This window comes from Mchenga conophoros, linkage group LG7 (genome assembly GCF_057382185.1).
Source record: "Mchenga conophoros isolate Kocher_MC1m ecotype Shallow Benthic linkage group LG7, M_conophoros_male_GT1.1, whole genome shotgun sequence".
Classification (NCBI taxonomy): Eukaryota; Metazoa; Chordata; class Actinopteri; order Cichliformes; family Cichlidae; genus Mchenga; species Mchenga conophoros.
In genome coordinates, this window is record NC_140532.1 from 47,951,286 (window position 1) to 48,018,361 (window position 67,076).

At 40.6% G+C, this 67,076-nt stretch overlaps 1 protein-coding gene across 1 annotated transcript; it reads left to right on the top strand.

The window, feature by feature from the left end:
- Positions 1 to 15,604: 15,604 nt before the first annotated feature.
- On the top strand, positions 15,605 to 27,811 carry tmem38b (transmembrane protein 38B). Its single transcript, XM_085279780.1, has 6 exons — positions 15,605 to 16,056; positions 23,165 to 23,321; positions 23,699 to 23,883; positions 24,035 to 24,122; positions 24,584 to 24,701; positions 26,823 to 27,811. Exons 1-6 carry the CDS (start codon positions 15,933 to 15,935, stop codon positions 27,117 to 27,119), a joined length of 969 nt encoding a protein of 322 aa, XP_085135906.1. The 5' UTR covers positions 15,605 to 15,932; the 3' UTR covers positions 27,120 to 27,811.
- The last annotated feature ends 39,265 nt before the right edge of the window (positions 27,812 to 67,076 follow it).

Consider the following 67,076-nt stretch of genomic DNA (forward strand, 5'->3'; position numbering starts at 1 on the left):
GGGAACATGAAACAAGAGTAGGGCTCGGTGGTGGTGTGGCGTGAGATGGGGGGTTACGCAGGAACAGAGATTGATAGAGACCAGAAGGGAACTACAAAAAGAAAAAAAAAGCCCCAAAACCCAAGAAAATAATAAAATTAATAAAATCTTTCTTGTATATTTACAGAAGTGCAAAAACTGCCTCATCGCTTACGGTGTTATCTGAATTTGATCTTAATCTGCCTTCCAGAGAAAAGTTTGTGTGCATCTATCCACACATGCATATCAGCAGACCCACAGCATGCAATCTGTGCATCCTGTGAACCTCACAGACATGCTGGCAAAACATTCTCTGTTTTAGTTTGTTCTGGCTGCATCCTATTGCTGCAGTTTTGGACAATAAAGGAATGTATGCAGTGTAAACTATTCATGCACGCTAACTTCCCAGACATCCCTGCAATCCTCTCCAACATCCACCTGTAGGCTCCAGGGGAATCTTTACTCATCACTGCAAATTTCAGTATGTATAGAGGTTCCGAGCGCTAAACCCAAACCCACGTGGCGTTGCTGTAACAAATCGATTATTTCAAATGTGAGCTGTCTGACTGAAATGCTTTTGTGGCACTTTAAAACACTTCCTGGCATTTTCACATCAATAACAGGCCAGAGCCGAGGGCAGGCTCGCGCGCCAATATTTTCCGTCTGTGAACACATTAGTCCATTACTGAATGTTGGAAAGTGGGTCATAAAAATATAAAAGGGACACGTCACCTAGAGCAATAGTATGACTCGCTGATGTGTGAAAGTTTTACTGATGATTGCAACATTTTTGGAACTGAAATGAGCAACTGATGCACAGGAGATTGTGCTTTTTTCAAATCGAGTATTTCAAGGGGTTTGATTTTTTCATCAAACACTTGATGGCTGGGTATACTCTTGGGATGTAATAGTCTGTACATGCATCTATTCTGCATCTCTTATTAGAATGGCACATTTTGGGCACATTTTTCTTATATTTAGACATCTCTGGGGCTAGATGTGCAGTTAATTAAATTAATATGCTTTCACTTACAGAAAGGGCAGTTTCAACAGTCCAGTCCACTTAAGATCAAAATGGGTTGTGTGTGGCTCAGACATCCCAGACCTAGATGATTATCAAGGCTCTGTTTTCTTGGTTGCCTCAGCCCTACAGAGGAGTCTTTGTGGCCACACGTCTTAACATACTGTGTTAAGAAGCATTTTTGGTTTTTATTTTTTTTAAACAATTTCAGGTTTTACCTTGAAATTATGCTGGTACTGTGCTTGGATAAGCAGATGCCTCTGCACTCTAAAAATAAGTGTCTGCAGTTGTCATTTATAGACTTCAGAGTCAATTGTTACTGTTACTACAATCATAAACTCTGTGGCTGTGGACTGTATATTTATATCTTTTTATGAGAAAATATAATAAAGTCCTTTATTTTGATATACGGCCATAGATGTCTACTGCTGTGTGGCCTCTAACAAAATTTATCACGTGCTCTGTAAAGAGTCACCGGGCACATGCTAAATCAAAATGCCGTTACGGCACAGAAAGAGGCTCTTTTACAGTGCAGAATGAATTGGCTGGGCTCAAAGTGTGATGCATTCATCTCAGTGTTTTTCACTCCACAGTCTAAACTCGATGCTAAATACACTGAAGAAGTTTGCGCTGACATTACACGTGCATGGACTTGCATGCATGCATGCACGTGAATATGCCAGACACCTGCAGGGTATAAATCAGTTTCCCAGGGCACAGAGCTGCCCCTCTCTGGCAGCTGGTGCTGAGAAAGAAAGGGAGGGGATGGGTCCTTCTTCTCCTGCTCTGCTTCTTTGGCACTCCAATGTCTGGGGTGTCTGGTTTCAGCCCCCCCACCCCTCAGAAAAAACACTTCTGATATAAGCTGACAGTGGGAGCATTGGTGATGCTGCAGAGGGCCGAACGGTGCCTGTGCATGTGTGTGTGTTACGCATCAACACACAGAGCAAACCGTTGTCTTCCGTCACTACTCGTCTGGCAACAGGAGCCACATTGATAACATCTATTTTGCAGCCACACAGTTCAGGGCAGAGCTCCACGCTTGTGATTTTGGTTTAAATGGCGTCTCTAATGATAGCCAGATTATCCAGCCCCCTTTTTTAACGCATGTTGCTGCCCTCTTTGTAAATCTGCCGCCACTCTTTTAGCCTTTGTATCGAGCGGCAGCATGTTGAGTTTAGACACAACAATAAAAATACAGTGGTAACAGTGCACCATTAAATCCTCTCATCCAAATATCCTTTCTCTCACACACTCACTCACACAAAACCCATTTCCTTTCTAAACAACTTAATCTGTGAGAGAGTGTGTGAGTACGTGTGTCCGTCCCGGCATGGTCTTTAATAACATGTCTGGACATATCTCAGAGGAATGTGCGTTATGTCTCACAGCAGATAGAAAAGATATTTTCAGCAGTTCGACAACACACAGTCCAAAAGGTCTAAGGCCCTAAGCCCATCAAACTCCAGCCTTAACAGCTACCAGCACTACCCACAGCGTGGGAAAACCCCTCTGGAATGTCTTTAAGAGGCAAAAATGGCTCAAATAAACAAACTTCCTCTGCTTGCAGGTATGTACTGTGGGAGATAATGGGTGAAACTCGGCGTATCTGCATGCACACCTCTTGGCTCGCAAACACGCTTTGTGTAATATGCACATATTTGTGTTTAAGCCATTCCTCTTCGGTGAGCAGTGAGCACACACAGTAAGAGGTGGTAATCAGTACCAATTATCCTCAAACACGAGCAGAGTCAAGAGGAGCTTTCCCCCTCAGCACGACGACCGCTCAAGTCAGGCTTGATTAATCTAAGTGTCTGTCTGAAGCAGCACGGGGAATTAGAGTGTATGGAAAAAAGGAAATTAAGTTACTCTTAAAAGATGTAACTTGAAATGAAGGCAGGATTGCAATCAAGGGCTTATCATAAACATGTTTGTGTCAATCAAGACTGAGCTGAGGAAGTGCGGAAATGAATGAGTGCCCTTGACTGCCAGCTTTTGAGTGCTTCTGTTGGGACTTGGCTGTGATTTTAACACCGAGGGCCATATCTTTTCACTAGGTGTAAAAGATTGGTGATTTTCCCACAGCGCATCCTCGCACACACTGACACAAAAACAGCATAGTTAAAGCTGTTTGAGGTCCTCTTTGGTCTGATAAAAGCTGGTTGCTGAAGTGAAAGGGAACACTTATTACTGGATTATGGCATGCATCCCTCAAAGCGTGATGGTTGTGACAATGAATTGCTGTTACTAGAGTTCCAGGAAATCTTTGTTATTAATGATAAATTTGGCCACTAGATTTGCGTCAGATAGGACAGTGCCTTGACAAACACAAGAATTAATGTAGTTATATTTGACTACTCTAAAAAAGTTCAAGCTCTAAAAAAAGTGTGGAGATAACTCGGACTTTAAGATTGTTTGACTTTCCCCAAATATCATTTACATTCCCAATTGGCCGCACAGACCTTAGTAGCTAAGTCATGTTGTGTTTGTGTTGCACTGAGAGCTGATCAACTGTTGAGCTTGGCAGACAGGGCAATGGAAAAGAGACACTGAGACTGGTATAAACATATCATCCTGCCAGAGAGATGGCCTCCAGGCAACCAAGACAGTGCATCTCACTGTTAAATGCCATTAATTGCAGTTGTTAGTGTTCTGACTTCTTGTTTTGTGAGTAACTGTAAAATTATGAGGCGACAGATAATGAACAAAAGGTTAAGGAAAGCTAACCTATAGAAATACATTTTCAGTGGTTGTTTAAAACAAACCACAGATTCAGATTGAGATAATATTCAACTTATAAAATAGTTAATTTCATTACATATCATTAACACTACCTGCTAACCAGCAGTGACTAAAGTTAATTATGACAACTGTATCCAGTAACTGGCTCTTATTGATGTTTAAAAATACCTTAAAGGGACTGAAAATTAAACTTGTGGTTAAAAAAGTATTTAAGGAAACTTCAGTGTGCAGTCTGCTAATCCTGTTTTCCTTTATTCTGTCAGCAAACAAGAATGAAGCTTTGACAAAAAGATGTGTTTTTACAATTAACTGCATCCTTTGTGGACAGTACATTAGCTGGCATGAAAATTGAGACTTTCTAGACGATTTAGGACAATTTTATCCTTAAATAGTTATCCTTAAGGTTAACTGGGATTACTTTAAGGATCTGTCTGTCATGAGAACAACATGGCTTACATTCCTCTAGTGCAGTGTTGTGGATCATCTGCTGAACAAGTTAAAGGTCAGTGTTAGAGGTCAGCATGAGAGTCCTGGCCTGCCTAATGTCGCAGCCTCTTTCATGTCTGCTTTTGCTTTCACTCTTTTATTTATTATCAAAATTTTATGTTTTTTTGTTGGTTTTTTTGCCAAACCTGCATGAGTGGGTGTGGATAACCAAACACACAGACACACACATACACATACATGCAGATTTAGGAGAAGCCTTGTCCTACTTAATTCTATCTGACTAACACAAATAGTCATAGTTTCTGTTAACCTATTTCTCCACCCACCTCTCTAACCAGCTGTGTGGCATGTTTTTTTTTAACTAGAAGAGACAACACCCAGCTCGGTTGGTTTTCCTGAAATGATATGGTTTAATCTGGCTGCAGAGAGAAAATTGTGCATGTGCACGTTTATGATAGAGAGGAGGTTGTAGTTCACTCTCCACTCTTTTCCCTGTGGTGTATGCAGCAGTGAATTGTACTGGTGGACAAGCTAGAAAAGAAACAAAAGCTAAAGTGGACGGTCTGTTATTCTAAGTGCTGCATGGTATGGAAGATAGGAGCATTATCTTCTCTTCACTTCCTGGCTGTATGCAGATGGAACGGCTACATCCGGAGGGAGAAAGAGAAGGAAAATTGAGAAAGACTTAGCTACACTGTTTAAGCAGTCAGATCCTTCAATAAAAAGTAAAAGTACTAATACATCTACAACCAACAGTCCATAAATTGTGCTGAAAATTGTAACTCGGCAAGCAAATGCCCCATTTCACAGATATTGTGTGTATACTAGAATATATTATATGTACTGTATTATTGCGTGTTTAACAACTGGTCCAGATCAAGTGTGTTTTTGACAGTCAAACAGAAGATAAAAGGGTTTCTGCAATGAAATTATTATGAAACTATCACATCTCAAGCATGTTATGATTCAGATATTATATTGTGTTAATGGACTAAATCCAGTTGACTGACATGGCTTTTATTTCAATGTCTGTCCATCAATCGCAGATGTAACACCCTCCTCCAGCCTCATGACGAGTCTTTCCATTGTATTCTGAGGTGATCCAGTGGTGTAAGTTTTCCCCTTTAGTAATAATTTTCTCCAACTATCTTTAGTACAATAATTATTGTCAAAAATTCTTCTGTGTAATCAAAGAGGGAACTTTTAGGCAGAGTCTCGGGGTGTTTAGGCTAAGCCATCATTTGGTGCGCTCGTAATCAGAGACTAAAATCATCTGTTTATAACATGACTACTAATTTACCACAGAATGACGCCAGCCACACGACTCACTGCATCGTTGTGTGGTCAGGCTGACACAGATGGACACACACACAAGCACACCCACGTGCTTGGGGATGCTTTAGATAGAGTTCAGTGCAATCGTGTGTGTGTGTGTGTGTGTGTGTGTGTGTGTGTGTGTGTGTGTGTGTGTGTGTGTGTGTGTATTTGGCAGTGGAGAGCACTGTGGAAAGGTCTTGAGGGTGAGAGGTTTTTCCAACCAGACCCAGAGGCAGCCAATGTCCCACATACATCTAGTTCCCTAAGGCAGAAAGCAACAAGCTGACTCACTGATCCTATATGTACATTCAGTGTGCTGGAGACCACACACTCCTGTTGGTCATGGTTATCTGGATAATTTTAAGCACTTTTCAGTTAAAAACAAAACTCTCAAACTGGTTTCTTGAACATGGCAATGAGTTCGCTGTTCTCAGATGGCCTCCACAGTCAAGAGATCTCAATCAAATCAAGCACCTTTGGGATGTGAAATGCAGGATTCACTTCACTGATGTGCAGTCGACAAATCTGCTGCAACCGCCTGATGCTATCATTTATGGACCAAAATCTTAGAGAAATGTTTCCAGGACTTGTTGAAATGGCCGTTGTGTCTACATGTACAAACGGGTAGTTTTGTGGGAGAAATTCCTGCTTTCTTTAAACCATTTCTTCATTTTGGAAGAACTCTGACTGTGTCCCAGTTTATCCTAAAGGACATAAATTGAAGTGAGATGCTTAGACTGCACATATTATGGCTTCACTTTATGTTGCGTTCATAAGCTGCGGCTTACTAACTTGTCTATTTGCTGTTTGGTGTTTGAGAGACAAAGTACACTGGGTTTTCCCAAAACACCTGAAACCAGTGCTGATGAAAGTGATGAGTTAAATGGTGATTGTCTGTGGGTTTGTCACGAATCACTCTCACACTTTACATTATAACTTGACATGCAGCTTAACAGGAAGGGAAACAAAAACAGACCAAGGTTTAGCTGCTGTACAAGCAGGTGTAAAATACAAATTAGGTATTGAACTATTTTTAGAGGAATAACAGAATAAGACCTGCGGGTTAAAAAATGTTAACATTTGCCATGAACTGTACAAAGTGCAATCTATAAGTTTCCATAAGACCCAAACTATACCTAACATAAAAACAAAGAATATGTAAATCAGTGCACCTCTGGATTGTTCCGACAAAAGACCAAAAGAGAAATTTAGTCGATACAGGGCAAAATGGATGTTGCATTGCTGTAGCTCGTGGGGATTCCACTGAACCAAAGCTAGAAGTAAAAAGCAGTCTACATTTAAAAACGCTACCATATTTTAGAAAAACACATTTATCATGTTTCCTTAGATCTGTTACAAGCTGTAAAGTACAAAAGCTAGTTTTAAATCCTGTCTGTAAACATATTGTATCATGTCTCATTCAGTGATAAAGTACATTTCTAATATGAAGCCATTTAATTTTTAAAAGAAGTCCAAAACATATGTTTTACGAGTTCAAGCAAAAGGATTAAATCACTGTTAGTGTCTCATGGCTCTTGAGCAGTGTTTGCTTATAGTAAACTAAGTCATTTAGATCAATTATTGGATATAATTGCAAAAAAAGTGTTTCTATTCAGCTGATGAGGAGAAGGAGGAGAAGGAACGGTTTGGTATTACTTGCTGGAACAGATCCTGAACACCTCCTGACCTTTTTAGTCCTTCTGTTTTTATACAAACAGGGTGTTAAGGAGGAAGACAAGCCAGTCTTTGTGTAATCAGCTTCTTTGTGTCTGCCGAGGAACCTTGATCATGAGACTCATGGGAGTGAACGCGAGCTCCACAGTTTGTGACACGGCTGAAATAAATAAAGCATCCTCATGCGGCGCTGTGGCTGCTGCTTTGTGTTTCTCATTGGAGTTGTGTTACATTTTGTTCATTCTTCTTCTTCAGGGAAGACGACCCCAGCAGGAACTGTGTTTGTGTGTTTTTGAGAAGTAGATTCATTGGAAACAAACACAGCCAGGTAAACGTGCATAACTTCAAACAGCTGTAACCTTGCACGACTGGTTTTATGTTGCTGTCACTTGACATATTTAGCTAACCACAAAATGCCACTGGTTATTCTGAGGCATTTTGGGGTTAGTTTCCGTTTTAAGCTGTGTTGCTGGGGATTAATGTGTCAAGACATCGCTTCACAGCGCCTGAGTCATCAGGCCTGAGATAGAAGTTCCTGTAAACAAATCTCGTTGACATTGTTTACCTTGCGCTGGTGTTCAGAGCAGTTTTATGCTTATGTGAACTTGCAAAAACAAACAGCACCTGTTCTACACCCATGACTGATTTATGACGTTATCAAATTTTTAAGCATGGTCGCACCATTTTACTGGTTGTTAAGTGAAGCCGAGATGTTTTTTGTACTTTAAATACAGTTAAGTAGTTACAAGAACTTCTTCCCAAGTCTACAGCTTATTTAACTTTGAAGTTAACAAAAGACCAAAGTAGACCTTGTTCGAAGGGATCACAGGACAAGCAAAATTCATGGGCTTAATATGAAACATGGACATAAAGAGAAAAAGACTTCAATCAAAATTGTATTATCAGAAAAAATGAATGACTAAAAAAAAAAAAACCCAAACAAATATTAAACAAAAAGAAACAACATCCACCTTCTAACACCAAACGTGTTAATCTTTGAATTCAGGTCTTTTCAATCCTATTGCTACAGGCGTATAAAATCAAGCACCTAGCCATGCAGTTTACCTTTATACACATTTGTGAAAGCATTGCTCATTCTAAAGAGACCACCGAATTCAAGCATGGTACTATGATAGGATGCAGAGCAGGTTGCAGAGTTCTGATGCACACTGTGCGTAAAAAGGGGCCGATGCTGACTCAATAACTGCTGAGCTTGAAAACTCCTCTGGCATTAACATCAGCACAAAAACTGTGCACCAGCTCTTGGTTCCAAGGCCAAGCAGCTCTTGCAGTGCTTTTGCCCATCTACTCTAGTTTGTACCTCCATTGGTGCGGTGCTAAACATGTTTGTTTAGGAAGTGAAAGGTTGCTTGCTCAATTCATACATAAAATTCTACCTCATCAAACATGTGGAGCTACCTGCTGTGGCAACCCCGTTTGGAAAGGGATGAGCTGAAAGTAGCTTTAGTCTGTTTGGTGCAGGTTAAGAAGTCAAGCTTAGCCAGCATTCCTAGCAGATCACATGATCTTATTTCCAGACCACATCAGCTGACAACCAACTGACAACAAACTATACTGCATGGAGATGTTATTGCTGCTCTTCAAGAACAGAGATATGCTGCCAAATATATGGTACTACACATAAGAAACAACACATTCCTTGTGACTATAGTGATCCTGACTTAAATCCAAGACAGAACACCATCAATCTCTGACAATAGGGCATGTCTTTGAAGAATAATTGTTTTCAGAAATATAAGCCCAGACTTTAGGAAGATTAGAGTCTGAAGACATAATTAAAAGCCAAGTGAATGAATGATTCAGAGAGTTCAAGAATGCAAGGGGGAAGAAATCTGTCACAGCTGGGAAGGAATCTTGGAATGAGGCATCAGATGGCTTGGCTTGTTTCTGTCATTATTTGTTTTGTTTTTCTTTGTGTGTGTGTGTGTGTGTGTGTGTGTGTGTGTGTGTGTGTGTGTGTGGGGGGGGGGGGGTGTTAAACCGATTTTTGGTCATCCTGTGGAAGATTGGGATATTTGGACTTTTAATACGGCTCTTCTTTCTACAGAGAACTTCACCAAGATGAATTAAGCATTAACTTAAATGTACTTTCATTATGACCTTAGCCGTTACCTGCCTTCTGTCTGTGAAACCGGAACAATCACACAGTGATGACTCCTCACTGAATTACTCCAATTCAAGCCAGAGTTTATTTCTAACCCACATTTAAAACAGGTCCAATGACACAAGCCACGTGACCTTTCCGGGTGTTGTGACCTTTCCGGGTGTACCATGACTGCGATGACTTCAGCCCACCCCATCCCCTACATGCTATACAAAATATACATTATATACATAATGTATATTTTGTATACATTATGTATACCAAAAAAAACACACAGTTTCTTTCTTTTAAATTTTGTTTTTACAGGAAGACAGACTGAATTAAAGTCATTTCCTGCAGAGATATACTTTCCCTACCGCCCAGCCACAAAGCCACAACTTGCCTGGGCCTAACCTTAAAACAAGTCTCTACGTAATGATTTGCATCATTTGGACTTGCTTTACACACACACACACACACACACACACACACACACACACACACACACACACACACACACACACACACACACACACGAAGAGATCCTCAGCAGTTCAGTGTGATTAATGGACTTATACACTGCCTCTTTCTCATCATACCAAAAAATTTGCTCTGTTGCTACATTAATACACAACAACATGCCCACTGGTTATGTTGTTTACAGCAAAGCACGTCATGAGTTCTGTGTTTTTGAAAAACATGTTGTGGACCAGTTTCCCAGTTGTGTATTTATGGCTATATTTTTCAGGTGCTTTGGATTTTAAAAGACCCACGGTTTAAGAACAGCTGCGAGGCATGTTTCAGGATTACTCAGTCTTCCTTTATGTCATCTTTCCTAAGGTGTGGCTTTTTACCTGTTTTCACCTTCTTCTTCCTTAAATTTCCTCTTTAAATAAAACTATAATCCAAACATCTGTGCTTGTTGTTTCATTAATTATGAGCCATCGTTTCTCTCCCTTTCAAATCAACACATCTTAGAAAAGCCAGACACCTTTCACTGCTCATCTGCTCAATAAGGAATAAACTAAGGCTATAGTTTACAGAGCTGCAAACCCTTAACTACACAGCAGCTACTAAAATATCCCAGAATGACTTCTAAGTGGCTGCAATCAACATTTTTACATTTGCTTTCCATTGAATCTTGCCTCAGCTCTCATCATCGTTTTAGCTTCTTTCAGCTCATTGTTTTGGTTTTAAGGCTCAGAAAGTTTCTCTTTTAGTTTACCCTCAGGCTTCAGTGGTTTCACTAGCATGGCCATCACAGATGAAATGCGGAATAAGTTTCCACATGCGTTCCGATGTAACTACAGTCACTGTAGTGTTGTTGGAGCATTTCGCAACTCAAAAATATTCAGCCCTCAAAACCAGTCGGAGAACTACATCCTCCCTTCCAATGTACAACAAATAGCTGAAAGAACTTACCAGGGTCTTTATACATTTATCCAAGCCCCATCCCTTTTTTTACCCTCACTATATATAAGCTTAGTTGAACTATACAGCTCCAGCTGCACTCAGAGTGACAGTAAGGTTGTTTCCACTTCCCAGGATTTCTCAAAAATCCACAATCTAAGGCAGAATCTCACCTGATAGGCTTGGAGACACTGCATCATGTTTCACCGAAGTTAAACTATTTTGCACAGATGTGTGTTTACCTCTCTTTGCTTTGATTCGCATCTTTAGCTCCTGTTTGGCTACAGACACAATCAGTTCCAGATGCACAAATAAATAAGCAAAAGCAGAAGTGATCAAAGAAACGACAGAAAGAAGGTAATGGCTGGTAAAGATAGTGGCCTGCTGAAGACAGCGGGGTACATGTTCTTTATAAACAGCATAGACTGATAAAAGGAATTTTTTTTTAACCTATAATAGCAAACAGGGAAAAAATGTGGACCACACAAGAACATGTTTCTCCTTTTAAAATGAAACAAGCTGATTTTTTTCTTTTGTTCTTCTGGTAGGATGGGGAATTACAGGTGACTTAATTTAGCTAAAGCCTTTCCTAGAATGAGTTAGGCAGAAGTGAGAGGAATGGTTAAGGAAACATTGGACACATTTCATTATGAGTTAACAATAATGTTACTGTTGTAAAGTGAAACGATGGTTTACAAGAAAGTACAACTTTTACACACACAGCTGCCGGTAGAGCTTTACCCGACTACTAAGTCAACTATTTCTATTAAAAACAAATATTACACACTTCAGCCTCAACAGTTGTTTAACATGAATACAAGACTTACACGTCGATACAGTATATCTATTAGAAACCCATCTGACTTCACCCCCGCCTGACTTGCTCAACGAAGGCTTCATTAGGGGGGGCTTTGAACTGAGGAGTAACCCGCTGGTGACATGCTTGTCGGCCACAGACATAATTGAATAAAGATTCCAGTTGTTCTAAAAACCTCTGGATGTAGCCTCTGGGTCTTTGAGGTGGGCCCCAGAAATCTGAGGAATGAGAGGCTGTCCCAGGGCTCTAAGAGCTGAGGACATAGTTTAATCCCACACCACTGGGAGAATACTGATCAGAAGAGCTCAGACAGCAGGGGGGCTGAAGGGCGTGTGTGTGTGTGTGTGTGTGTGTGTGTGTGTGTGTGTGTGTGTGTGTGTGTGTGTGTGTGTGTGTGTGTAAAAAGCATCGGCAAGCACTGAGCCTTGAACCTGAAAGTCTCCTGTAACATACTAATGGGAAGTGTCCTGTCTTAAATGCTGTCTGTGGAAATCACCCACAGCTTCCAGTGATGACATAATGTAAAAGTCAGAGGTCTTACAAGATGGCACAGATCTGTGTTTGTTGATACCATCACAAACACAGGAGTGGTGTCAGGCAGTTTGCCTGTGAATGATGGTTTCAAGTGTATGATTACATAATCACCTTGCCATGTTACAGCAAGTACTGTCTTTAACATCTTCACTGGGGCTTTGTGATCACATCAGCTCCAGTGGGAGCTCCCATCATGGCTTTAAAAAGTGACATAAAAGCTTTTGTGATGCACAAACCGATATATATATATATTTTTTTTTTACGGGCCTCACTTCTGAGTTAGAAGTCCAACACCTCTCTGCATGAAGTGTGATCATTCACTTCTTTATTTATATTAATAACAGAACATGAAACCACACCTCATTACACTGCTGCTGGTGACTGGGAGTATTTCAGTCGGTCAGGGGGCAGATGTCAGCAGGGAGATACGGCACTAGGTGTTTAACTGCTGCCACCTATTGGCCAAGAGTTCACATTACAGCTTCTTGCAAAAAAAAAAAAAAAAAAAAAAAAAAAAAAATATATATATATATATATATATTTTTTTTTTAACCTTTATTCACCTTTGTCACCAGTCATTTAGTATCACAAAATTAATGACCAATGTATGGTAAAATAGGTAAATATTATAATTTCTTGTAACAAAGAACAAACTTTTGAGCTAGAAAGAGACACTGTGATACCAGTGATTATAAACTATAAATTATTATATCTAATGATTTTATTTGTATTTATGCAATGAATGAATTCAGTTCAGGTCGGATAAATTGTATTTGTGTAGCTCAGTATCACATACTGAGGTTCAAAAGGCTTCCATATCCCTAAAACATATTAAGGCACAAAATACAGTGTTGTGAAAAAGTGTTTGCCCCCGTGTTTGCCTACTGGTGGTGGTCAGAGGGCCCGGTGGCGCCTGTGTCCGGCAGCCTCGCCTCTGTCAGTGCGCCCCAGGGCAGCTGTGGCTACAATGTAGCTTGCTATCGCCAGTGTGTGAATGTGTGTGTGAATGGGTGAATGACTGAATGTAGTGTAAAGCGCTTTGGGGTCCTATGGACTAGAAAAGCGCTATACAAATGCAGGCCATTCTTGATTTTGTATTTTTTTTTTTTGTATGTTTTTCACACTTAAACATTTCAGTTCAGAGAACAACTTTAAATAATATACAACGACAACACAAGTAAACACTAAATGCAGTTTCTAAATGAAGGCGTTTATTATTAAGGGGAAAGGTCCAAGCCAACATGGCCTTGTGTGAAAAAGTGATTGCCCCCTAAAACTAATAACTGGTTGGGCCATGCTTAGCAGCAACACCTGCAATCAAGCGTTTGTGATAACCAGCAATGAGTCTTTTACGCCGCTGTGGAGGAATTTTGGCCCACTCATCTTTGCAGAATTGTTGTAATTTAGGCATACTGGAGGGTTTTTGAGGACCTTTTTAAGGTCATGCCACAGCATCTCAATTGGAGTGATTTTGACTAAGCCACTCCAAAGGCTTCATTTTTTTAAGCCATTCAGAGGTGGACTTGCTGGTGTTTTAGATCATTGTTTTGCTGCAGAACCCAAGTGCGCTTCAGCTCAAGGTCACAAACAGATGGCCGGACATTCTCCTTCAGGATGTTTTGGTAGACAGCAGAAGTCTGTCTACTAAAACATCCCAAAGACTTGGGGATCATCAAGATGTTTCTGGCAGAAAGACAAGCCTTTATGTTCCTTTTGCTCAGCGGTGGTTTTCATCTTGGAACTATGCCATGCAGGCCATTTCTGCCCAGTCTCTTTTTATGGTCTTAACTGAGGCGAGTGAGGCCTGTGTTTTAATACTGATAAGTAAATCACACTGAGTTGCTTTGATCATCATCATGCAAAATGCAGGATTTATGTTGAAAACAGGTGTCTTTTACTCAAACTATAATAACTATAATAACTTGTTTGACTAAAACTGTTACTCGTCCTGTTTTTATATGATTTGACTGTAGCACAGTGACAAGCTGACACTTGTCAGTGTCTCAGTGAGCCCCAAATTAATACATGTGATTCAGCAGTCAAACAAAAAAGCAAGCAAGAAAGCAGAAACTTTCCCACGTTGCTTGTCTGTGTTTATTGTGCTATGGTGTGTTGATATCTGTGCATTCCTGTATTATCCTTTTGTGTTACACATTTCGATGTTTTTTTCCTCGCTACCTAGCCTGACCTGTCTCCCCAATGTGATGTTTGTGTATTGTATGTACGGTCGGCAAGGTCTGTCATCTCGGTTGTGGGCAAAAGACCTGCAACTGACAAATAAAGGCTATCTCATCATCATCATCATCATCATCAAAAAAACAAACATAAGACTGGGAAACATTAACATGCAGTCACCACCAGGTGTCATGCTCCTGCCTGAACACTGTAATAGCAGTTAGTAACTTATGGCAAAAGGGGAAGGGTACAGCCTTGCAAAAGTTCACAAATAACCCACCAACCTGAAATTTCTCAGTTTTATATTACCCTCTGTAAGCTGGTTAATGTTTTATTAAGCACATGATTTAAACCTGTTTTCTTTCTTTACTTTCCCCCCCTTTTTGTTGTTGTTCTTGTTACTGCCACAGATGTGTGTCAGAAGATTGTGTGCAATTAAAGAGTGTGAATGTCCACACATTCTAACGCTGTTTAACTGAAGCGTTTTTACAGCTCATTGTAAAACCTGAATACTACTGTTCTTGGAACTGGTGGGTGGAGGCTCATGCTGCATGACAACAGGGTTCACGATTGTTATGTCGACACATTTTTAAAGCTTGCCCAATGAAGTTAACCCATGCAAAAACAACAGCATATAGGGATTTCTAGTATCATGCCTGCATCCTCTCACTTAGATAGTTTCTCTGATCTTTGATTTTAGAGTGCCAGGAGGTAAAGTAGACCTATCCTAAACATTTGGATACATTTATATATGGCTCTTTTTTTTGAAGTGCAGCCTGCTAATTTCTGAAACAGATAATAAATCACGTTTTGTAGGCTATTATGTCCAACTTTCAACAATAAAAGTGTGATATTATATTATAAGTAATAACAACAGAATAATTAGGTCACAAAGAGACACAAGGGCAGCTTTTACAAGAGGGGAATAGTCAACAGGGGTAATTTACACCTGACCTGACTTTTCATTATATGTTAATTTTCTACCCATCCAGCTGGCTATGCTATTTATTCTGATTACTGCTTGCCTTTCATGTAGCATCGATGTGGTGAAGTAGCTACTCCAATTTCGTTGTACTATTGTATAAAGTGTGACTGTGCAATGACAATAAAGAGTTAAAGTTAATATATACTGAGTAAAACAATACCAGTGGTTGAATATATTTCAAACTGACTACAGCATGTGTCATGACTACCCGTAAGCTCCACCTATTAAAGGCACAGGCAAACAAAAGGTACGTAAAGCGGTTTGTTTACTTTTACCCATCCCTGGTCGATCACCTCAGAAAGCCACACTCTGACAAGCGATTGGTTCGCGGTGCACTCTTTCCCCCAATCACCGAGCCTCTCTAGCTCCGCCCGCCACATCACTAGCATGGCGGCACGTAGAGCAGGAATTCCGCCTATGCGACGATGACAGCGTCGCTGAAGAGATAACAGCAGTAATGACTGTTGTACGATAGTGCAGGTCTGTTGCCCAGCAACATAAACCCCAGTTACTCTAAGGGTCAGCTAACCTGGTGCGAGCGGCTGGGCAGCAGCAGCCTCTCTGACAGACTTGACAAGACTGCGGATGAAGCCAAGTTTGTGCCCTGATGCTCTGAGCTGGACCGGTGCCTTTACTCCGCTTCAAGTCCTCGTCTGGAAGCTCATTCCTGCCGAATTGTTCTAGAAAGATGGATCTTCTCAGTGTGCTGCATTTCGACGAACTTTCTCATGGACTGGCAAACTTGTCCATGTTTCCTTTCTTTGACATGGCGCATTATATCGTCTCTGTCATGGCTCTGAGGGAGCAGCCGGGTGAGTGTTTACGGGACGTTGACGATTCTAGTTCCTGCCAAGTTTACTCTGTGAAGTGGCTTTTTTCTTTCTGTTAACTTTGTTTGGCTGAAGTTTGTAATATCAGGCCTCCAGCCATCCTGTTTAAAGTTTACCTGACTGCGTGGCACGTCGGTGGGGAATGGGGCTGTTTCGAAAAAGGAAAAGTTTTCCAGGTTCTTCACATTGAAAACAACGCACAAATAGCCCGCACGTGCTGCTTAAATGTGTTTATATAGCCTCGTTTCATAGGACTCATAAAATATTTACGATGTCATGTGCTTATTTGCATATTTCCTAGCTGAAGTGGTTCTTAATATGTCACTGGGTTCAGATCTGAGCCACTTAGTCTAATTTTTTAAAGTGCTTCTTTGCTGTTTTTACTGGTAATATTTCACATTAAACTAAATAGTATTTTGTTATGCAAAATCAGACACGCTGTAGGCATCCGCTTTGCTTCTGCAAAGTTGCAAGCGTTTTTACAGATTATAAATTATTTATCAGTATTGTAAAACATAACAGCTGTTAATTTGTGGGTTAATTGGCACGCAGCATAATCTGAACCTTAATTGGATAAGTTTGCATATAAATAGTGCTGCCACATATAGAAGTGCACTGCATCCAATTGAATTGATAAATTATGCAGTTAATAAATTAAAAAAATTGCTATGGCTGAATTACTGGACCTTACTATTAACTTCTTTACATAGACTGATTGTTTTGGGCCAGACCAGGTGATGAGTTTGAACCATATCATGGTATGTTGTTCAGAAAATGCACAGATTAATGAATTCAAGCAAACTATAGCCAGAAGCATAATCAAACTCAGAACAGTCCGAGTTAGGCATGTGAAGAGCTTTGTTCAGTTTAAGTATTCAGATCTGTTAAGTTTAAGTAGTAATACTAATGGATAAATTCCACTCAAATAAACAAGGTCCTGCATTCAAAGGGACTGTCCAATCAGCTAACTTTACTGTCAGTGGCCTTTGCTGTTAGCAAGGGTGGAGCTACTTCATATTGTGTGGTCTTTTAATCTATGGACCCATATGCTGACTGAACATCAGCAACAGCCATTATCAGTCTTTCTGGCAAATATCAGCCTATTAGCACAAAGCTAATGTTCACAAATAGAGGCCTGTTTATATGCTGCGTCACATCAGCTTTTCATTGATTTTCAGCTACTTGCTTTAATGAGTACACTTGTTTTTCTAGATAATGAAGATTTCTTAGTTTCTGTCAAAAATCAATGATAAAAAATATTGGTATCAACTCAGAATTTCACAGTACGTCCACCCCTTTACCTGCTGGTTACCTCTCACTTTACCATACTCATTTAGCATACTGGTGTTCTGCGGATGCTTTGCAGCGCATATTCAGAGGATTTTAAACACAGCACAAAAGATTACTGGCTTTCCTTTTCCCTCACTGGAAGAGATTGCAAAAGCGAGATATATTTCAAGAAGCCTTAAAAATGAATAGGGACTCTTTTTCACCCTGGACCCTTGCTGTTTGACCTGTTGCCCTCTGGTAGACACTACAGAGTCATCAAAACAAGGGTAAACAGATTGCAGAGTGGTTTTTAGCCTAGTGCAATCATGGCTGTAAATCAAACATTTATTGCGGTGCATCATGGTACTTTTTATTTAACCCTTGACACCTTTATATTCATAATTATTTATTACCTTCTGCACCGTGAGAACAACTCTGTTTGATGGTGTGATTGGTTTGTTTTCATACTGTGTGGTATTTTTTTTGAGGAACTTGGAAAAGTGGCAACTTACTTTTGGTGTTGGAGCCTCATGAGTCATTACTTGTTTATCTCAGGAAAGCAAAAGCAATTAAGCTCTCCCCACAGCCTCAGTATAAACCTTTTAGTTCTGTCGTCTGCAGTCTGTCATTGTAGCAGTAGTTAGAGATCATCGTCACAAAAGTTTAAAAGCCCAATGCTTTATCTGTGTCACAGCCTATTGTATGAGCTAAGACCAAGGTTGGACACGAGCCATGTTATGTCACCAAGATAGTGGCTATGGAGACAGGTGGACTTTAACTGCACAGAGAGTTGACTCAAGCACGTGGACAGTCCATTGTAGTCCCCCTGCTGTAGGTCTACGGGCTATTTTTGAACTTGCCTTGCAAAGCATCTGAGCTACTGTGACCTTTTTAACCCTGTGTCCTCTACTCCGGTCTGTTTGTCTCTGGCTGGACGAAAGAATCACAGGGAGCGACAGTGTTGACAACACCGTTTGCAAAATTCTCATGTCGGTCGTTGCTTGTTCGCTCACTTCATGTTAGTTTGGTGACAATCAGTGACTTGCTTAACAAACAAACAAAAGGTCACTGAGAGAATGGCCGAGAGCAGATTTAAATCTCTGGGTCATTTAAAAAGAAACAGTAAACTCTGTCAAGGCACAAAACACACAGGAAGCCCCCCAAAAAGGAAAGGAATGCCATAAACCATTCAACCCTCCTTCGCTAGTCTCTTTCCTCTTTTCTCTTTCCTCTATGTCAAATCCACCTTCGTGCTGTGCAGTGGTGGGGCGGCTCCAGATGTTCTCAACCGTTAGCAAGAAGAAAAACAAGTTTCAGTTCAGCTTAATTGCACGTTAGACACACATATTGTACAAACGAGTATTTTGAAGGCGCTTGTCTGTTCTACCCCCTGTGTTTATGCCATTACGGAGTTATTTTAAGCTCCTTTATAAACACTGCTGAGAGTGGAGTGTGAGGAAAACGGAAGGACGGGGACAAGGAAGGAGAGCAGTGGTTATATGTCAATCAGTGGGCCTCTCTTTAAGCCAGAGACAAGCAGAGGTGGTTTTTTTTTTTTTTGGTATTTAAAGCTAGCTATAATTATGCTGTCCACAAAGGGAGGAAGAAGAAGACTTGTAGATTTGCATATTAAGAGGAATGAAAAAAACAGTTTCCGTGTTAGATAATGCTGTGTTTGGTCTGTATATTTGTTAGATGTTATCCTGGTTAAAACGGAAAGACTTTTGTTAGACTGCTGCTGCGGAACAGGTGAACTGCAAGAGAGAAAAGAAGGAAGGAAGACATCTGCATTTCTCAAATTTGACTTGTAAATCCACTTCCTTCCAATGCAAAACCAGAGGAAGGCATTTTGCATGTCAGAGCACTCTAAGCAGTGCATTTATATTTCAGCGGAAATGGTATTTTTTTTCTGTTGTTTGCTTCTTCATCGACCTTTAGATGTCATCATGTTTTATGAATTGATCTCCCTCCATCTTTAATCTCTCTGCGACCCATCGGGAACACACACTGACTACAGCAGTTTGCTTTGCTGTGGAGCTAAAGGTGATGACAGTGCAACAGTGTTTACTGTGTAAGCAGTGTGGTGCATTGGTAAACTCTGCACTGTAACAACCACAACAACAAAAAGCAGTGTCGAGGGTTTAGGCTGGGGGCTATCACAGAGAACAGGATGTAAATAACTGTCACGATGTCAGACTTTTTTTTTTTTTAATTGCTGTTCCCCACTGAGATTTTTATTTACCCTCTCCAGCATCGTTTTAACCACATGAGGTGTGTTACATAAGATTTCTTGAGCGCAATCATGGAAAAAAGAAATCATAGTATTACACAGTGATGGCTGAAATCTGCTGACACTGAGCTGCAGCCACTTTATAGTGTATTCCTCACTCCATTTGTTTATTTGTCTGTGGCATGCTGGAACCCACACTTAGTTGTGAGGAAAAGTGAAGTTAACATACCTTTTTCCATCTGTTTTCTAATGCATGTGACTTTAACATGTTTAAGCATAAGATTACAACTGTGGTCAAAAATTTACATCCACTCATTGTGGGTACGAATGTCATTGTAATTTAGATTTATCTATTCCGAAACCAGCTCTGATTTGTGTTTAGAATCGTTGTTCTGTTGGAACACCCAATTGTGTCAAAGTTACAAGTTAAAGAATGTGAAGGTTATCCTTCTGTTCCATTATTCCAACCACTTTATGAAATGTACCAGTACCACTTGACTACCAGTACCACAGCCCAGAGTATGATGCTACTACAACCATGCTTGACAGCAGGTATGTTGTTCTTTTCACTCACAATTATTTCTCCAATCATACATCTTGTCATTGTGGCCAAAAAGCTCAATCTTTCTCCAGAACACATTTGGCTCATCAATGTGGGAAGCTGCAAATTTCAGTCAAGCTGAAAGGTTTCAGTTTTGTTGCCAAGGTTTCTTTCTTGGTCAGCATCCTCTCAGTTTATGGTGATGTAAAACTCACTTTGCAGTGATGCTGGTATTCCAGCAGTTTCCAGTTCATGGCAGGCTTCAGCCTCTGTGTTCATGTATTGTTCCCGAGCATCCTAACTAATTTCCTCCCATCTGAGGCTGACAGTTTGCGTCTTCTTTCAGACCTTGGCAAACTGGTGACGCATCTGAGCGACCGGATGACCATCCTGCAATCTGTAGTTTTTTTAGAAATGGTCCATAAAGATTCTTGAATGGCCTTCTATACTAAAAAGCTGGGGCTGTGCCAAGGAAAACAAGTCATTCATTAAAGTCATACATCTGTGTACCTGCTTGTTTTTTGTGACCACAAAACTAGTCAGAGGAGACAGTCCACCAACTATGCATCAGCCCAGGCAGTGGACCTCAAATAAGTATAATAGGATTGATCACTCGGCCGTCTGGTCTCCAGCTGTCTGTGTTTGCAACGGAGTATAATTTCAGTTTTATACAAAGACATATCAGTGAATAAGCTCCTTTAGTACTGGCTGCTTACCTGTTGTATCTTTATGCCAGGTGCGTTTCTATTCGTATATGTGATATCTCAGTGCAGGAGGAAGTCCAGGTGAAATTTAAAACTTACTGTATTCAGTGTTGAGTTTTACCCGTGACTCATGCAAGCAATTAGTGAGATGCTATCCTGCATTTACTAACAGGTTCATGTGTCTGCTACCAGACACATCAGCTTTCACATTTTCCTCCACTGCAAATTGTCTCATGTAGAAACTTTGAACTCATTTTAAAGTTTTTTTTTTTTTCTTTCTAAGGAACTGCCACTCTATAGAAAGTTAAACAGTGAACAACTCAGACGTGAGGCCGAGGGAGGCTACATAGGAAGCAGCTTTAAATCCTCCTGGTTTACCAATCTCACTCCAAGAGTCTTTAATCTTTCTGTAATCCCCAGATTACCATTTTGGTCCTGTGTTTGGCCACACTGACTAAGGGCAGGTAACACAAGGACTGACTAAGAGCTACCTGTCTTAATTTCAAAACATATGTATATTCCTTGGCAGCATTAATTTTGGTTGAGGCAGACAAGGCATTGCAGGATTGTATTAGAGTATGTCAGAAAAAGTACTGCATGAAATGTGTGTATCTCATTGATATTGTAGCATAAAAACATATTAGCAGTTCAGGCCACCCATGATGAAGTCCACCTTTTAAAAGAGAGATCTAATGACATCAGTGCCTACACTGATTGCTACACTACTTAAGTTTAGCTCTCCACGCCACAACAGTGGATTTAAAAAAACAAGACAAACAAACAGTCAAGGTATGATTGAAGTGTACACTTGCAGCTTTAATTCAAGGGGTTTTAACAAACGTAGTGTATTAACACTTTAGGAATTACAGCCTTTTTATACAGCCTCCTATTTTCAGAAACTCAAAAGTAAATTGACAGTTGACTGACAAGTAGTTTCATGGCCAGGTGAGGCCTGTTCACTTTATTATTTCATGTCAAATTAAGGTAATGAATGAAATGGAATGGATTCCAAGTATTCAACTTGCATTTGGTATTGCTTCACTGAAACTCTCAATAATAGGTCCCAAGAAATGGTGACACAAGTAAAGGAGCCCATTATTAGACTGAAAGACCAAAATAAACCTATTAGAGAGATAACATTAGGAGTGGCCAAATCAGTAATCTGTGACTCCTTCTTTCCTCCTAAGAAAATTCCCCACATAGCATCTATACAAGTCCATAGTAGTATCGAGGAAGCAGGCGTATCATTGTTGTTTAAGTCGACAGTATAGAGACGCCCTCATGAATGTAAATGGAGAAGGTTTACAACAAGGTTACTGTGGTTGGCACAGAACATGGAACAGGAAGTTCTTTCAGATGTTTTCTAGACTTAGCTAGAAAACATCTGAAAGAGGCTGTACATGTCTCAAAGAATTGTTTTGACAGATGAAACCAAGATGAACTTGTACCAGAATGATAGGAGGAGGAAAAAGAATGAGAAGGGGAGAAACAGCCCTTGATCTGAAGCATACACGTCATCTGTCAAAGTTATGGCATGTATTTCAACCAGTGGTTGATGTTGTGACTGCTGATAGAAATAGCAGGATAAATTCTGAAGTCCACAGGGCTATACTCGCCGCTCACATTTAACCAAATGCTGCAAATATCAGCTCTTCACTTCATTTAATGGATAATGAGGCAAAGCATACCACAAGAGAAGCCCAAGAATTTTTCAAGGTCAAGAATTGTGATTCTTCAAGGCTAAGCCAGTCACCTGACCTCAGCCTAATAGAGCAGCTTTTCAATGATTAAATACAAAACTGCATGGAGACAGAACCACAAACAAGCAGCAACTACAGACCGCTGCAGTAAAGGCCGGGCACATCTAAAGGCCACTACCGCTCGAATTAAAGCTGAAATCCTGCACTTGAATCATATTGATTGTTTGATTTTAAAATCCGCTGGTATAACAACATCTACACCTGAAGGTCTTAATAGAAAGCAGCTTCCTTGCTAATTCATGCTTAACAGTCCATTTTGTCTTTTGAGTCTTGGCCGATCCTGTCATGTAGATGTTGTGTAAATGGTTTCAGTCACTCATACTGCAGCTGTGATTGACAAATAGCTCCTTTTCTTTGTTCAGTCTATCTGTGAACCTCAAACAATGTCTATGAAAGAGTATCAAACTCCATTATGTTCCAGTTATCTGTTATCTTCAAATTGAACTGGTTTATGTATCAAGTTAAGCCCAGTGTAAACGACATCTTACTCATTCACAGTGCTAGTCTCTTTATTCTAAGAACCTGCCCAATAATAGTGATCATTTATGTTTATTGTTCTTTATTATCCATTTTTGCTGTTGTGCAGGAGCTCTCGAGGTGTCCAGAGTCAGCCCCTTAGCCTGCTGGTTCAGCTCCATGCTCTTCTGTTTTGGGGGAGCGGTGCTGTCGGGGATCATGCTGGCAGAGCCACCAGTCGCTCCTTTGTCCAACAGCACCGGTGTTCTCCTTGCTTCAGTCATATGGTAAATATCTGATGGTTGAAATATCTAAAGCTGAAAAATAAGGTGTGTAGATTGTAGTAAAGAAAGAGGCAGAGGGGTTTGAATTAGTGAATAATAGATAAATAAAGTCATTATCCAAGTTTTCCAAATGTGGAAGAAATAGAGACGTTTTCAAAGAGTGTATGTATCTAAATAAGTCTTTGGCCCCCTCTGCTGGTGGCTTGTATTATTACACCTGTCTCACAAACAATTTACAACACCCCCTGCTGGTGAATGTAGGTACTTGACAAAGACCTGAGGGTAATGCTGTCAAAATCACCTTGAGCCTTGTTTAGTGGCCATGTCATTGAAATGTGCATGTGTCCACGTGTTAAATGAGCCTTGTGTGTCTCTATTAGGTACTTGGTGTTTTACTGCCCCATGGACCTGGTGTATGCATGTGCATCGCCGCTGCCCCTCAGACTGGTGCTGTCAGGGATGAAGGAAGTGACGAGGACGTGGAAGGTCCTTGGAGGGGTGACTCAGGCTCACAGCAAATACAAGGACGGCCTTCTTGTTATGATTGCCATCGGATGGGCTAGAGGTCAGTAGGTATGAGTGTGACGGGGCTTCTTTCTTTTTTTTTTTTTTGCATGTTAGGGCTTTCAAGTAACCATAAAATATTTGAATATTTAACACACACATTTTACATATTAATGCGTAGCAACCATATATCTCTTTACTCTCCCTACCAGGTGCTGGAGGTGGTCTGATAAGTAATTTTGAGCAGCTTGTTCGAGGAGTGTGGAAACCAGAGACAAATGAGCTCCTCAAAATGTCTTAGTAAGCCTCACACAGACTCTCGAATATCGATTTTATGATATTTTTGTGGTCATAAAATGTAATTTTTAATGCACATTAAGTATATTGTCCTATCTTGACTGTAATTTGTTATATTAATGCTATACTATATACCAGGCAAGCAATTTTTTTTTTCATGGTCCCTTGTAGCTTTTCAACAAGTCATACAGAAATTAAAGTGGCATCAATCCCTCTCACTTTACCCGCAGTAATAACATAAACATGAGCATAAACATGAGGGTAATTTCCAGACTTTCCACACTATTCAACCATGCTGAAGATGCAGTTTATGCAACTGGAAGCCTGACACATCTAAAGTTAACAACATGCCCTGGTTTATTTGTGCATACAAGATGTGATTTATTTCAGTTGTATGTATATACTTATCTTCTATTTTTCAGTTTTTGTTAGGATTTATCTTTTTTCTTTGCTTTTCTCTTTAGTCCCACAAAGATTACCCTGATCGGGGCGGTGTTGTTCGCTCTGCAGCAGACACACTACCTGCCTCTCCAGAAGCACCACCTGATGTTCATTTACACCGTCTTTATTGTTGTCAACAAGGTCAGTCTGGTGCCAAACCTGGACTCCAAACCTGAACCTATGAGTAGGCTATAACTCAAGATTGTAGTAATTTGGAAAATTCCAAAGAAAGGAGGTCTATTTTTGATCAGTTTAGCTTGACTACTTGCAGCAAAAGAAATGAATAAATGCCACTCTTGTTATTAAGTTAAAACTTGGGTATAGCAAAGGTTTTAGTGCCACAGCTTCCTCCCAAATCGGTGCTATCGTGTCTTCTAAATGACCTTTCTCGCTCTGCTTTTTTTGAAGTTTTCGCCGTGGTGACTCACATTAGTACGGTATTACCCGTAGGGCTGGGGCTTTTGCATCATTTTCATCAGCTTGCATCATCCACTTTTCTCTACTCTGGGAAACTTGTGCTCTTGACTGAGACACAGATAAATCTAAGACGTCTTCTTTCAACTCTCATTCTGTTAGCTCCCTCTGACTCTGATCTGTCAAATTAACAGCAAACAGTTTCATCACGTTTAAGAGCTGTGTCCAGGCCTGCTGTTTGTTATTTTGGGTTCTCGGTGTTGCGGATGTTCGCTTTTATTCCCAAATGAAAAGTAAATGCTCATAAATTTACTTTGTGTGAGATGGACTACAGTTGTTCAGCTTTCTATGAAAGGTGACAATTTGTTGTCTATAATAAGCTGAAATCTTTTCTTTCTTCTTATTTGCTTTTTGATTTGACCTCATTGGTGCAACGCTGCAGTCACGAGCAGTGGTCAGAGACCACACCAGCATTGTTGTGACTGTGTGATGAACTTGCTAGCTTGTTATCTTTTGAAATGGTTACTTTGAAGATGGGGATCAGTTCTGCTGCGACCGCTTGCACTCAGTTGCCATCTTCAAAGTGGCTTTGGTGCGGTAATACCTAACTTGACCTCATAATTTTGAAACAGAAGTTAAAACACCTTCATAAATATGTGCTCTGCAACATTGGTTTTATATATGAATATAACCAGCATGCAATGACAGATCATAGACAGGTTATGCTCATCGGGGCTGCTGAGCGTAACTGGACCAACTCAGCTTCTAAATTAGACGGCAGCTGTTTGCAAACCTTGTCTCAGAGTGATTGCAGTCACTATCAGTCAGACTACAGTTGGAGGACATGTGCAATCAGCTTGCAAATTGATCACTCACATGTGCGCCTTTCCCACTAACACCCACTCAGCTTGGCTCAACGTGGTTTTCATTTACAATTAAGTGCCACCTCAATGTGGGTGGGGTTGTTAGAACAAGGCAGCCCAAATTTCCTGTAACGTTATTTGTATGATGCAAACACGACACAACAATGAAGGGCATTGAGGCGATGGTATACCTACCGCTAAACCGATGTTACAGGTACGCAGTAGGTCATTGGACCACGATGTTGGTTTGTGTGTGGGCATTTCCTTCGTTGTCAGGTCACTTGGACACCAGGCTGAGTAGGTATTTAAAAAAAAAAAAAAAGAAGTATCTGGTACCAGGCACTACTACCTAATGGGAAACCCCAAGACTGAGTTAAGCCAAGTAGGTACAAGTGAAAAAGAGGCTAAGGTCACCGCTACTACTTGCAGTCAGTCTCTGACAGCAAAGGAAATCAATATTTATACATATGTTTAAAAATGTGTATACATGTGGGCTTTTGATCTCTATATTTGCCAACTAGTAACGCCCTGTTACTAGTTGGTGTGCCTATTGGGTGGTGCAGAAATTAACACTGTTTCTTGATATGAGACCAAGGCGGAGACACATGACAGTAATGGGGGAGCATTTGTAAATAGGAGGTTTGTGTAATGATGCCGATTGGCATATCTGTCCCACACTAGATATGTCAATCCATCCATTATGGCAAGCTCTGAAAATACAGGAGCAACCGAGAGTACCAAGCTAGCCGGGGAGCATAGAGAAGTTCCTGCTGTGGCTGAGGGAACTATAAGAGCAAGGTTTCAAGTAAAGCGATAGAAGTAGCCATGTGATCCATTCATTATTTTAAAAAATGGTCATTATAGCTGATTTCAGGACATCTGCTCTGTTGAAGGACAATTTATTCTCTCCCAAATGTCATTAAATGTCTCATCCTTTTCTAAATTTTTCACACATGTATTGACGCATGTATGTTTTGCTCTGTAGTCAAGGATGATGCTGACGGGCTCCTCCACCTCACCCTTTGCCACCATCGAGTCAGCCCTCTATAAGACCCTCTTCGCTGGCTACTCGCCTTATGCCGCTCTCACCAGTGAGGTGAAGAGCGCTTGCATCGATAATAGCAGCATGAACAAGACAACCACCGCCACCAAAGAGTCCGGTGAGAATGGATCGTCGGGGCAGCAAACCCCAACTTCTCCAGCCACGGGACAGAGCAGCTCGCTCGAAGCCAAAGAGGAGTCACCGAACGCCGCGGCAACAAACTGCAAGAAGACCAACTAGTCAGCCTTCGCCCTGTAGCGCCTTTTCACCTCTAAGCAGGGCTGGAGTCATTTATGATTCACACATTTCAAGTCAGGAGTTCACTTTAACTTTATTTTTCCATTTTGTCTTTTGTGCAGGGACACGCTTATTGTTCTTCAGGCTAAAAGGCCATGTTTCTTTTTCTCTAAACGATTTCTTTTGCATTTCTTAGAAAGTGATTTCAAGCTGGCTGCTGAAAAGGAATTTCAATAAAAGCCAACTCCAGCAAAAGCCCTGCACCTTATATTCTGGGATAATCACCACATCCTTAAAGTACTGTAATGCTTTTCCTGCTGTTGGATATGAACATCAAACTATCTCTGGGCTGTAGCTTAATTTTTGAAATATATATTTATAATGGGAACAATCAATTTCAGGGGTTTTGGGGACCAGTGCTGTGCACCTGCTGATCTACGAATGTACTTCATTCCTCTCTGTATATATTCTGCTTCGTGTAAATGCTAAATTTCTTACTCTGAAGTGGTTACCTTTTTTTTTAAGGAAAAAAGAAATTCTATTCTATGAGATCCAGAGACTTTATTTTATTTATACATAATGATTTCACTCTTGAATGTGTAACATTTTGAAATGGAGGACCGTTTTATTCAGTCACTCTGGCGAATGCTTTGAATGGTGATTGAAAGCATGAGAATAAACAGGTTTGAATGCATGTGATTTCCTGCCTATGGTGTTATTGTACTGCTCAGTGAACACGAGTGCACTTGGGTTTAAATTGCCAAACATATCAGTAGTTACATTTTAAAATGTGTCTATCCTTGAAAGAATCTTCTCCTTATTAATGCAGCTCTCTTAGCTACATTTGCTCAGCTTCATGTGTCAAAGGAAAAAAAATTAATGACTACTTTTAGCTTCTTGTAAGTTGATACAAAGCAGCGCAACGTCTAGAAGTAACCTCCACTATAGGCTGAAACATTGCATCAGTTTATCATCAGCACCTGATTGATACCTCAGCCTCTTTAAAAAGCTGCTGGAGAGAGATCCCCCCACCCCCCCGAAATCCCCGCCTCCCAAAGTTCTCATCTATGTAACCTCAGACAGCAAAGAACCCCCCCTGTGAATACAAATTAAAAACAGAGGGTGGGTGTCAAAGAGAAAAGAGAAGCTGTTCAAAGGCGATCAAAAGCGATACTGGTTGAGATGATGTACCTGCCTTTAAAAAAACGCCTCAAGTCCACTGATGTCAGACGTGTGCGTGTCAATTACGGGCTCGTAGCTTGCGGTGTTTGTTGCAAAAAACCTGCTTTGTGTTGCTTTCTGACTCTAATGGTGAACTGCGTGACCTGGAAAACGGAAAGACATGTTAATAAGCCTCTGTTATTCCCTGTGATGGCTGTTATGGTAAGAAGGCAGGTGACACGGCAACAGCTCAGAGCCTGAATGGTCCCAGACAATTCTCTTAATGAGGTCCAGACCTGTATGACCCTCCCCCCCACCCACCACATTTACTCACTGAACTGAGCAGGCCCTCCTCTACTCCCAAGCCCCGACTTATTTCTCCACGACCCTTCGCACCGTTTTCTCCACCTGCCTCCATTCTGCCTCTATTTAATGTGTCAGGTGCAGGAAATTAATCCTTAAACGGTTTCCCACAGGCTGTCTTCCACACACACACACTGTGTACACATTGACCTTCATGACTCATGAACCTGAATGCGATAAGGATTCAGCGCACTATACCTCAGAAATATTTTCTTTCTAAATGCGCTACAGAAACACGATTATGTAACAAGACGCAATGTGAGGATACTGTAAGCCCAAACATTCCTATACACATTTGATTTTGAGGAACAGTCCAAGGCCACGGGGCACACACAAACACCTAAATGTCTTTCTATTATTTCATTTTGATATAAAACAGTATGCTGAGATTTTTAGTTTTTAGGTTACTTGGCACCTTTAAATAACTCTTCACTCTTGTATTTCCTGGACTCCCCTCTTTAGAATTTATTCTTTGCTTTTTTCTTTTTTTAATGGATCTAACCTCCATCCTAACTTATAGTTACTCACACAATAGTGGATTTATAAAAAGTGTAATGGTACCACTGTAATTAACATTATAAAGACCCTTTTATTTGTAGCATGTGTCTCCAACCCCCATGAAGGCTTTATAAGCACTCAACATTACATTACAGCCTTTTGGATGAAAGGTGCAGGACGAGGTAGTGAACACTTGGTGGCGTGAGGAGGCGTCATCTCTGATGGCTTGATGCCTGGGAACTGACAGGTTGGCCAGCAGCTGCAGGCAAGAAAGGATAGGGACAGGAGGGAACCCTCTTTGCAGAGCCAATGGTGGCTGCTTGCATGTGAGGGTGTGTGGTCTGGTTTAGCCGTGCTTGTGAGGAACATGAGTAGATGGTTCACTAATCTTTTGGGGACATTTTGTATGCTGGGGACATTGTGGATCGACAAAAACGCTAAATCCAAAGACATCGTCTGTTGGATGACCCAAGTCTTCAAAATTATTTTCTCGGTGTTTTTAAGGTCAAATGAGATTTTCAGAGAAATGTCCTCTCATGTGTAACAAACCAGCTGACTTGCATTCACAGCATGTGTGTGTGTGTGTGTGTGTGTGTGACATGTGGAGTGGCAACAAAGGCTGAGTCCATCAAAAAAAAAAAAAAGGCACAAAGAGCTTTAGGGCACAAACACTCACACACGTGCATACCTAAAAACACACACACACACACACAAGCACCCACCCACACAGAAACACACACTTACCAAACCCCTTCAATGTCCAGGATTCTTTGTTTTTCTTTCTTTCTCCACAGAAAATAACATAACCCACATACACACACACACAATCACAACTCTGCTGTCAGTGCGAGTGCATAGTCCAAATTTTAGTCACTTTGTTATAGGGCCTAAATACTGGGCAGGGCCTTCTTTAGCTCTCAAACATCTCTTCACGGCATGTATTCCAAAGAGACAGTCACCCTACTACAACGAAAGCGTTCCTGAAAATTGGTTGGCTGCATGTTCATGCAATGAATCTCCTGTTCCTGCACATCCTACAGGTGTGCTATTGGATTCAGATCTGGTGAGTGGAGAAGTTCCTGAAGCACACTGAACGCGTTGTTGTGTTCATTAAACTGACTCTTGCTTTGCATTTGGTGCATTTTCACAGTGGAAGTAACCAGAACTGCAGGCCATAACATAGTCAGCAACAATGTGAGCCTGTAGCATCTGATCACTGGGTGGTCCAAAGTATGCAGAGAAAACATACCAACCTCAACTATTGACACAAGGTTAGCTGGGTCCATAGATTTATATTGTTCATGTCAAATTCTGAGGCTACCATCTACATGCCTGAGTAGAAAGATTCCTCAGCCCGAGCTACCTTTTTTATTTTTTTTCATCTTCAACTGTCCAGTAAGGTTAAGCTTATTCCCACTGAAGCCTCAGATTTCTGTTTGTGGCTGACCGCAGAGGAACCCAGTGTTGTCTTTTGCTGTTGCAGCTGTGCTGCGCTGCAATGCTGTCCTGTTCACCAGAGTTTTAAAAAAAAGTAGTTATCTAGAGGCTTTCTGTTAGCTGTTAGCATCGGCCATTCTCCTGTGACTCCTCTCATCAAAAAAGTATTTCCTTCTGCAGAACTGGAGGTTTTTTTCTTTTGTTTGTTTGGTTTGACTCATTTGGTGATTGGACAGTTAAATAATTTAATAGGTATAGAGGTGTTCTAGATTTCTGAGATAGCAATTAATGGGTATTGTGCCCTACCACATTGTATGCTCTAAAATAGGTGTGAAAGTGCTAAACTTGTGCCAGCCTTTTGGCTTATGGCTGTGCACCTGCTCCGACTCGGTGGTGCCTTAATCTGTTGTTACACGCTGCAGATTGTTTGGCCTCTCAGTCTCGCACTGATATGATTGTGTTCGTGCATTTATATAGGTGCTTCATAGCAGCAAAGACATTAATTAGTTTTCACTGACATCTTCTTTCTCTTGGGATTTTCCTTCTTAAGCAATCAAAGTCAGAGTTCTTAAAACCAAAGTTTTAAAGACAAATTACTCGGCAGGTGATGCAATCAAACTCATTATCTCTTCAGATGAGATGAGATGAAAGTAGGGAGAGAAGTGTTTGGGACCACACAGGAAAAGACTCAGGGAAAGAAAGAGAAAGGCATATAGAAGGCAAGAAATTAATAAGTAAAGAAGGAGGAAGATGTGTGGACTGTATAGAAATGAGGCGTCACATCATGAGATCTCTTTTTTTCTGCTTCTCTCTCTCTCACACGGACACACTCACAAGCAAACAGAGAGGTCTCTTCATGGCGCTCTCACTGAACGCCAAACGGCCTATGTCTACAGCTATTCAAGATCTGACTTGTAAAGAACAGCTGCAAGGAGAATGCCAAAAAATGAAGCTACTGTAATGTGACTAGCATGCTGGCTCTGTGTGTGTGTGTGTGTGTGTGTGTGTGTTTGTGTGTAACACAGTGAAAAACAGAAACATCTGAGACAGGGTTACTTTATTAAGCTGATCGTTTATTTTTATTTATTTTTTGGCATATAAGTATAATGAAAGCAATGCTGAGATTAGCATTTTAAAAGTTTAAAGTTTATACCCTATTTATGCTGCACTAACCTCATTTGCCCCCTTCTGTTTTAGCATTTCAATGTATTACAACAAACACGAACGAACGGTATTAACATTTTTTCTATAAAATATTGGTGCATAGTCCAAACAATATTCTCAAGAATCCAGATTTTAAGCTTTATATAATTGGTATAGTTGGTAATATCTTTGGTGTGACCACCTTTATTCTACATCACAGTTTGAACTCTCTGAGGCAAGCTTTCTTGTAATTTCTTTAAGTAGTCTTCAGGAGTAGCTCTCCAGGCTTCTTGATGACAGTCAAAGCTTTTCTTTGGATGTTGGCTGCTTTTTGTTGTTGTTCTGCTCTTTGTCAAGATAATGCAACACTGCTACAATAACATTAAGGTCTGGGCTCTGGATAGGCAAGTACATGACTGATAGTGTTTAGTTGTGTGTTTTTATGTCCAGGTGTGCTGGATTGGCAGCGTGTTTGCGATCACTGTCATGCTGAAAAATGAAGCTAATGCCAGTTGGATGGTTTCCAAATGGTATTGCATCATGCATAAAAAATCGGACTCTACTTTCTTCATTTATAGTTAACTTCAAGTCTGACAAGACATTTAACTCCAGTGGCCGACATGCAGACCCAAACCATGACAGAGTCTCCACCGTGTTTCACACATGACTGCAGACACTCACTGTTTGTGCCTCTCTCCTGACTTTCTCCACACATGTTGATGGCACTTTGAACAAAAGATTTAAATTATCATTTGCATTCATCGCTCCATAAGACCTGTTGCCATATCTCAAACTTTTCTCCCTGTTTGTTTTTTCCTCAGGAATATCTTCTTGACAGCCACTCTTCCACTGAGACCATTTCTGTCGAAACTTTGGCAAACAGACGAATCAACTCAGGGCCAGATGCCTCTCTCAGGTCACTTGTTTTAGTATTTTGGAATGAAAACAGTCTGCTGACACTGAAAGAGAAGTTTTTGTTACGTTTTGTGGCCACATCTGATGCTTCTAAGAAAATAATTTTGACACCTCCCAGTTGACTTGTGCCAGCTTTGTTTCATGAATTTGTGATAAAGTAGTATGGCCATATTCTGGAGGACAGTTTGATGTGAAGTTAAAGTACCTGCTCTGACTGGTATTTCATTTCCAACTTGGTTTTTCTGTTGGAACCTTTGCTCCCATATTGGTTCCTTTTCCTGTTTGGCAACGAGGTGAGCTCGGGGTATACAGTCTTCTTTTGTTCTCCTCTGTATTTCTGTTCACATAAGCACGGCCAGTAGTTGGTACATGGTGAGCTTCAGTCACTCCCCCTCCTCTGTCTTACCTCCTCCTCTTCTTTTCTTCTTTCACCGAGGAAGCAGATGGCGTTTACTGTTGGTTATTTTCCCTTTCATAAAGGACCTACTAGATATTCTTAGCTCAGGGTCTGTTTGGGGTAAATGTGACCTTGCTAGGAAAATGACAGTGGAGTTACCATTGGACAAGTACAACCTGGAGCAGTGTCTTTTGCTTTTTGTTTTTGTTACTGCAGAACAGATCTCCATAAGAGTGTCACCTCACAAAAAAAGAATGACATTTTGTGGTCCAGGTGACGGGATATGTTCATGTCTCATAAAAAAAACACAAAAAAAAAAACAAACCCCAAACATTTCTCTGGGTTCCCCTTTTACTTCAACATTGTGCATTATTTTCTTCTTCTAATCTGTTGTTAGTCCTCCTCCCTCCTTCCCATCTTCTCTCTCCCTCAACCGCTCTCTCACATCCTGGGGGACCCTCATTTCAACATCATTGCCCCTCCCCTGCTCACCATTTGGTCCCTCCTGTATGCAAAGCAGGTGTCAGCCAGGACAAGGAGGACAGCGACTACCTCACAAAGAAGGCGACAGGGTCTTGGGGGCAAAAATACACACCCATACACACTCTTAACGTGTGCATTCTCCTTCTCTGTCTCTACTTTGCTCGCTCTAGGTCTACATGCATATGCACTTCACACATATGAGCTCCTTTTCTTTCACTTACACTTTCACACACACCAGCACACGCACATGGACGCACACATCTCCTGTGGGCTGGGCTGTGTTGGGACTGGGGACAGGGAGAGCTGGAGCTGTCTGTCTGTCATTAGTATTCCAGCAGGAGGCTCCTGGCCCGGCCAGACATCTGAGCAGAGCAGCCGCAGCAGATAAAGAAGAAGCCATTAATCCACGGAAGATTACCAGGACTGATACTTTATCCCACCGTAATACAGCAATGCAACCAGACTCATTCCATTTACAATGCCGTCAGTGGAAGAAAGAGGGAAGGAGGAGGTAGAAAGGCTATAGGCATGTTCACCTTGTGGATGGAAAGATGGCAAGACACACAGTCAGCCAGTGTCCCTTCTCAAGTCTCATGATTTGAATTTCCTCTTTGATGGGGAAGGGGCTGGACAAATGTGGCAGTGTGTGTGTGTGTGTGTGCGTGTGTGTGTGTGTGTGTGTGTGTGTGTGTGTGTGTGTGTGTGTGTGTGTGTGGTCTTGCATTTGATTCGTGAATGTTTCAAATTCAGAATGGGTCACCCCCTCGATCGGTGTGCCGCAGATGGTCACAGTTTCAGAAATCTAAGTTGGTCCAGAGAACAGCTGGCTTTCTATCCTACACCATGCTGTGCCTCTTTAAATCTAATATCCTTAATAAGTGTGTTTGTATGAGTCCGTGTGTGTGTGTGTGTGTGTGCTCAGTGTGGCCAACTCAGCCACACTGAGTGGCCTTACATCCAAACAGGCTGTCACCTTTTTTTTAAGGTGAAAGTTCATATTCACAGTTGAAGCTGCAAGTCATGTGATAAGACTATCAGCACAGTCTTGAGAATATGATAGAAGAAAGGCCAGCCAGTGAAGATACAGTGAAACAGAGGAGAGAGGAACAATACAACAGCAGATGCAGGAGATTAGATTGAAGTTAGATTTATACATGCTAACTGATAAAGCCCAGTCATGGTTGGGATTTCCGGATGATAGAACAAAACTAGGCGGAGGAAGAGAAGGGACTGTTGACTCAACAAGCAGTGCTGACAGATGAGCTGAGGAGAGGAGGAGCCAGATAAAGGAGACAAAGAGATCCTGGGCCAGCGAGGAGAAAGCAATGAAACATTCAATAGAGGCAGAAAGAAAGATGAAGGTGCAGGAGGAAAGGAGAGAAATAGTGGGAGCAGAGTGTCCACCATTGGTAGTGTGCTGAGCTCATGTGTCCTGTAAAAATCCAATCCTTCAGACTTGGCAGATAGTGTTACCATGAGAACAGCAGTGGGGTTATTGTGAAGAGAGAGAGAGAAGGAGGAAGTGAAAGAGAGAGAGAGCAAGAGAGACGGGGAAAGGCCAGACTTGCTCCAGCAACCATCTGTTACTCCAGCTTACGCTGGCACCGAGACCGACCTGCCTCTGGAAAGGAATGTAGAAGTCCAACCATGAGAAAGGCTGGAGCAACAAAAAAGCCCAGCACCATGTGGGAGTATTCTTTTATGTGTGAATTAACAAAGATAACTTTCTTTATTTTTTATTTTTATTTATTTTTTTGTTCTTCAACCTTTTTTACAGAACGTGTTAGAACATAAGTGCTTCAGAGTAAGCACAGTCTGTATCTGTAGTAAAAATGTTTTTCCTCTGAAAGTTTTATCATTTTACTGAAGATGGAGGTTTTTTCTTTTCTTGCAGTTTTGCTAGTTTTCTCAATCAGTGAGCAACGGCATTGACAAAAGGAGTTTTTATTATTTGGCATCACAAAAACATGCTATGTCACGATGACAAGTGCATAATAAGGTGCTAATAAGCCACATGTGTTTCCTGCATAAAGGGCTTGTGGTCCGCAGCTGCTGGATGCTTAAGCTCCAGAGCTAGTAGATATGGCCCCAACGTGGCATCAACACAACACACTCTCTGAATGGCTTGTTTTTACTGTTAAAGATTCATCACTCCATAGGACCCGTTGCCACTCATGTTCAGTTCAGATCTTGTGTGGTCTGGTGTATCTCAGCCTTTTCCCTCTGTGTTTTTTTCTCCTTAGGAATATCTTCTTGACAGCCACCTTTCCACTGAAACCATTTCTGTTGATACTTTGGCAAACAGATGAATCAACTCAGGGCCAGATGCCTCTCTCTGGTCATTTGTTTTAGTAAGTTTTTGTTACGTTTCGTGGCCCTAGTTTTATAACGTTAAAGGGAGTTCCTCTATGGCTGGAAGAAGTTTTGACAACAGCCACACCAACCAACGTGCACAGATCTGATGCTTCTAAGAAAATTATTTTGACACCTCTTAGTTTCATGAACTTGTGATAAAGTACTACACCCACATGCTATTTTTTCTATGAAAAGTGCATAAGAAGGTGCTAATAAGCAACATGTCTTTGCTGCTTAAGCATGCAGTTGTTGCATTACTGCAAATATGACCCCAATGTGGCACCAACACCACAGACTCTCTTGAGCGGCTTGTGCTTACTAATAAAGATTGTAGAGAATAAAGATAGTACGACAGCTTCTTCTTCTTCTTCTTGAGAAATCCACCAAAGGCCTATACTCTTATTGCTTGGAAAAAATGGTGATGGCATCTAGATGCTAATAATGATTGGGCCCCTGTTTTTACCAAATAAAATGCTCATACACTTAAGGTACTTGTCTTTTGTGAATTTTAATCTGCTTCTTAAGTCTGATACTATTAACACTTTCCAGGTCTCGCAGGTATTAAATTAAACATCCAGGCATCCACAAAAAAGAGAATTTACAGTGTCTAGCAGAGTTATAAGGAGCTTTAGCATGCTAGCTTCCAACTAAAGATGATGTACCGAGTTCTGTCTTAACTATTTCAAAAATACTGAAATATATAGCTTTGCTGCCACAGAAAACTGAACAGCAATGATGTTTGGAGGGTTACTAAATTTGGGATTGATGACATATAATTGTTTGCTATCTGGTGGCTAGCTATCAAGCTATGGTTAGTCTAATATAAACACATTAGCATAGGAAAGGTATAAAATGAGGGCAAAATTGTTCCTAAAAAAATTCATGTTGAGACTCTATGATGGGGAAAGACAAACGCCATCTCAAAACAGATCAAACGTCAAGAGAAAGTCCAAAAACATCCCACCACTTAGCAAATAAACTTAGACAATGTGAGAATGTAATCAAACTATTTATTTTTAGAGGGAAACTTGTAGGAAACACTTGTTTTTATTAAATAAAACAAGAGAGAAATATTAGAACAGGTTAAAAAGACAATTGCCTCAGTTAGTGCAGTAGGAGCTTGGATGTGGAAACAGGACACATTTTTACATCCAAATAAACAGAAAATATTGAAAAGACTAAATTTAATGTGACTGCTCCATTCTACATCTTTGTAAGTCTAAAGCAGAAGAGCTTCCTTTTCAAAAAAAGATGAACTGCTGGTTATAACTAGTGTTGTGACTGCCAAATAGATCGACAGTGTCTCCTTGGCATGCCCATAAAGGAATAGAGGTCAGCGCTTCTTTTTAAGTCATTAAGCACTCAATAAATATCTGATGTGCCTTGAATTAAAAGTTACTACCTAGACAAATGTCAAGTGCTGTAACCCTTTAATTTCACCTCAAGGATGACTTACATTAATATTCTTAAAGCGGCACAAAAAACCCTTCACTTTTCTTTTAACTTCAAAGAAGATGAGTGGTAATGATAGAGCCCAGAAACTCCAGCGTGATTTCAGTTCTTCCAAGCTCCTGTATTTATAGTCGCGTATTTCCCAGTGGTATATTTCTCACTTTCTCCCACTTGTTTTCAATCATTAATCCTGACTATCTTGGGAACAGATTTTTGCTCATGAGTCACTTCATTTTGTTGCTCTCCCCAGTATCAATATAGAGCCAGACAGCTTATGCATGCAAATACCAACTTGATCCAGATAAGATCAAGTAAAAATGATGATGATTACATGCTTTAAGAAAAAAGCATACCCAGTAGTATCTCACAAGACAGAATGAGTTTGCATGGATATCTTTTATTTGAGTGAAATGTGATTTTAAATCAGCTTCATCAATCAGAATTATCTGTCAGAATTGTGTTTGTTTCTTTTTATAATTCTGAATTTTATTAAATAAAATGTGTCGTCTAATGTAGTGTTGTAGCAGGGATATATCCGTCTTCAGTTCAGTTTCCTATGTAGGGAAAAATAAACAAGAGTTGTTGAAAAGAAATGGTGCTATAGAAATAAAATTCTGATCTGTTCACCTAGAAGTCAAAAGGCCACTGGATGTGAAAAATGAAAAAGAAGTACACTCGTTTTTACTCTACGGTTTTACTTATCAGGACATGACAACAAAAATCATGTCAGCTGGCTTTAAAATGATTTAAACACAACCTCTGATGAACATAATAATAAAACAAGAGAATAGAAACTTTATTTCAACCTAAATTTTAATTCTAATCCAGATAGATTGGAAATCCATCATGTGGAAAACAAGCAGAGAAAAACAAAAGGATTTTTCTAAAGGTTGTTGGTCTGGACTTTGACTGGGGTCATTGCAGCATGTTGACTCTTTGTTATCAGCCATTCTGCTGGTTTAGCCCACCTTTGGCTGTCAGACAGATGGCTTCACATTTGAATCCAGTATGCACTGGTTTACAGAGGAGTTGATGGTCAGCCTAATCACTGCAAGGTCCCCTGGCTCCAAAACCAGTCCAAACTCTTTACCCCTCCACCACTGTGTTTGACAGTTGGTATGACATGTTTGTGCTGATTGGGCTGGTTTTGTGCAATTGGCCTGTCACATGTTTTCACATGTTATACATGTTAACTGAGGCCTGCAGAATCTATAGCTCTTGGGTTTTTGCTGATTGTGTGAGCATTGCACGGTCTGGCCTTGGTGTGAATTTGCTAGGACAGCCGCTCCTGGGAAGATTGGCAATACTGTACAAAGATGGACTACAAATTGTTGGGAAATGGCCATTTAACCCTTCCCAGATTGATGGGCAGCAACGTTTTTTTGTTTTGCTTTTTTAAGATCACTGCTCATGTCTTTCATCTTTGGCATTGTGTTAACACACAGCTGAACACCCTTGGACAGGAAACGGCCAAAACTTCTACTTCGACAGAGATGGTCACGATCGTTCAATTAAGATTAATCAGTTGTATTTAATTGCCAGCACTTAGCTGTTACATACGCTCTTAATTCCTGTGGAAACACTAAGAGTGTCCTAAATTTTCACTTCTTCTGCATTTTGGCTCAGTTTTTGCTAGATAAATAATGACACAGCGTAACACAATATGTTATGTTAACATTTTTTAAATTATATTCTGATGCATAAAATGTTAAAATTGAAAGGTGTGCTTCAAAGGTCACATGAAATAAAAAATGCCACTGTAAAGATATAAACAACAGGAAGTTTACTTTTAATACATGTTGTGGTCAACTGGGATAGAGGTTCAGGAAAAATAGAATCGGATAATTTGGTTACTATGGAATTTTTAAGCGATCCCTTTCCCACCTGCTAGATTCTTTTGAGAGGCAACATAGAATTCCTTCCACTTCTATGTGGGTGCCTTAATTTTCTGGTCCATATTGCAAAAATGTCACCAAGAAAAAGCTAATATCGTGAAATCAAGGCCCAAACTGCTGATCACATGACCAGCCCACAATACGCAATAATTTTAATACATATTTCAAACAATCAGATATAAGACATAAGTAAATATTACGGTTGTAAATTTCCAAATTAGAAAAGGATAAAAATAAATGTAAGTGAACAGCTTCATTTAAAGAAATTTCAGTTTTGTTTGGTTAAATTAATTCAAGTTGATGTAATTATATTAGACCTTTTTACAGCTGTCTTGTTAAATATGATTGTAAGGTAACGACCGTATATTATATATACTAGGAATAACATCTCATCTCTGTTAGTTGCTCGTTCTTCTTACATTTACCATAATGGAACTCATTCATTTAATCCCAATTTGCAAATCACCACATGATCTTCCACAAAGGACGAAGCCATGGTCACCATCAATCCTTATTATTACAGCAATATTTTATTTCAGACAATACAGTCTCCTTTTCAGTGATCTAGTTTTTGAGGTCTCCAAGGAAGAAGTTCAATTCCCCATCCATCTGTGACCTCCACAATTAACTCAGCGACCAATCATATTAGAGTGATGGAAGTGGATGTGAGCCATTCAGAACTCTTGAGACTGTGGGCCTTTAATACTTTATCATCACTGTCATTATGAGACTTCAATACTCGGTGTTACCGGGTAGAACTGACGCTTAAAGTATTAGAAGGGAAAAAAGGGGTTTCTTCACATCTCGCCTTCATTTGAATTATTATTATTATATTGATGCTATCATCAGCAGTCATGTAGTGACTGCATTGTAGTACTGTATTAATTATCCACCATGAGCCCTGAAAGAAAAGATTTTCCCTTTATATTATGATGGCAGTGAAGCTGTGTTGGTGTGGAAGGATTGATATTTTTTATCTACTCTTGTAAGCCTCATACTGGTTTTGATCATCTCTTGATTTCTGTTACTCTGTTTTTAATGAAGTATCTGTGACAAATATTAGATAATATACAAATCACTGCTGGTGTTTTTATTCAGAAAGAGGAAAGTGCTACACATAACCCGAGGTGCACTGTCCTATGATTTATGCTACAATTCCACACACTGAGACTCCTTATGAGGACACACGCAACATCTTCCTTCTGAGTGTTTAGCAGAAAGCCCACAGCCCAAGGAGCACTTCCGAACGACTGCCAAAAGAATCCTACTTCAGAAAAAAGGAAGGGTAGAAATGGAGACTATTTTTGCTACCTGTTGAAGATCAGGCTCTGGCTGCTTGGCTGGGGTCACATAGCTTAGGGAAATTAGAAAAAAGAAGCTAACAAACAAAGAAACAAAGAACTGACATCCTGCTCGAAGGTTTCAAAACTCTTCTTATTTTGCTGTCCTCTGTGGCCCCCTTGAACACTGACAGCACAGCGGATGCTGCATCCTGTTGACAGTTTGTTCAGGACCGGTTAATCCTTCAATTTCAGCCAACTACACTGCTCAAAAATAAAATAAAAGAAGTCTAAAATAAAATAAAGTACGATAAAATAAAATAATAAGTTAAATTAAATAATAAGTTCACAGATGAAAGCAGGTTCACCCTGAGCACATGTGACAGATGTGAAAAGGTCTGGAAAAGTTGTGGAAAAGGTTATACTGTCTGTAACATCATTCAGCACGACTGGTTTGGTGGTAGGTCAGGGATGATGTGGTGATATGGGGAGGCATATCCATGGAGCCATGTACAGACCTCTACAGGCTAGGCTGTGGCAACATTAAGTTTTGGGATTAAATCCTTGGACCCACTGTCAGACACTCTGTTGGAGCAAGGGGTCCAGGGTTGTTCCTGGTGCACAATAATCCAACTATGTATGGCCTCACATGACGAGAGTATGAATGGAATTCCTGCATTGACTGGCCTCCACGCTCACCTGACCTGAATCCTCTGGGATGATTCAGTCCATCTGACAGCTTGCACCTGAGACCGTCCAGGTGCTCGGTAATGTCTTGGTCCAGATCTGGGAGGAGGTCCGCTGGGATCATCCAGATCATTTTTCCACTTTGATTTTCAGGGTCTCTTTAGCCTTCCTTACGTTGATAATCTTCATTTCCATCGAACAATGTAGCATCCTTTCATTTCTAACATATTACGCAGTTCATATCAGTGTAGATATGCAGCATGGTTTTATTTCCTATTGAAATTTAGGAAGTTCAATGCATCCCATGGAATTTGTTTTTAATGAGATGGATCTATTTATTTATTTCTATTTGCATGTCTATTTCAGCATTTTGACATGTCTTCTTGTGATTTATAACTTTGCACATTGCCACAGGACAGTTCAGCTGTACTAATCCACCTTTTATTTTGAACATAGTTCTGTCTACTAGTGAAAAAACACTTCTTTGGATCTTGACCTCGTGTCTTTGAAACATTTCCTATCGTGGGACCAGAGCAAATGTTATATCTCCTCCCTACCTCGTTTAACATCATCTGCCAGTGGCTCCTTATTTAGTGGGCTGTGAAGTGGATTGTGGCATATCTCCACCTCCCACAGAAGGTCATTGATTTCTTCTTGGGAAATACTTCTTGAGTGAGTGTGTATGTGTGTATCTCTGTGGGGGTGGGGGCGCACGGTTTCATCAGGAAATTGCCAGGGTGCAGCAGTGTGCAGTGCTTATTTTTGTTTTTTTCTCTTATAGGTGGACAACATAATGCTGCTATTTTGCGAGTGTTTTCTGTGTATGAAGATACCCAAGACGTAGAGAACTACTACACTTTGCCTAAACGGATATGGTTTCTGTGGGTACCTACAGGATGTGGTTTGGTGGCTTTGTTTAGGGGCAGAATGCAAAGAATTTCTTTCTGACTTTCAGATTTCTTTCTCTAAACACAAAATTTTGCATGCCTTCCCCAGTGAAAATCATGATTTGGTTGTTACTTTCTTTTCTAAATTTGCTAATGATGAGGCAATTTAAGTCTTATTTGGTATTGTTCAACTTCTCTACAACTGTTTGGTGGAGAGAGGATTAATAAGGTCATGACTGAACTCATATATATCCTTTGAAGTACATTATGGAGCTATGATTTTGGCATTTTGGCTGTAAACCAGCTAGTTTTGTTAGCAAGAAGAATTCAAGTGGATTGAAGCACCATTTAAAACACACCTCCAGGCTGTGGTAGGGCTGTATGACCAAGAAGCAGAGTAATGAAGTGCTGCACCTGGCCTCCACAGTCACTAAAGACCCATATCCAGTTGAGATGGTTTGGAATGACAGAGTGAAGGAAAAGCAGCCAACAAGTGCTGGGAACTGCTTCAAGGAGAGCATTCCAGGGAATGACCTCAAGCTGCTTGACAGAATGAAGAGTGAGCAAAGCTACTCTGAAACATCTATATTATTCAACCGTTTCAGTTTATCGTGTTTACTGTACTTGTTGTTGATGCAGTTGTCAGATTATGTCTACAGTAGATTGTTTTAATATATATGCAGCACTATACAAATAAGTATGTTGCGTTCAGAAATGTTGAGGTGCTGCATGTATACAGTACACTCATGGGTCACTTTATTAGGCCTATCTAACTGTTGTTGCTGACCCTTTATGATCCAGCAGGATAACGCACCATGTCACTATGCTCAGTTCATCTCACTGTTTTTTTTAACATGACAGTGAGCCCATTGTACTCAAATAGCTTCCATAGTCACCAGATCTGAAACCAATAGAGCACCCTTCGGATGTGGTAGAATGGGAGATTCACATCATAGTTGTGCAGCTAACGAATCTGCAGCAACTGTGTGATGCTGTCAAATCTCTGAGGAATGTCTCCAGCACCTTTTTGAATCTATATCACAAAGAATTGAAGAAGGTCTGAAGGCAAAAAGGGGGCTGACCCTGAAAGGTGTAACTGATGAAGTGGCTGCTGGGTGTAGATATTAAAATGCCCTTTCCTTTGTCTTTATTGGTTTCAGTATTTGATATATTGTGTTCTAATGCCAATTAAATAACGTTTAAGTTATTTGCAAATCACTGGTCTTGTTTGTTTGGGTTTTTTTTTTAAATTTTTTAAATTCTTTTGCATTTTACATCCCTTCCCAGGCTGTGTAAACATGGTTGTACCTAGCTCATCTGACTCAAGCATACATTTGTTTAATCTTCAAAGGTGATAGTGCGGGTGGCAGACAGGTGTACAAGTGCTTGGAAAAGGCAGACTGCGTTTCTGGCCAATGGGCATGTTTGCAGATATGGCTTGGGTATGCAAATACTCTGACTTCTATTTTAATAGATAAATGAAAACTTTTACTTTGGGAAGTCTAGTTTGCATTTTTCACGCTCTGTTTTGTCTGTGTCCCAGCAAAGAAGAGCAGTGCTTTCCTTTGCATCACAATTCAAACTAGGATTCTTCGGCGATGGCTTCAGAAAAAAAATGTCTGCCAGAGCAACCTTCTCACAAATAGAGATGCACACGCGCGCTCCTTAATAACACCACCTGCGGTCAGCACATCTTTTGATTCTGAGCCCGATTTTCTCTTCTCACCCCATAATCTCATCTTTGTCCCACAATGCTCTTCCTGCCTCTTCACCTCATCCTGTTTCCTTTAAGCCGAGAACATCTCAGACTTGCTTTGAAATCAGGAAATGAAAGAAAGTCTCAGTATTTGGCAGAGTGAGGAACCATTCTTCCATAAACACTGTATGATAAAGGTTACAGAGTCACAGTAAGAGATAGAGCATCACTGTTTTTCAAGAAAGGGCTTATTCCCATTGGTGGATGGCTTTCTCCCACCGAGTAAAGCTCCCGGTGAATGATACGGCCTGTCTGTGTTGACAGGGTGCAGATAAGGAAGTGCCCTCAGGTATTAGTTGTCATTCCTTTTCACCAGGAAAGGAGCTGAGAGTAGCTACCTTATTTCTTCCCCCCCCCCTTTCTCCTCGGCGGAGCACCTTTTCCTCCTCTTTTTGGATGAAAAGAGAAATTCACAACAACAAAGCCTTCCACTCTCATTAAGTCAGCGGCAAAGCCAAGCACCACCAAGGAGCACAATATCTGAGGCAGATGAGTAATCCCCCCGCTCAATCTAGAAGCTGGCACAGAATTTCAAATGTCCATAATAACTGCCGGAGAAGGAAGTGAGGGACGTAGACACACAGACACACACGTACTGTGATGAAAATAAATGTGTTATTGACCATTAGCCCACTGCAGCAGAGCAGAACTAAAATGTCCTTCATTTCAGAATGTCACACTGGGAGTGTGAGTATGCGAATATTTGTGCTTCACCGAGGCCTCAAAACCCATATCTTCAAAGACACAGACCTTCACTACTGTCAGATTTTTGACCATTTTAGCGGTCAGAGCTTTTAAGATGACATTTTAATAAACGATCGGGTCAGGCTGCTTGGACAGAATTAACTGCAGCGTAAAGAGATGACTCTGCCAGTATGGCTTCTTCTCACACAGTGTAGCGATGCATTTCGATACTCATTTTCCTAATTTTGCATATGGAACAGCAGACGGCAGCTATAGCCGGTGAGAGGACGGGGCTATTGGTAAAGCCATTTAGCTTCTGCACACTTTGGAAATATGGAGCTGGAATGCAGCGATGAGTCAGCTGTTTTCTTGCTGGAGGAATGAATCATTCATCATGGCCGCCAGCACGGTCCAGGACTGGGATGCAGGGTCGGTGGGGTGGGCGGGGGAGTTGAAGGGAGGACCTGATGGCAAGTTCCTCTGCTGACTCTACATGCAGCCTTTGAGGATGGTAGCAGTAACTGATGGCTCCTGAATGCAGCAGCTCTGGATGGTTCAGTGATAAAGAAGGAAGCTGAATCCAAGATTGAGGTTGTTTTTGTTTCATAGTGTTTGGTATTTGCACCTTTTTACCCCAGTTTTATGAGCAAAGGTAAATGTTTTCTGACTTACCACTCTTAATTTATAGAAAAAAAATCTAATTAATGATTACTAAAATAAAATATTTCAATCCTGGGAAATTAGCTAATTCCACCTCTAATGATGAGGATCAGGCACCAGTAGCCTTGAGGAAATTTAGGAAAATTAATTCCTGCATGAAATTTAAATGGATCAGCTCCATCATCCAGACCAGCACACACTTTTCACCTTGCTAATCTAAGGTCATACTGCATCCTTATTTGGCACTAAAGCTTTTGCATTGAATGTAAATCATTGCATAAATATTCAATATGAGCATGATTTACAGGAATATTAGAATTTTAACTTCAATTTTTTTTAGCACCAATTAACAGCAACAGTTGCCTGAAGGTGTTTGGGTAAGGTGAAAACCATATTTGAGGAAAAAAAACAACAAAGAGGCAATATGCAAATGAGCAAACCCTTGATGAAGAGAGAAGGGAAGACCTCGGACGACCTCCAGCTGAACCAGGCTCAGGCAGTGACCAATAAGAGGGTGATGGGAAAGAGAAAAGAAAAACAGGACAGGAAAGAGAAACCAGGACAAAACGCAAACTATGGAAGAGAGAAGAGAAATGGCACAAAAACCCCCAAACACATGGGGGGATGAAAAGACAGAAGTGTAGAAGAAATGCTCAGAGCATAATGGAACACCCCCCTCAGTGAACTGAGCCTAAAGCAGGATAACTAAGGACAGTTTCAACTGATGTAAGCCTAAATATAAGCTTTATCAAAAAGTAAAGTTTTAAGTCTAATTTTAAAAATAGAAATGTCTCCTGAATCCAAACCAGGAGCTGGTTGCAGGGCAGAGAGACCTGATAGCTAAAAGCTCAACCACAAACAAGCATACAATCTGAGAGCAACTCTATTAGAACAATAAGGCACTATGAGGTCTTTGAGATGTGACAGGGCCTGATTAAGACTTCAAGACTTCCTATCTGAAGCAAAGGATTTTAATTCAATTTTAAAATTAAAGGAGCGAATGAACCGAAGCTAAAATGGGAGAAGTATGATCTTTCTTTCGAGTCCCTATTACTACTCTCTTTATACCGTGTAACTGCACTGTTAAAAAAAACATCTTAAAAAAACGGTAATATTCCGGCAGCTGGGGCGCCAAAAAAATACTAGCGTAAAATAACAGAAAACAACTTTCTCATGAAAATACAGTTATTTTGAGTAATGAAAATAGAGTTTGTTGCGCTAATTTTACATGGGATTCTGCCTTTTCCAAGTGCTTTTAGACATTAAATTAGGAACATTTTAACGTGATCAAACAATGAAATTACCTATAAACAAGGTCAATGAATGTGGCAATATGAATCATAATACATAAATGTACAGAAATATACAGTTAATTTAAATAATAATGGATTGCACGCCCTGGGACAGAGGCAAGGCTGCTATATCGCACCATCGGCCCCTCTGGCCATCACCAGTAGGTGAAAGGTCTGGACCACGGACACAATACCGAGAGTGTCCGAGCCGGGGCTCGAACCGGCAACCTTCTGATCACAAGGCAAACTGCCAATTCTCGAGCCACGATCGCCCTAAATAGCAATGATAATAATACTTATGTGATGTAACACAAGCTTATAGGAATCATGTTATATACTTTTCCACACACTCATCCCCCCCCTTTCCAAACGCCTTCGATGCTTATTCCCTTCCGATGCTGACGGTGGATCAAGGAGACCAGCGCACAGGCTGCAGGCCCGGATGTACTGTCTGAATCGGCTGTCTCTCACCCTTTACCCACCCCTGTTGTTGCTTGTCATGTGTTTCTTTGGTGTATTAAGAGTTTTTTTCATGTGCTATGTGCAGAGGTGTTTTTTTCTGTTCTCAAACTGATCTCCCTGTTGGAGCTCAGTCTGGGGAGAGTTATTTTTTCTCCTTATCTTTCCTCTTGTGGTGCATTTTCCATTGTTATACCTCTCTCACCTGTCTTCCCCATGTGATGTTTTGTGTAATGTATGTATGGTCGGAGGGTAAGATGGCGCCGCCATTGCGTGCAATAGGTCGGCAGCCTTATGAAATTTCCCCTTGTGGGACTAATAAAGGTATATCAAATCAAATCAAATCCATAGCATTACATTTGAATTCAACAGTTCAATCTTTCAAATAACGGACAGATTTTTGTGAAATCATGATACATTTGTGAATGTATTTTAACAATCTAAATATGCATATGTACAAAAAAATATATTTAAAAAACAAGTAAATTGTGTTTTACTATATGTACAGTGATGTTATGTTATTTTACCTTTGACATGTAAAATCACAGTCTACTTATGTAAATTTGATGATATTCTTAGAAAGACAGTACAAAACTGTAAAATATACAGTAAGATACTTTGACATTACTATTTTTTGGAACAGTGTGGACTGGCATGCACAGAGTCTGAAACCTTAATCTCCTTTAACACTTTTACAATGAATGGGAACAATCCAGGCTTTAAAAATCAAAATTATCACCTGACATCAACTCACCAATGAAACTCTGACTGCAGGTCAATTGCAAGTCATCACATCTGAACAGAAGCTACAGTAATGCTTGAAAGTTTGTCAATCCTTTGGTATTTTCTACATTTTTTACATAAATGTGAGATTGGATCAGATTGGTTACTGTGTAGCTAAGCTTAATTAACTAAGCTAAACTTAATTATTTACTTGTTGAACCATTATGATTAGCATTTTGGTTAAATAAGTGTTTTTTTAAATTTCATTTGATATGCATGGATCAGTGAAAATCCGACCATCACAATGCGCTTGTGAAAGTGTGTCATTGCATGGAAAAAGCGCACATTTAAAGAGCTGGAAATGCTCATGAATCCATGTCCAAAAGTCCAAAAATCTAAGAGCAACACTGGTGTACCTGGCAGGTGTTTCAGTTCAGTTTGTTTACTAAATTGTAAAAGATCTACCAGTTGATATTAAATTAATCTGTTTCTTTCACAGAGTATATATTTAAATATTATTTCTTACCGCTGTCATTAGCCTAAAAGTAAACATTTGAATTGCTTTAGGACTAATATTAACAAAACATTTTTATTTACTGTAGATTAACTGTAAAATCTAATTTTTACATATCAAATAACAGAAAAGTTCATTTTGTTTTTGACTCTAGACTCAGTGTTAATTAATAAAAACATGTCTATTTTTGAAACTGCAGTTTGTTTAAGCACATATGTTGTTCATATGTTCTGTTGGTGAAACATGGTGGCGGTAGTATGATGGTTTTAGTCTATTTGCTTTATTGGGGAGAGGACAACTTGGATTAATTGACTGATTAAACAATGATTTCTGAATTCTAGTCGCAATTTCTAAAGGTAAATGTCAAGACATCTGTCCATTACCTGAATCCCAAGAGACACTATATCGCAGTAAGACAGAAAGATATTTGTGATAGATTGGTTAGCAACCTGGACCGGGCCTTTCTGTGAGCAGTTTGCACATCTGCCTTTGTTTATGTGGCAGCTGAGATAAGCTCCAGCCTGCAGATGACCTTGAACTGGAGAACCGGAAGGAAATGAACCGATATTTGTAATAATGTGGCCAGTTGAAAGTCCTGACCTTATAAGCTGAAAGTCCTGAAGGGAGCAATTTCTCCCAGATCCCAGAATGAATGAAAAGTGTGCAAGTTAACAGTTATCAGAAATATTTAATTGCAGTTTTTGCTGCACACGGGGTCACACGAGTTACCAAAAGCTTTGTAAAAAGTGTACATACTCCTTTCTATCACACATATGCAATACTGATTGGTTTCCATTATAAATATTTTTGCCTTAATTGTTAATTAGGTTGTCTTGACCTAAAATCTGATTATACTTTGAGCAGAAATACAAAAGTAGATTCACAAACTTTCACTTACCATTGTATTTCCGTATCATCTTAGTGGTCATGGAACTAAAATGAGATCTCAAATCTCTTTTAGTAATGTAGTGTAGCCTGACGTCAATAATTTACAGCACAATATGGAAGTCTTTCAGCGTGTTCATGAATCACATCGTCCTCAGAAGAACCTGCCTGCTGCTATGTGCTTCATATCAGCTCCTTCTTTTCTCCTGAGAGAGAGAGAGAGGACAACATCACCCAGAGGGCTGAGGAGGGGAGTAAACCAAAAAAAAAAGGGAAAGGAAAGCAGAAGAAAGGAGACATTGGAACACAGCATATTAGGGAATATGAGGAGAGCAAAAGAGAGCCGAGTCGAGCTTAGGAGAGGCATCAAGTGACCTCCTCCCTCTCCATTGTTAAGGAACATAAGAGTGAGGCTGGCTAGAGGCCACCAAAGGGGTAGAATAAATCAGAAGGCAGAAAGAGAAAAGGAAAAACTGAGTGAGGCAGAAGTACAGAGAGCCAGTGCTTTTCATGTAGTAACAGCAAACATCAGCAAATACTGGCTGAGCTAATGCTTTTTACAAAGCCATTCAGGATCAGCTCTGTAATTGCAGCATAGGCCGAGCTGATTGTAAACTAGCGTGTGTGTCTTCAAAGGGAAGAGATTTGCTGAGGGAGGAAATGGACAGCGATGAAGAATGAGGATTAGATTTTTGAGAACAGGAAGAGGAAGTACCTCATGACAGTGGAGGAAATGCCTGGAGAGGACGGGAAACAGGTGGCAGCACCATGCGATGGAGGATGATCAACGCGTGGAGATCGGGCTCTGAGGAATTATGCTTCCAGTATCGACATGACTTAGATTACTATAGTATTATCTTCTCAATCCAGCAGTCTGGGCTTTTCCACCTGACTCTTCGTTTACTGAAACCTGAGGAAGATGAATGGCCTCAATTGATTTTCGGTTTTCTTGTTAAGATTCAGCCCTTGTTTCTCTCCTCCATACTCTATAAAAATTCAGTATTGGACAACTTTGGATCTCACAAATCTATCCTTGCAGGGTATGTTTTTTGCATGTAGCAGAGCAGAAGTGAAGGCTTTTTCTTGCATTCACAGACCTGCAAATAATAACGGATCAACTGTAATCCTGGCTATCCTCTAATGTTAACTACATGACACGCTAGGGAGATGCTATTTATTTGATCTTACTGTAAATAATGATATTAAGCAAAGGAAGTTGATGTTGACGCCTTTTAATGCTTTTACGTCCTAAATCTTAAAGTGTTTGTGAATGTGTGCAGTTGTGTGACCCCGTCTGTACCTATATCTATGACAAAAATATATACCACATTTTAATCCTGATGTAGTCTCCACACAGCAGAAAGCGTTTCTAAAATTGTTTGATCTATATTCTTATTAGATGACAGGACTCCCAAACCCTAACCAGAATCTGTTGCCAAGTGAAAAGAAATGTAAAAAACAAATAAGTATCACAGCGCACGAGTGAAAGTCCAACATTATCCCTGAACAGTCCTGTTTTTTTTTTTGTAAATCAGGGACTGAAAACATCCTCAAATCCTCCACCACAATCTGGTTCTAATCTCCCTCCCACACCAAGGACAAGCTCCTACATGATGTGTGCACTGATGAGTGGGTGAATGGCTGTCAGCTGCCCTCCACGAAGGAGCTGCATGATGCCAGGGTGACAAAAAAGGGCAGGAGACATCACCACAGAGCCTGCACACCCAGGCAACCATCTGCTCTGAAACTCTTCCTGTGAGAGACAGAGCCTCCTCTTCACAGCCACCCCCCACCCCCCTCTGTAACTGTCTGCAAACCCACTTGTGTAACTGTTAACACGCTACTTACTGCAAACTGAAGCCTGTTTTCCAAATGCTACAGTGAAAAGCTTCGGCAGTGCGTTCAAAGTTTTGGTTTATTTGGATTTTGTCCTATTCAGTTGGACTTTTTCTTCACATTGGAGATTCCAGAAATCCATGGCTGCAACACGGCTTCACTAACTGTGCCGAAAAGCGAGGGGGGTTTGTGTATCGCCCACCACCACCATCAAACACGCCTCATCAAATGAAAAGTCTAAATGTTCTTTAGTTAGTTGCTTTTTAAAACTTTTTTTATTAGATTAACTGAGGAAATCCAGCTCAGATGCCAATCCATCTGCTGCTGCTTATAAACCTAAATATGATTAACTCTAGTCAACATGGCTATTGTTTTTTTGTTGTTGTTCTAACAGTACTTTACTTTATACTCCGAAACGTGTCCTGAAATACTGAGGCCCTGACTATAGTGTCTTCATTTGTAGATACAATCCAGATTGCTTTTTTTTTTTTTTTTTAAATATTCTGCACAGCTTTTGCACCACTCCTGCTGAGCAGATGTGTTCCTCAGAAACCTGAAACTACAGAGATACATGTGAAGACAGAAAGAAAAACAAACAGAAATATCTCTCCAAGTGCCAACACATTTATGGCCACGCCGACAAAGTCTCTCATTACTTTCAGTCATCTTTTTGAAGCACTCTTCAGTTTCTCCGGATGTAATCCTTTACATCTGTGGCATGCACATTATTTTGTCCACCACAGCACGGAGCTCCCTGTGTTTTTGTCATCACACCAGAGGGAGCCCCTGTCACTGCTGCGCTCTCTTTCGTCCCCCTAAAGCTTCTAACTCTTTATCCCTTATGACAAATTAACGCCGGGTGATGATGACAGATATCACCGTACCAAGGTAACCGCCATTATGGGGCAGTGATTGAGGGCCGGTCAACCGGAGCTGCTGTTTGTACTGTCACCCTTGTGTAAAGTTCTGATGTGACGCCGCTGTGATAACAAGGGTCATTAACTAGGAGAAGGTCAGTGGTGTTAAGCTGATACACCTAAGTGTGATGAAGACTAATGCCCAGCAAAAAAGAGGTGAAATGTCTTAGTTCCCACCTGAAGTAGTTTTAGTAATGGCAATAACACACGCAAAAAACACACAAAGGTAATTCTTTGTTTAAACCTTATCTGTTTGGCATTCAGGCCCTAAACACCATAATGGCACCTATGAGTCTTTATAATGTAATTTCCAGCACTGAATAACTGATAAGTAGGAGAATGTATGTGTTTAATTATATAAAAGTCCACAGACAGATGTTCATTCAAGAGGTTTTTGCACTTGTTTTCTGTGTGTATAATAACAGTACTGGAAACAAGAAACCAGCCTGACTGGAGTTATCTTCTAAGATAAAAATGTAAACAAAGCACCACCTGTTTGATAGCTTCCTTGATAATGGCTCATTCAGTATTTTACCTGACAGTGTTTTTTAAGCAACGGGTGTTCACATATATTATATTGTGCAGAGAGCAAAGAGCACGATAAAAGTGCTGCTACATAGTGGCAGAAACTGCTTAACCAACTGCTTAACATGCAGGGTTACCATGTAGTTCTTACCAAATCATTACCAGTAATCTTGAAAACAAAAAGTCCCCATTCCCAGAGTCACAGTGCTGCAACATCACAACAACAACATGGGCCAAGTGCGCTAATGGTCCCAGAGCAACAGTAACGTGATGTTGTAAGAACTACATCACCACTGTGATATTAGGTACACCATCTTTTTCACTTTTATGCACCATAGTTGAAGTTGCCCTCCTAAGAACTGCCGCAGAGTTCAAATTGGAGATGTGATCATTAACTTCTCTGATGAGACAGCACAAACCTGGCCTTCATGGTCGAATTGGTTCGAGGAAACAGCTAGCGTTTAAACATTAAGTGCCGTGAATCAGGTCCAGCTCAACTTTATGCAGGATTGGCACAGTGCTGTGCTGCAGTTGACAGACGGTGCAAAGAAATGGATTCTGGTTCTTTACTAGTTGCTTCAGATGACCACTTTGTGCACTTGTGGCAAAACAGAGCACAACTGAAACTACAAAAACTTCCTCAATGGTCTTTTAACTGCCGAAGGAAGTCCTCTCTCACCGATCATTATATATTAAGGGGAAAAAGCTACATGGCCTGGTGTTAAAAGCTATTGCTCCAACTTGTCAGATCGTAAACTAACTGAGATTAACCACATTTTTTTGTCTGGCTGAAACCCTGCCTTTTCTCACTCTGTTGTCTTTGTGAAAACTATGACACACAACAAACGCACAGCTCCGAACGGATGGTTTCTACATGTGTTTGTCCCACCATGAAGTGTGTAGGAGGAGCTGTGAGTGTCTGGGGGCTTTGCTAGCAGCACTGTTGGCAGATTTTATTTTAAATTCGAGATGATGCTTAAACAGCATGGCTGCCATAATATTCTGCAGCGACACACATTCTCACCTGCATATTGTCACCATTTGTCTTTGCACAGGACAATGGCCCAGAACAGACCCTCAAGCTCCGAAAGGCCTATTTCACCAAGAAAGAGACTGATGGTTTGCTGCATCAGATTACAGGAGACTCCACAGTCACCTGACCTAAGCCTAGTTGAGAAGGGCTGGGATGAGCTGTGTAGGAAGAAAAAGCAGCCATCTATGAAACAGGTGTCAATCACATGGCAGCACCTCAGTGCATTTATATAGATAAGGAAGTTAAGATTGAACATTGGAAAGGTGATTTAGGTGACTGAACGTGGCATGGTTTTTGGTGCCAGATGGGCTCATCTACTGGGATTTTACCCCGACAACCGCAGGGAAGTTCTCTGGATGAAAATGTTTAGTTGATGCCAGATGTTAAAGGAGAATGGCCAGAATGCTTCCAGCTGCTAGTGAAGCCATAGTAACTCAAATAACCACTCACTGCAACACCACAGCCCATCTGAGTATTGTTGCTGAACATGTCAATCCCTTTATGATAACAGTGCACCCATTCTCTGATGGCTGCTTCCAGCAGGATCACACATTAACTGGTTTCTTTAACAAGTGTTCACTGTACTCAAATGACCTCTATAGTCACCAGATCCCAATCCAATAGGGCGCCTTTAGGATGTGGCGGAACATGAAAGTTGCATCATGCATTAGAAATATTGAATTTTTGAGGCAGTAGTGCCATAAACCTGGATTATTTCAAATGGCCATCAGAGGGTGAATTTGCTTATTAATTTATGCTGTTTACCTTATAGTATAAAGCATCTTGAGGCAACTGTTGTGTGATTTGGTGTTATATAAATAGCACTATATATAAATGAAATTAAACTGAACTGATTTATATAAAAAGTCAGATTGTGTAGAAGTCTACCGGAAAATGACCCTCTGCTCTATGATCTCAATGCTTGCCCGATGGGTTTAGGGTCTCAGTCAGCTGATTTAAGTGTTTAGGAATACAATATCAGTTTTTATATTATTATGACAATTACAGTGAAAAGGAGGATGAAGAATGATGGGCTTTGTTGTAAGTCACAAGTGCAGTGTCCCTCAATTTCTAAATCAAACTCACCTCTCATTCCTATTTTTAAAACAACAAGGTGGGAAACCTGTGGTTTAAAAAAGAAACCTGCATACGTATGGCCCGTCTAAAAATTCTTCTATGTGCAGCGTTATATTGTCTGTTTTCCCTGGTTTTGATAGTAGCATAAAGGAGTTGTTATCGATCTACAAGTTTGTTATATGCATCTAAATATGGTTCATAAGTTTGAATGAATTTGCTGGAGTTTTTAGACGTCTAGAAGAAATTCTGACCTTGTAACCCTTTCAGGAAATGCAACTGCGGCTGCATGTTGTTTCAGGTGATCTACTAGTGAGGAAATGTGGCCAATGTGTGAAAAAGACAGCAGTTGCGTTAGAGGGTGTAAATTCATCTGAGCCTGTAAACATGTATGAGTGTATGAGAAACAGAAAGTATGTCACATTGTAAGTATTTCAGCTACTCAGACATCAGAGAGCATGGAGGAGCAGAGAGCATGTGAGAAGCGATTATAGAATATATATATATATATATATATATATATATATATATATATATAATATTTTGAGCAAAAACAAAAGGGAAAGTAAATCATCATCAAAGTTTACATTTATTCATTTGGTTTTAACCATCATCCAAGGTGGAAGTATTTATGATTCCTTAGACTGCTTGTAAGCCACTTTATTTCGAGGTTTGTGGTATTGTCGCTACTTGTTGCAGCAAGGTGTGCCAGAAGATGTTATTCTTTCAGAACAGGTTAGACTGCTAATGTCAGTGATATTACATTAGTGATGTATAATGTTCTCTAATGCAATTATGTTTGCTGTCTCAACACGAGATCAGTGTCAGGTTAGCTTAGTATCCACTATCACACAGGCCATAGAAGAGAAACCTCTGGTTAGCTAGAAGTTGGTTATAGTTAGCATATTGTCACCTGGCTTGCTAACATTAGGTATCAGCAGAGAGTGTAACCGCACAGTGAGGACAGGAATGTTACGCGGGGGCTAAAACTGAACTCGCTGCCGAACTTGGGGCTTTATGTTGTTGTACATCAGAAAACATGAAAGTCAAGAGGCTTCTGTTAAATTTATACGGTTGCAGTACATAACTTCCTGTTTGTAACTCTCACACACATATTTAGTTGACTTCTGTACAGCCTCAGTTTAGTTGTTCTAATTTCTGTTTCCTTTAGATCACCGCAGCTCAAATGACATGAGCTTGACTGCATGACCTGTGCATGTGCAAAATGAAAGTTAGAGGTGTGTGTGTGTGTGTGTGTGTGTGTGTGTGTGTGTGTGTGTGTGTGTGTGTGTGTGTGTGTAGCCGCTAAGACTGGTGGACCTAAATCTTCACCACCACGTCTTTATACATACAAGCGCAAAGGGGAGTGGGTGGGTCAGCGCTCAGGGCACAGAAAATAAGCTGGCTTCAAACACCATTTATTTCCATAAAACAAACACAGCCAGAGTCACAAATACAAGATAAAATTCCCCGTATACAATAAAAATAGTGTTGCAACCCGCTAAAAACCCTGCCGGCAGAAATAACTATACAATATTAAAACAAGGCTAAAACATGTTTTCCATATACTAAAATTACTCTCCCATAGTCCCATAATCCCACAGTCCAGCCACACCTGGGCGAATGGTCCTTATATGAAGGAGACAGGAGAGGAACTTCTCTTCCAGTATGGTAAAACTCGTCAGCAACAGACCAGGGAGGGGGCTCCTATCGCAGACCTGTCTCCTTCTGACAGCGCGTCGCCGCACAGTCCCGCCCCACTCCACACCTGAACACGGCCTCCCTCGTCTCACCGTCAGATGCAGACAGAGGGGCATCCCTGCCCTGTCATGCATTGCAGCCATCGCCACCCACTGTTGCCGTTCCTGCCGTTAGGACTGGATCGCCGAACAACTCGCGGCGCCCCACAGTCAGGCAGCAGTTCGTTCCACACACGTGCGGGGTTGCACGCGTTCCTTTTTCTCCTCCTCACCCTTCGTGCGCCACTCCTCTCTCCTTTTGTCTCTGCACTCACCATCCCCTTTAACAGGTCAACCTGGTGGCTGATAGGCCACCTTGGGGAACGCCCCCACCTCACAGGTGCCTACAATTATCTGTTTAGTCCACAGTGGGTTAAAGGAACATGGTACAACATTAACACAAATATAAATATGAGGATAAAACCATGCAGTATAAATATCAACAAACAAACATGCAATATAAATATCACTATAAAATCATGCAAATAAAATCAACACTATGTACCAATACACAGATTGATAAAACATAAAAACACAAATTTCCGCTGTGTGACATGTGTGTGTGTGTGTGTGTGCCTTAAATGCAAAACTATGTCAAGGAAAGCCACAACTGAAATCACAAAATCAAAATAGGGTTTCAAAAACCAGCATAATGATGAGGACGTTACCCAGTGGGGCCTTCTATATACTGTCTAGGCTTCTCTTTATATTGTCTTGTCCACCGTGTGTGTTTTTTTCACCAGTGACTCCTCATGCTTGGTATTTTGCCATGACCTCTCTCAGAGTACTCTGTATGTAACTCTTAAGGGAAAAGGAGATAAAATGTTTGCTATGGGTAAAACCAGTGTTTAAAACAAAAGGGGTTATCTAAACATTAGTCACAGTCACTGCACACAGCATCACTAATCCAAGGTCACAAATGGGTCTATTTGTTGTCTGCTGCTAGTCAATAAATACGTTTAAGTAAATAGTAGACGAGCAGCATGCTAAATCATAATGACCCATTTTGTATTTAAATATGTGAGATGTGAATGTAACAGCTGGGCTCCGTAAACTAATATGTTGAGTAATCTGTAATATAATAATTACTGCTTAAATTAGTAGTAGATTACATTTGCTACTAAAATTGCCCAGCTAGAGTCATGGTAAAAAAAATAAAGTCTACCCTCTTAAATTTCTGAGGTTTTATGTATCAGGACATAATTAAAAGTAATTTGGTCTTTAATAGGTAAATACAAACTCAGATCAACTACATATTACATCGTGTCAACTAAAAGTAAGCTAAATGTAGAAGCAATGTGTTGAAACTAAGTACACTCTTATTGATCCACATGATAGCAGCCAGTCTTTGATGACAGTACAATTAGACAAAGATTGAAAAGTATTGTTTGGTAGAGTTGTCAGAAGAAAGCTTCTTCTCTCTAAAAAGAGCATGGGAGCGTGACTTAGGTTTGCGAAGTTGCGTCTGAAGAAACCACAACACTTCTGGAACAATGTCTTTTGGACAGACAAGACCAAAGTAGAGATGTTTGGCTATAAAGCACAGCAGCGTGTTTGGTATAAACCCAACACAGCATATTAGCACGGACACCTCATGGTGGTGGAGAGGTGATATATGGACTTGTTTTGCAGCCAGAGGAGCTGGGCAACTTGCAGTCACTGAGTCAAACACGAATCTTTATTATTGTGTATTCTAGAGTGAAATGTGAGGCCATCTGTCGGACAGCTAAGACTTGGCCAAACCAGCATATCTACAACAGAATATCTGACTCAACTCAAAGAACTGAGGTGTTACAGTAGCCCAATCAAAATCCAGATCGTAATCTGACCTTAAGAGAGCTGTGCATGAATAAATGCCTGCAAAGCTCAATAAGCTGAAGCAACGTTTTTTTTAAGAAAAGTGAGCCAAAATTGCTCCACGATGCTGGGAGAAAGAGATAAAATCATACAGAAAAGGTGGTTTTAAAATCTGTTGTATCATGAGTTGCACTCATTCTGCATTTTGACTTAATTGTTGTTCGCTAAACCCAATGATTTGTCGTTCATGAGAGGTTTTAAGACTCACGTTTTGACAAACCTCATTTCCTCTTATCGTTACTGTATTTCTGTGATGGTGATTGAAAAGCACTTGAATAAATAAGAGGGTGCTGAAAAAACTAAAGCTAAAAAAAAATCTCAGACTCATCTACTGCAATAAGAAGCAACTGTTTTATTTTCGTCTTGAAGCTCAGTATTCAGCTCACAGCCCGCGCTGCCTCCATCTCGCCATCTCTTTACAATACTTCTCCTGTCTGTCATTTCCTCTCTTTTACCTTTGCTCCATGTCTTTCAATTATATTTATTCATGCATGTCTTGGTTGATATAAAGTATAAATAATCTTATTAGATGCTGTTGTTGAGACTCATTTCTTTATGGAGCTCCAAATTTATATTCATGACCACGGATGCACATTTGAAGGTGTGTAATGATGGAGGAGTCATGTCCTACCACGGGAAGGCTGCAGAGGGAATAATATTTGTTGTGTTTGCATCACCTGGAATGAGACTGTGTTGCACGCACAGAATGACACCTTGAATCAGATGGAGGAGAAAAAAAAAAGAACTATATTGGATCTGTGTGACTCAGTGGTTTTTGATCATCTAGCCTCTCATGTGACGCAAGTCTAACGTAGGAGAGTTCTTTGCTGTGCAGTAATAAATATTAGATAAATAAGGTGAGGAAGAAGTTTGTTTTAGGATCTTAAACTGATCAGTGCTCTTGTGTAAACGTCATGTTATGTGCGGGTTTAACTGGGGCTGCTTGTTAGTGTTTGATAGTGATACCAGCAAACAGAAAAGAGGGGAGAGAACGAGAAGGGAAGAGATGTGAGAAGAGGAAGTAAATAAGACTTCAAGTGTGGCGTTGTGATTGTCTTGTTTATGACAGCCAGCAAGTAAATCAGAGAGTGCAAGTGATTCTCTGCTCGAATGACTCCTCAGATCTTGCATCTGAAATATTACATCTTTTGCCCATTTGCTATTACTGGTTACATGAAAAAATAGAACAAAATCTAGCTAGCTCACCTTCAGTAATTTCACTCAAGAAAAGGTCATTTCAGTGGAACATTATGTCCCCAGGGTTAAAAAACATTAGTCATTGAATTCAGGTGTTCCAATCACTTCCATGGCCACAGGTGTTATAATGTCACTGTTTATGGTATTAGCAACTCAATGGTAAGCCGTAAAATCACAGAGCAGGATCAGTCAATCGCTGCAGACCTCCAAACTTCATGTGGGCTTCAGATTAGCTCAAGAACAGTATGTAGTGAACTTGATGCAATGGCCGAGCAGCTGCTTTCATGCTCCCAACTTTGTGGGATGATGAAATATTTACCAAGGTCACTTTTTATCTTTTCTGTTCCAACATGACTGCGCACCAGTGCACAAAGCAAGCTCCATGAAGAAATGGATGAAGAATTTGTTGGGGAAGAATTTGACTGGGCTGCACACAGTCCTGACATCAACCAATTAGAACACCTTTGGGATGAATTAGAGCAGAGACTGTGAGCCAGGACATCTCAACCAAAACTGGGGTCTAACCTCGCACATCTACGGTCAGTAATTCCCATAAACACACTCTTAAACCTTGTCGAAAGCCTTCACAGAAGAGTTGAAGCTGTTAGAGGTGCAAAGGATGGGCTGACGTCATACTAAACCCTAGAAAAATGGGATGTCACTTTACTTCACATGCTTGTGAAGGCAGATGAGCAAATACTCCTGGCAATACAGTGTTTTTAGATATATAATTACGTGAATATAACTGCCATCCACTTGCTTCAAGAAAAAGCCCGAGTAAACTGTCCACAACGATTTCTGCTAAAATACACCATTGCTCTTCACTATAGACTAACCTACAGCAGACACAAGGGGAACGCCGCTGTAGAAGCCTTTAGAAAGTAGATCTATCACCATTTCTTACTCATACAGTGGTTGTACCCTGCTGTCAAGGATGTACTGATGCGTGCCAGTGATTAAGAAAGCCACGATAAGATTAGTAAAGAAAACAAGGAGCCAAAAGTAAGCATCTTTTTCTGGCTGCATGATTGCCAATATATCCTAATTTGTGTTGTGCTAACATTGCTTTTCTGATCCAGACAAACAGTATTTTTCAAGCAGCAGACAGCACACTGCATCATTGTGGATTCAGCTGCAGCAGAGGCAGCAACAGTCTTTGTCAACAATCGTAGCGTCCATCATGGGACAGCTCAGAGCCAAACTGCGCCTACATGCAGCGATGCTAAATATCTGCTTGACTTCCTCAGATGTCTTGTTGCTCTATCCAAGAAGCAGAGCGAGAAGATGCGGGCCAAATCAGTCTTGCAGCAACATCTGGAACACTGCGAGTTTCCACTGGTCCATATTTGCTCCTTCGCTGAAATCCCAAGATTCCCCAGTGAATTTCCTCAAATGAGCTTTCTTCATTTTTTTCAATTCCTGTGAGAGTGAAAGAGGTTGGACTGAGATCTATTTAAGTGAAGAATTCCTTCTCTGGGCTGTGGAGGAGTCTCAGGGACACAAGTTTTGGTTTATCATCTCACATCTGGAATATTTCAGCTTCTGAGTCACCAGGGTCAACATTTTCATGTGGAAAAAAAAAAATCACAAATGCAAATGCCATCAAACTTAAAAAGAAAAAAAAGATTTCTAACTAAGAAACTGGAAGATTGTTCAAACATATTAACAGATATGCACCAGATAACTGATATGCATTAAACCAGTGTAGGTTAGCTCTTTATCTCTTTAAAGCCCACTCAGCGTAACCCTTCGGTCTACGGTAAGCTTTTTTTCTGAACTAAGTGGTTTCTGTCATATTTCAGCCTGGCTTGAAAAGCAAAATGAATGGGTGTGCATCAAAAGTTAGTGATCTCTGCCTGTGCAGCTACCCTTGGGAAAAATCTGGAAACTATTCTAATGGTCATCAAACCACATCTTTAGTGATAGATACTCATCATCAAGGGTACGGGGGAGGTCGTTAAATGTCATCTTTATGAAGGAAAGACAAAGACACACACACAAAAATATTCCATGTGAATAAATATAAGCAGTAGCTGTGAAAGAGTAAAAACTACCGTGTCAAATTTTGGAAATCTGAGGGGAAAACAGCTCTTCACTTTTTGAAGAATAGATTGTCATTATGACTACCACCTGCCGCGTAGCGACACCACAGTGACAGGTCTGAGATTGGAAATATGATTGGCTAATCCTGCAGGATGAGCTGAAAGGCTGCGCCTTTCTGAAGACCAAGGTAAACTTTGTTGAGGACGGGGAGTTAATTGAAGTGTCACTCCATTCCCAATGTGAATGACATCCAGGACAAATGAGAATCACAGTTTCCTTCTCTCGCACTCCCCTGCTCTGCATAAATCTCTGTTTGAAGGTCACTGACTCTGAAAACAGCATCTGGTCAGTTAGTTCACACCAATATTTTACTCACTCTCAGGCATAAAATGGCTGCTCGGTTTTATCTGCTGCCAGCGGGCTTGACTGACATGCATATTAGCTCTTTTCTCCCGGGACTCTGAAAACACATCATATTTTCCACAACTTTCATTTTCTCCATTCAAATTGCAGCCACATTGAGGTGTCTTGGTTGCATACTAATTGTGTGTGATGCTCACCTCTGAGAGCGAGCTAGACATCCGCGCAAGGAGCCAACTATTTTTCATTGTCTCTGTCGCAATAAAAAGTGTCATCTTAGACAGGCTGCAAAAATAGCAAAGATCTGTCATCTGTGGAGTGTAGATTAAAACACGGGCAGAATGTGATTGTTCGGGGACAAAAAAGAAGTCTACACGGTAACACAAACACAGCCTTTCTTCGTCTGCAAACCCTCTAAAGCCACCTTTTGTTCCACTTGGCCTCTGATGATATCCTGAGTCCCTACTGTCATTTCTTCCCTTTCCTGGTTCTAATGCTACAACAATCACCTTTGCTTTTCACTGCAGTCTCACAGCGCTACAGACCTTTTCATTAAATATGGAGAAAATATCTCCAGGAGAAAGAGAGACTCAAAGAAAATGTAAATAAGCAGTGAAGAACTTCAGTAACCCTGTACTGTTGCTTTTTCTTTTTTCTGTGGAGTGTGTGATGAGATGTGACCTGAGCAGGCCTTGTATTTGGGATAAAATGAGTAAGATGGTGTGTGTGTGTGTGTGTGTGTGTGTGTGTGTGTGTGTGTGTGTGTGTGTGTGTGTGTGTGTGTGTGTGTGTGTGTGTGTGTGTGTGTGGGGTTTAGGATGCTATGAGTAGGATGGTGGAGCCAGAGGATGCATGAGTCGCACTAGAAGACAGCTGCACAAGGAAACCTCCACATGTAAAACCCTGGCCGTGAAACAGACAATTCTGTAAGGACATTGGCTGTGCAGTGATTTTTTTAAAATATCAAAACAACTTAAACAACTGAGATGGTTAACAAAGAGGTCATAAAATGCATTTAACAAATGCACTATAATATAATGCAATACAATGCAGGAGCACAGCAAACTGTTCAGGCAGTTAAATGAACTCCTTTCTAACCAATAAAAAAGGCAAACAAAGGGTTGGATATTAACAAGCAAAGAAACTGAGTATGTTATCAGAATATCTTGAGCAAACCAGCCCTGTTTTGCCTGCCACATTTGTTCTAGCGGGTCGCTGAGCACGAGTCAATAAAATATAACATTAAATGCCTGCTTTGCACCAGTTTCTGTAGTTGTTAGTGGTTCAGTTTAAGTTTGTGCTGAGTCCGAATGTGGCTGTAATTTCTTTTAGAAGTGCAAAGATCTATCATGAGCTCTGTCAGGTAAGTTTATCAGCAGATTTCTGAGAAGTCAAATGTGTACAAATGCAGCAAAACTGTAGCTGCCCTCAGCGCTAGTTTCACACTTCTCATTCATACTGTATCACAGCCTGAGCTCAGACAAACACTGTGTCGCTGCATAGCCCGTGTAAGCAAACACAGAGAATAAAACCTGACCTCCGTCAGATTTGCAAAATAGTTGAGTTGCTTTATTTGAAAATCTGAAATATTTCTGTTTATGTTGGTTTGGTTTTGGATTTTTAAATCGAAGATGAAAATGAGCTTTTAGCCAAATCAGGTACATGAATAAAAAGAACATTCTGTTTATCGTGACGTTTTAAATATCAGGACATTAAGACAATGTAAATTAAAATACATTTAAATTTACATTAGGTCATTACAACCTCAAATGAACAGCAACACATTGCACTTATTTGGCAAAATCCAAGCTCAGATGGAAAAAGCAGTGTGTAAAAAATTAAGTACACCCTTAATGCTTCCTCAGGAATCAAGAGGCCAGGTAGCAGATAATCAAAAATAATTGATTAACTGATCATCAGAAAGTGTGAGCACATAAATAAAAGCAGATGTTCTGAGGAACAGTAGTGGAGGGCAGCCTTGGGCCTGTGCACGTTGCAGTCATTGAGTTGACCATGAACTGCTCTGTATACCAAAATATTCTGGAGTCAAACGTGAGGCCATCTGTCCAACAGCTGAAGCTCAGTCCAAATTAGGTCATGCAACAGCACAATGACCCCAAGCACAGCAGCGAATCTACAACAGAGTGGTAGAAATAGTGGAATGGCCCAGTCAAAGTCCCGACCCAGAGGAGTGAAATGCAGCGGTGGAACCTTAAGAGAGCTGTGAATAAACTAATCGATGCTTCAATGAAATGAAGCAACATTGCAAAGAGTGAGCCAAAATTCCTCTACAGTGATATGACAGACTGATAAAGTCACACAGAACATGATTACTTAAGTTATATCTGCTGAAGGTGGTTCTGCAAGCTACTGAATTATGCGGTGTGCTTAGTTTCACACACACTGATTCTGCATGTTGCCTTCCATAAGTAATAACAATGTGTTTAAGTAATTTTAAGACCTACTGAGATCAGATTTTTGTTATGTGTTTATGAGCAAATTTAGACGCCAATAAGCATTTCTTACCTCGCTGCATCTTAAGTACTTTAGATCTGTTTTAGATAAAGCAGTAAGAAATTAAAACTGCCTAGGCAACAGAAGGAGCTAAAGTTATAAGGATTGAAAGAGGAGGGGTAAATCAATGGAAGGAAACAAGAAGCACAGCCCCACTGTGAAGTGTATTTACCTGATTTTACCTCTTTTATTTTTAACCCCTTCAGTAGAGCTGAAGTAGCAGCAGCTCTATAGTGCCCTCTTGTCACAGGTAAAAGCATAAAATGAGCCAGATTATTTGTGAATGACTGTGCAAACATGCAACAGCACTCTCTGGCTGTTTCTCCAACACAGATGTCTGGCAGGTGCACGTTGTCAGAGCAGCAACTGAGTCTGCGAATATGAATATTAATGTACAGTAGAGAGCTGCATTATTATGCTAAAACCACTCTGTCCTTCTGTCTGGGGTAGATTCACAAATCAAAAATTCCTTGATGTGCTGCACACTTTGTCAATTTAGTCCATCAGCTGTTACTTTGAAAATATGTGAGAGGAAGAGAAGAATCTGAAGCTGCAGAAGAAGACATGAGAAACGCAAAGTCAGGATTATGTTGCAGCGTGCTTTAAAAGACATTATTATTTCTCTCTGGCCTGTTGCACAAAGCTTCCAACCCCTGCTGGCTTCATCTGACACATGATGTGTGTGTTCGTGTGTGTGCGTGTGTGCTGTGTGAGTGAAAAAGAGAGGGTGAGGGGGGCCTGACAAAAGAAATGTCTGAGTGAAATGAATGGGGACTAAATCTGCCCATCAATAAGCTGCTTGGGCCTGTGCCATGAAGGCCACATGCCTCCCTGCAGATGCAGAACTTAAAAAAAAAGAAGAAGATACATCTGGATCTCAAACTGTGAGTGTGTGTGTGAATGTGTGTGCACGTGAGCAAGCCACATGCAACTTGGTGCTCCTTCCAACAAGGATTAAACTCTCAGACATAGACTCATCTAATCACTGGTGGCCCAAATGGAGAGAGAAAATCCAATCCCCTCCCAACAAAGTGTGATCACAGGCACAGAGAGAAGCAAATGTGCACCACAAAGCATGGCTGGATGAAGAACTTCCTCTCATTTAGGCCAGCAATGTTTGGTATTTTAAGGAGTGGTTAACCCAAATCACTAAAAAAAATAATAATACAGTCACTGACTACCTCTAGTCAGCAATGGGAAAATGTTTCAGAGTAAAAGTAAAAGTAGAAAAGAAGCAGTGCAAGAAGCTCTACTTGTATAAAAAAGGCCTGCTTGAGAAATTGTGCTTTGCAAAGCCCTCAATTCCTCATATTTTCCTGGGAAAAAAACGGGAATAGTTGTGGGAATTTATTGCAACATGTACAAGCATGCATTGAAGTAAAAAAGTCAATATTTGGTATGACCACCTTTATTCTTCAGCCTAGTCTGAACTCTCTTAGGCAAGCTGTTTTGTAATTTCCTTAAGTAGTCTTCAGGAATAGCTCTCCTGGCTTCTTGGAGGACATTCAAAGCTTTTCTTTGGATGGTGGCTGCCTTTTGTTGCGCTCTCTTTTGAGATAATGGCACACTGCTACAATAGTGTGGAGGTCCAGGCTCTGGGGAGGCCAATCCATGGCCGATAGTGATTTAATTGTTTGTTTTTCAATCCAGATTTGCTTTGACTGCATTGGAAGTATGTGTGTGTATCATTGTATCTATTCTATTGTAATTTGGCATACCTCTCAGGTTCGATGTCAGGAGTCAACTGCTGGATTTTTTCTTAATCTGAGTAAACTTGTCCAGTTTCTTCATATTTTTTGACAACACACTGCACACTATTCCAAGATATTCCAAAACCCAAGTGTTTTGACTAATAGCTCTTTGGGACTCAAACAGCTTTGTTGCCCCTTTTCACCTTGTTAGTGAAAAAGGATCCCATAACTTTCAAACTGTGTTATTTTTGGAAATTCTAAAAAAAGAAATGGGAAAAATGCATTTTTAAAATGGGCTGCCAAAAATACTGTTTAAATTCCTTGCTAAAGGTTCTGTTATGTGTAGACACAAAAAATCTAGGTTAGTGTTCATGGCTTAATTACAAACAAAAAAAATCCTCTGAAAATGTCCTGAATTGAAAATGAAAAACTTTGAAAGATCTTCAGATTTATCAAGGCTAGTTAAAAAACAACAACAGAGATTACAGGAATGTCTGGCTCCTAGATAAGTGAAAAATTGTGCCTTAATCAGCTTGAAACTGTGACTTAAATCAGTGGTTCGTAAAAGGAGGTTTGCAAAATTTTGCTCTAAATGAAGCTCTCAATTTACCGGTCGATCTACGTCCCTACCCTCACCTATGGCCACGAGCTGTGGGTAGTGACCGAAAGAACGAGATCGCGGATACAAGCGGCAGAAATGAGCTTCCTCCGAAGGGTGGCTGGCCTCTCCCTTAGAGATAGGGTGAGAAGTTCGGCTATCCGGGAGGGGCTCAGAGTAGAGCAGCTGCTGCTCCACATCGAAAGGAGCCAGCTGAGGTGGTTCGGGCCTCTGACAAGGATGCCCCCTGGGCACCTCCTGGGTGAGGTGTTCCAGGCATGTCCCACCGGGAGGAGGCCCCGGGGCAGACCCAGGACACGCTGGAGAGATTATATCTCTCGGCTGGCCTGGGAACGCCTTGGTATCCCCCCGGATAAGCTGGAGGAGGTGGCCGGGGAGAGGGCGGTCTGGGCCTCTTTGCTTAGGCTGCTGCCCCCGCGACCCGGCCTTGGATAAAGCGGATGAAGATGGATGGATGGATGGATGATAAAATCATGTTGTATCATTAAAAAATGAACCTATGCACCAGTTACGCCTGTTTGTTTGTTTTTTTAAACAAGCAGTCCATCTTTTCTTCATCTTCATCAGAGTGCAACAGACTCTTGCTGTTATTGGGTCATTAGCCAACAAGCACTGAGCTATTGTGAGGT

Coding starts and splice junctions, on each gene's coding strand:
- tmem38b (XM_085279780.1), top strand. CDS start 15,933: ATGGATCTTCTCAGTGTGCTGCATTTCGACGAACTTTCTCATGGACTG. Junction 23,322..23,698: donor CTCCTTGCTTCAGTCATATG/GTAAATATCTGA, acceptor TGTCTCTATTAG/GTACTTGGTGTTTTACTGCC. Junction 23,884..24,034: donor TGCCATCGGATGGGCTAGAG/GTCAGTAGGTAT, acceptor TCTCCCTACCAG/GTGCTGGAGGTGGTCTGATA.